The sequence below is a fragment of the Lissotriton helveticus genome, chromosome 11 (assembly GCF_964261635.1).
Source record: "Lissotriton helveticus chromosome 11, aLisHel1.1, whole genome shotgun sequence".
In the NCBI taxonomy this organism is placed as follows: Eukaryota; Metazoa; Chordata; class Amphibia; order Caudata; family Salamandridae; genus Lissotriton; species Lissotriton helveticus.
This window is the reverse complement of record NC_136072.1, coordinates 1,141,421,386-1,141,493,474: the sequence shown is the minus strand read 5'-3', so window position 1 is coordinate 1,141,493,474 and position 72,089 is coordinate 1,141,421,386.

The window sequence follows — 72,089 nt, the reverse complement described above, 5'->3', positions numbered from 1 at the left end:
GGTCACTTAGGCACCCACTGGGCCGCTGGCGGCATCAATCAACGTACAAACTGCCAAACCGACATCACCACCCCCTTTTGTACCACTTTGTTCGCCATAAGTTGGCAGGGTATGCTCAGACGTGAGTCCCTTGCTCACTTTGCCACTGGATTCAAGCAAGCCGGGGCGAAGACGGCTGAAATGCCAGAAACCAGTCCTCGGAAGCTTGTTTCCGGTCCAGGGAAGGCATGACTTGGCAGTTCGGGCTGGACTGTTCCCATGAGGCACAGGGTCAGACTGATTTGCATATGGCCATGTCTGAACTGGGGTGGTAAAGTGGGCTAAAGAACGGTGATGGATTAAACCCAGATCTGTTGACTGGGTGTGAGTGTTTGATTGGTTCAGATGCTCCGTCCATCACCACCCCCTTTTGTACCACTTTAAAGCGGCCCCCCAGGCTGCTCAAAAAAGCTGCCCACAGTGGAATTTCGGATGCCGGCCCCTCGGGCATTGCAATGCCTGCGTTACCAATCTGACGCTGCCTTCAAGGCACAGGAGACAGAGCCTAGAGGGGTGTGAGAGGCCGGGTGAGGGGAACGTGTAAGACTGATAGATACATATGGATGGCTTGAGTGGATGGTAAGTAAAGCAGAAATTTTCTTGGAGCAACTATTGAAAGAAACTTACTATTCAAAACATTCACTCAAACCATCCATATGTATCTATCAGTCTTACACGTTCTTCATATGTGTATGTAAATTCCTAAGTAAACCATGAAAAACAATTGACGAGGTATCCTACCACGCATATAGCTATTCTCTATAAAAAAAAATGTATTAATATTTGCGAAAGAGTTTTGTTAAAAGAAATGTAATACAATATCACAAGCTTAGAAACACAAATTGGTATTACAAATGTAAACAATATATTAAAATATTATGAGCGACAAAAAACATGTGAAACATTCAAAACATCATAAAAACAGTTATCCCAATAGGAATCAATCAACCATGAGAAAGGATGTCCACCATTCAATAGTTAAGTGGGACCCTGAAAGTTCCTTGGGTATAACTCTCAGCCAACAGGGCGTCGACCCGTTTCGGTGGTAATTTAAACAGTTTATGCAACCACCTTCTTCAGGACAATTAATAAATGGTCTCTCTTATAGTTGTCATGAATTCATTACACCTAGTTCAGAACGGATTTAAAAATCCCCAGATCTTCGCAAGAAGTCGGATAAAATATACTTCATAGGCAGTGTGAGAAGTTGGCCTGGTAGGGGATGTTTCCAATTCTGGAACCACCTACTACCTGACCAAACAATCCCCTTATGGTGTCTGGTTGTAAGTCAACCTTATTAGACAAGCTATCCTAGGGGTAGCATGGACTAATCAGCCTAAAGGCTTAACTTAAGAGGTCGTGTTAAGCGAGCTGTTTTACCACATACAATCCTGTAATACCAAATGAAAGGACACCACACAAGTATATATTATAAAAATATATGTGTTTATTACTAAAAACAATCCCCAGTATTCTTTATGAATAAAGGGGCACAAGCGTTAAATCAAAAGCACTGTTTAAACATACAAGTTGCACAATTATGGATGAGGGCGGGTGGCCACTCAAACCATATACTAAACAAGTGGTATAAGAAAGGCCACTCGAGCAGTGGTTAGGCCTAGGGCCTAGGGAATCGCTGGGAGCAGTCAGGACAAGCAATGCTGAAGTCGGGAATGGCCCTCGGGATTCGGGAGATGTGCGGAAAGCGCACGCATGCACCAATGTTAACCAATGGTGCGTAAAAGTCAAAGAGTTAAAGTTTAAGGACACTTCCGCTGAACCTAGAGGAACAAAACTTAACACACAGACCCTAGAGGTGTGCACCAGTGTGGGAACACCGGCGGAGCAAAGTTACCTCACCCACAGGAAGTGGGTGCACAGGGTCGAAGTGGCGTCGGGTTTTGACACGCAGGCTCTTGGTGCTTGGAGCTGAAAGGGCTGCAGGCAGGGTGAAGACGAAGTGTCCGGTGGAGTCCAAGGGTGGACTCAAGTTGTAGAGTACCTGAAAGCAGAGGGGACAGAGTCTGGGTCACTCAGCAGTGACCAGGGTGGAACCAGGACGGAACCAGGCAATGTCGGGCGCAATCAGGTGGTCGTCGAGGAGCTTCTCTCCGCTGTCACGTGGGCTCTGGGGCATCTGCGACGTCCAGGAGCAGGTCACGATCTGTCCCACGCAGGCTCTCACCGTCGGTGCAGTCGGCTTCAAGTTTGGAGCAAACAAGCCTTGGTAAGAGCAATCCACGCAGGATCGGAAGATTGCTTCTCACTCGGACCAGGAAGGTCAGAGTCGGGGCTCCTTTTCAGGGGAGCTGGTGTGGATCTGGAGCAACCAGATTCACGAGTCTTCTTAGGTAGTTCGTCGGCACAGGGACCACAAGCCAGCTGGCAAGTGACCGGGCCAACGCGTTGAGCCAAATCGTGCCAAAGGGCCCCACGCAGCACTCGTCGAGTGTGGAGGGCTGAACTTCGGCTCAGGAGTAGCTCAGGGTGGGGGCTTCTCAAACCCCGGTGCACAGCTTCGAGGGTCACTCGTGGGCTGCACGGTCAGCGTCTCGTGGTCACTTCAAGATGGCGTGCCCCACGCTTCCGGTCGCCTCCACGGGTCTCAGCTTTGCAGGGACTGTGGATCGAGCTGTTAGAAGCTGGGCAGGCTTGATCTCGTTGATCTCAGTTGCTCGAGTTCCGGCGGGAACTGCAACTAAGTAGACGTCGAGGGCTGGATGGTGCCTGCTGCTGCAGGGTGGTCACTCCTTGACCACAAGGGAGATTCTTCGGGCTTCCACGTTGAGATGGAGGGCGAAGGGTCCAGAATATCGTTTCAAATGTTTCTTCCAGGAAATCTGATGTGCATTGGCACTGCTCCCACTCTTATTCGAATCTGGTGGGCGTGATTACCTGCTAGGTCCCCTCCTATGGGTGGGACCCAGGAAGTGGGTGGATACACCCCCTTCCTTTGATCCAGGCCGCCCTGGCACGAGGGCTGGAGTGCCCCAGAACCGGTTTGGCCGGATTATGCAAGGGGCAGCCTTGTGCGCCCCAGGCAGTGTCTGGTTTCTTTCAAACCTCCCTGCTACAATACACTATCTCCTGTCTGGAGGGCGGTGACACCCTCCTGTGACAGGAAACCCTTTGTCCAGGACCCCCTTGACTGGGTTTCGGTCAGCTCCAGGGGTCCAGACATTTGTCTGTGGCAGAGGCATCCATTTTGTGGATCTTAAGGCCTTTGGAGAAATCAACCGCATTAAAGTGAAGTAACATGTCTTACCCCTCTAGAGGGGTGGAATGCCATCCCCGTCGCCAGAACTGGCGAGGGGATGGTATTCCAAAGCGTATGACACCTTACACGACATGTTTTGATAAAGCCAAACCAAAGTTGCTAAATAACCGCGAGGATTATAAGGCACTTAATAGTATATGGTATGGCATTATCCTGAAACAGCTTAGGGATTTGTTCCCGACGGCTGCAGACAGGCTCAGCTCATGCTAGAGCTCCATCTCACATAAAACCATGCACCCAGCCTCCAGGATTGGTGAGGCCTGACTATAGGAGTGGCTCATAGGTTTACATGTGTCCAGATATAGGTTTTAGACATAGGTATACTATATCTACCTTGCGGGTGAGTAGTGCGCTATACAAGTATCAATTTACATCTAAGCAAGGGGTGTGTACACCACCTTACCCCAGCTGAGGGATCAGCCAGTTGTGTCAATTTAAGAACCAGCCAGGGGTGGCAAAAGATATGCTGCAGCCCCTGGTAGGCCTTAGTGGCTCCTGTGCCCTGTGCACCTATAGTGCATTCTACAGGGGCTGACAAGGAGTCCATTTCCAATTGGTATGTGCCTATAGCACATGTGTCATTAATTTAGTGAGAGAACAGCAGGCTGGGGGTCTGATCAGCAGGCCCACAGCCTCAGTAGTCGAAAACCAGTGAAGCAAAAAGCAAAAATTTGGGGTGACCATAGGATAGCAGACCCTACTCTCCTACACAACCCCCCCCCAAACGCAGGGACATTAAACTAACCTTGACCAGATAAGTCTTCATGTTCTAAGTGGAAGTACCTGGAGAGACCATCTGCATTACCATGGTCAGTCCCTGGGCGGTGCTCCACTGTAAAGTCCATCCCCTGTAGGGAAATGGACCACCTGAGTAGTTTGGGATTTTCACCCTTCATCTGATTAAGCCATAAGAGGGGCTTATGGTCTGTTTGCACCAGGAAGTGAGTTCCAAACAAGTAGGACCTCAACTTCTTTAATGCCCAAACCACAGCAAAGGCCTCCCTCTCAATGGCTGACCAACGTTTTTCTCTTGGGGTTAGCCTCCTGCTAATGAAAGCAATTGGCTGGTCTTGACCATCTTGATTAAGTTGTGAGAGTACAGCTCCCACCCCCAACTCAGAAGCATCTGTCTGAACAATGAACTGTTTGGAGTAGTCAGGACTCTTTAGGATAGGTGCAGAGCACATGGCCTTCTTCAGGTCTTCAAATGCCTTCTGACAGCTAACTGTCCACTGAACCTTTTTTGGCATCTTCTTGGATGTCAAGTCATTTAATGGTGTCACTATAGACCCATAGTTTTTCACAAACTTTCTGTAATACCCAGTCAGGCCCAAGAAGGCTCTGACTTGTGTCTGGGTAACTGGAGGAGCCCAGTCCTGTATGGCCTGGATTTTGCTTTCCAGTGGCTGAACCTGGCCTCCACCTACTAGGTGGCCCAGGTATACAACCTTACTCTGCCCTATCTGGCACTTTGTGGCCTTGATAGTTAGGCCTGCCTTTTGCAGGGCCTCCAAAACTTTCTTCAGGTGGATCAGGTGATCCTCCCAGGTGGAGCTAAAGACAGCAATATCATCCAGATAAGCTGCACAAAAGTCATCCAACCCAGTAAGGACTTGGTTCACCAACCTTTGGAAAGTGGCAGGTGCATTCTTCAAACCAAAGGGCATTACCACAAACTGATAATGTCCACTAGGGGTAGAGAATGCTGTCTTGGCCTTTGACTCCTCAGCTAGTCTGATTTGCCAGTAGCCAGCTGTCAGATCAAATGTGCTCAGAAACTTGGCAGAAGCCAATCTGTCAATGAGCTCATCTGCTCTTGGAATGGGGTGAGCATCTGTCCTAGTGACAGCATTGAGACCCCTGTAATCCACGCAAAACCTCATTTCTCTCTTACCATCTTGGGTATGAGGTTTTGGCACCAGGACTACTGGGCTGGCCCATGGGCTCTCTGATGGCTCAATCACTCCAAGCTCCAACATCTTTTGCACCTCAGCCCTGATGCAATCCCTGACATGATCAGGTTGCCTGTAGATCTTATTCTTGACAGGCAGACTGTCACCAGTGTCCACAACATGGGTACACCAGTCAGTTTGGCTGGGTGTGAGTGAAAACATTTGCCTGTGAGCCTGCAAAACTTGTCTGCAGTCCCTCTGTTGCTGGTCAGTGAGGCTGCCTGCCAAGGCTACTCCATCAACTGAACCATCATCAGGGTTCTGAGAAAGCAGGTCTGGGAGAGGGTCACTCTCTTCCTCCTGTTCCCCATCTGTGGCCATGAGCAAGCTCATGTCCTCCCTGTCTACAAATGCTTTCAAGCGATTCACATGGATTACCCTGTGAGGGCTCCTGGGTGTTCCAAAGTCTACCAAGTAGGTGACTTCCCCTTTCTTCTCAATAATAGGATAGGGTCCACTCCACTTGTCTTGGAGTGCTGCTGGAGCCACTGGCTCCAGTACCCATACCTTCTGTCCTGGTTGGAACTCTACCAGCACAGCCTTTTGGTCATGCCAAGCTTTCTGCAATTCTTGGCTGGCCTCCAGGTTTTTGGATGCTCTTTCCATGTACTCAGCCATCCTGGAGCGGAGACCAAGTACATAGTCCACTATGTCTAGTTTGGGCTTTTTGAGAGGTAACTCCCATCCTTCCTTCACCAAACACAATGGACCTCTCACAGGGTGGCCAAACAAAAGTTCAAAAGGGCTGTAGCCAACCCCCTTCTGTGGGACCTCTCTGTAAGCAAAGAGCAGGCAGGGTAAAAGAATGTCCCATTTCCGCCTGAGCTTCTCTGGTAATCCTTTTATCATGCCTTTAAGGGTCTTGTTAAATCTCTCCACAAGCCCATTGCATTGTGGATGATATGGGGTGGTAAACTTATAGTTTACTCCACATTCCTTCCACATTGCTTTTAGATAGCTGGACATGAAATTTGTCCCTCTATCTGATAGTACCTCCTTAGGAAAGCCCACTCTTGAGAAAACTGCAATGAGGGCTTTTGCCACCACAGGTGCTGTGGTGGTCCTTAGGGGAATAGCCTCTGGGTACCTGGTGGCATGATCCACTACCACCAGTATGAATCTGTTCCCAGATGCTGTTTGGGGGTCCATTGGACCCACAATATCAATTCCAACTCTCTCAAAGGGGACCCCCACCACAGGTAGTGGTATTAGGGGGGCCTTTGTTGTGCCACCTGACTTACCACTGGCTTGGCAAGTGACACAGGAGCGACAAAACTCCTTGACATCCTCTGACATGTGAGGCCAGTGAAAGTGTGGAACAAGCCTGTCCCACGTCTTGTTCTGGCCTAAGTGTCCTGCAAGGGGAATATCATGGGCCAAGGTAAGGAGGAATCCCCTAAACTGCAGAGGTATCACCAACCTCCTGGTCATGCCAGGCTTGGGGGCTCTAGCCTCTGAGTAAAGGAGTCCCTCATCCCAATACACAGTATGGGTACCTTGGGCATCCCCAGCAGCCTCAGCAGCAGCCTGCTGTCTGAGGGGTTCAAGGGAAGGGCAATCTAATTGAGCCTGCCTCAGGTCTGCCCTTGAGGGTCCCCCTGTCCCCAGAAACTCAACCTGGTCAGGTTCAAGCTCCTCAGAGACAGTCTCCTCTTGGACTGCAGAATCAGTTTCCTCTGAAACCTGATCCTCAACCTGGGGCAAGGTGGAAGGCGAGGCCTTTCCTCTCTTGCTCCTTCTCTTGGGTTGTGGCTGGTCTATTGTCTCAAGATCCACCACTGGTTCAGGAAGGCACTTCTTAGCCTGAGCCCTTGTCATGGCAAGGACATGCTCTGAAATCCCTAGCATTTCTGCATGAGTCCTGTACTCCACTTCTGACCATGCTGAGCTTTCAAGGTCATTGCCTAACAGACAGTCTACTGGTAGGTCTGCACTCACCACAACTTTCTTTAGGCCATCAACCCCTCCCCAGGAGAAGTTCACAACTGCCACACTATGGGAGGTAGTGGAGTTGCTTGCATTGGTTACTAGGTAGCTCTCTCCTAGTACAATCTGTCCAGGGTCCACAAAGCCAGGGGTCACCATGGTGACACTAGCACATGTGTCCCTGTAAGCTTGAGCCAGTTTCTCATTTATTAAGGGAGTCTGCCTGTATTTGCCCAGGTTAGTGGGGCTTACTGCAGTGGGCAACTCAATGTCCACATCATACAGGAGAACTGCCTGTGTAGGGACTCTGACTAGGCCAGATCCTACTTCAATACCCAGGGTCAACCCAGCTACACCCTTGGACTGTGTTCCACCACTGCTTACTGTACTTGGGGTTGCAGTTGCTTTAGGAGCTGTAGTGGTGGGAACTGGATTTGCCTTGGTGCACTCACTGCCCCAGTGTGAAACTGATTTGCAGGTATTGCACCAAGGTGTCTTTGGACCTTTGTTCTTCTTCTTCTTGTTACCGGTTTGGGAACCACCCTCCTTACTATTAGTTTGGGGGCCTGAAGACTTCTGGTCTTTTTCTTTATCTTTCTGATTCTGATTACCACCCTTCTGGTCTGTTTTCTTCTGGTCACCACCTTGGTTCTGGGGTTTCTGCTTAATCCTTGTTCTGACCCATTTGTCTGCCTTCTTTCCCAATTCTTGGGGAGAGGTCAGATCAGAGTCAATAAGGTATTGATGCAACAGCTGGTTTGTACAGTTATTAAGGATCTGTTCTCTCATCATAAGATTGTACAATCCTGTATAGTCTGAAACTTTACTTCCCTGCAACCAACCCTCCAAAGCCTTAGTGGCACACTCCACAAAATCAGTCCAGTCTTGAGTCTGTGCTTTCTGGGTGTCTCTGAACAACAACCTGTATTGCTCAGTGGTTAGGCCATACCCTTCAATGAGAGCACTCTTCAAAACAGAGTAGTTTTTGGCATCCTCAGGTCTAACTGTGAGGAGCCTGTCCCTCCCTTTCTCAGAAAAGGAGTACCACAAAATTGCAGCCCACTGATTCTCAGGAACCTGCTGTACCATGCAGGCTCTCTCAAGAGCAGTCATCCATTTGTGGATGTCATCCCCTTCTTTAAAGGGGGGCACAATTTTGGTCAGGTTTCTATTGTCATAGGCCCTGTCTTTTTCTCTTGGAAAATTGCTGCCACCAGTGACATCTAAGCCACTTAATTTCTGCTCTCTTGCCAAGGCAAGTCTAGCTTGAGCCAAGGCTACCTCCTCCCTCTCTATCTGGAGTTTGACAGCCCTCATTCTGGCCCTATGCTCTAACTTTTGAGAAGCATTCATGCCTCTCTGTGATTCTCTGGAGGCACTAGAAAGATGAGAGTCCCCTGAGGGAGATCTCACTCTTCTGTTGCCTGGGAGAATCATATGTTGGGTTCTGGGGAGGTGCTGGCCCTCTCCATTCCCCAGTAGGTCCAAGTTGGCCTGGCTAAGCCTACCAACTGGAACCTGGCTACCCTGATCCTGTACTCCTAAGTCCTCAACATCTGAGTCCTCATCCAAGTCATCATCATCCTCCTCTTCAAGGGGATCAACTGCAGGGGGGTTCCCTCCAGTTCCTGTATCTAGGGAAGCTGCTTTTGCCTTCTCTAAGTCATCCTGTTCTAGGATTTCTACCAGGATTAGGCAGGTGGGGCTTCTGCCCCTTTTTAACCCTCTTGCTTTGCACAAGGCAATCAAGTCTCTGCGGGTTAGTTTGTCATATCCAAAAGTTGCCTGGGTAGGGTCAACTGTCACAGGACTAGACCCTGAGGCCTTTCCTGTGTCAGACATGGTTACTAGTGAGGTGTAAGTGGTGCACTTACCTACACTAAGTGTTTTCCTACTGGACCTTGCTAGTGAGTTGTAGTCAGGGGTGTGCTACTCCCTTCAACCTACAACTACTAAGTTCAGTAGAACTTAATATGCTAAGCTTTTGATTTTATATGTACCTAGAGGTACTTGATGTGATCTTTCAATTTGATATAAAGATTGCAATGGTAAAACAACAGCAAGCTCAAATCCGCACCGCTGCTCACCAATGTGAGAAGTTGGCCTGGTAGGGGATGTTTCCAATTCTGGAACCACCTACTACCTGACCAAACAATCCCCTTATGGTGTCTGGTTGTAAGTCAACCTTATTAGACAAGCTATCCTAGGGGTAGCATGGACTAAGCAGCCTAAAGGCTTAACTTAAGAGGTCGTGTTAAGCGAGCTGTTTTACCACATACAATCCTGTAATACCAAATGAAAGGACACCACACAAGTATATATTATAAAAATATATGTGTTTATTACTAAAAACAATCCCCAGTATTCTTTATGAATAAAGGGGCACAAGCGTTAAATCAAAAGCACTGTTTAAACATACAAGTTGCACAATTATGGATGAGGGCGGGTGGCCACTCAAACCATATACTAAACAAGTGGTATAAGAAAGGCCACTCGAGCAGTGGTTAGGCCTAGGGCCTAGGGAATCGCTGGGAGCAGTCAGGACAAGCAATGCTGAAGTCGGGAATGGCCCTCGGGATTCGGGAGATGTGCGGAAAGCGCACGCATGCACCAATGTTAACCAATGGTGCGTAAAAGTCAAAGAGTTAAAGTTTAAGGACACTTCCGCTGAACCTAGAGGAACAAAACTTAACACACAGACCCTAGAGGTGTGCACCAGTGTGGGAACACCGGCGGAGCAAAGTTACCTCACCCACAGGAAGTGGGTGCACAGGGTCGAAGTGGCGTCGGGTTTTGACACGCAGGCTCTTGGTGCTTGGAGCTGAAAGGGCTGCAGGCAGGGTGAAGACGAAGTGTCCGGTGGAGTCCAAGGGTGGACTCAAGTTGTAGAGTACCTGAAAGCAGAGGGGACAGAGTCTGGGTCACTCAGCAGTGACCAGGGTGGAACCAGGACGGAACCAGGCAATGTCGGGCGCAATCAGGTGGTCGTCGAGGAGCTTCTCTCCGCTGTCACGTGGGCTCTGGGGCATCTGCGACGTCCAGGAGCAGGTCACGATCTGTCCCACGCAGGCTCTCACCGTCGGTGCAGTCGGCTTCAAGTTTGGAGCAAACAAGCCTTGGTAAGAGCAATCCACGCAGGATCGGAAGATTGCTTCTCACTCGGACCAGGAAGGTCAGAGTCGGGGCTCCTTTTCAGGGGAGCTGGTGTGGATCTGGAGCAACCAGATTCACGAGTCTTCTTAGGTAGTTCGTCGGCACAGGGACCACAAGCCAGCTGGCAAGTGACCGGGCCAACGCGTTGAGCCAAATCGTGCCAAAGGGCCCCACGCAGCACTCGTCGAGTGTGGAGGGCTGAACTTCGGCTCAGGAGTAGCTCAGGGTGGGGGCTTCTCAAACCCCGGTGCACAGCTTCGAGGGTCACTCGTGGGCTGCACGGTCAGCGTCTCATGGTCACTTCAAGATGGCGTGCCCCACGCTTCCGGTCGCCTCCACGGGTCTCAGCTTTGCAGGGACTGTGGATCGGGCTGTTAGAAGCTGGGCAGGCTTGATCTCGTTGATCTCAGTTGCTCGAGTTCCGGCGGGAACTGCAACTAAGTAGACGTCGAGGGCTGGATGGTGCCTGCTGCTGCAGGGTGGTCACTCCTTGACCACAAGGGAGATTCTTCGGGCTTCCACGTTGAGATGGAGGGCGAAGGGTCCAGAATATCGTTTCAAATGTTTCTTCCAGGAAATCTGATGTGCATTGGCACTGCTCCCACTCTTATTTGAATCTGGTGGGCGTGATTACCTGCTAGGTCCCCTCCTATGGGTGGGACCCAGGAAGTGGGTGGATACACCCCCTTCCTTTGATCCAGGCCGCCCTGGCACGAGGGCTGGAGTGCCCCAGAACCGGTTTGGCCGGATTATGCAAGGGGCAGCCTTGTGCGCCCCAGGCAGTGTCTGGTTTCTTTCAAACCTCCCTGCTACAATACACTATCTCCTGTCTGGAGGGCGGTGACACCCTCCTGTGACAGGAAACCCTTTGTCCAGGACCCCCTTGACTGGGTTTCGGTCAGCTCCAGGGGTCCAGACATTTGTCTGTGGCAGAGGCATCCATTTTGTGGATCTTAAGGCCTTTGGAGAAATCAACCGCATTAAAGTGAAGTAACATGTCTTACCCCTCTAGAGGGGTGGAATGCCATCCCCGTCGCCAGAACTGGCGAGGGGATGGTATTCCAAAGCGTATGACACCTTACACGACATGTTTTGATAAAGCCAAACCAAAGTTGCTAAATAACCGCGAGGATTATAAGGCACTTAATAGTATATGGTATGGCATTATCCTGAAACAGCTTAGGGATTTGTTCCCGACGGCTGCAGACAGGCTCAGCTCATGCTAGAGCTCCATCTCACATAAAACCATGCACCCAGCCTCCAGGATTGGTGAGGCCTGACTATAGGAGTGGCTCATAGGTTTACATGTGTCCAGATATAGGTTTTAGACATAGGTATACTATATCTAAGCAAGGGGTGTGTACACCACCTTACCCCAGCTGAGTGATCAGCCAGTTGTGTCAATTTAAGAACCAGCCAGGGGTGGCAACAGATATGCTGCAGCCCCTGGTAGGCCTTAGTGGCTCCTGTGCCCTGTGCACCTATAGTGCATTCACAGGGGCTGACAAGGAGTCCATTTCCAATTGGTATGTGCCTATAGCACATGTGTCATTAATTTAGTGAGAGAACAGCAGGCTGGGGGTCTGATCAGCAGGCCCACAGCCTCAGTAGTCGAAAACCAGTGAAGCAAAAAGCAAAAATTTGGGGTGACCATAGGATAGCAGACCCTACTCTCCTACAGGCAGGACATATATTCATTCATAAAATCTTGGGTAAAAATCAACAACCAATTTATAAAGTCCCCAGCTCTTCATTTAGGACTCGAATATGGTGCACATCAAAAAAGGGAACCTCATTATTTCCATTTATTTATTCATGGAAATCCTTAAAAAATATATATGTGAGCCTTTCTTCTAACTTCTATTGAGATGCATCTATTGGGCACTCTCCGGTATTTAGGACTGCCTCCTTATGATTCCTATTTTGTTATGAATGATGCTAGCGTCACTCTATTGTTTCAGCATTTTTCCTCGCATAAATTTGTTTGAAGGCTCCGATATAGCCTATATAGTCGCTCCGCTTCTTCAATAGAAACGATCGCTAGTGGCACCAAGGCACGTGCGACAAACTGAGGGTGAGATCACGCACAGCCCGAAGGGAGCTCACTTATGTTCTGAAGGCTTATGGCATGTTGGATGAGTGAGAGCTCACACACTTTTTGAGTGGAGTTCACTTGTGCAGTGAGGGCTTCAAGGAACAGTAGAGTGGGCCAAGTAGAGATCACACCAGTGGTCGAAGTGGGGACAAAAAAGTAGGGGAACTGTAGGCGGAGAATCAGAGGGTGGGGATAATCCGAGGATTGGATCAGTGGGAGGAGTCGGAGGTGTGGCCAGAATGCAAAAAACATTCCAATTTTATAGAATTTCTTTGGTATTTCACTGACCAGTTACAGCTTATGTTATTTAATTCAACCGCTAGATACACATGATTATTTAAGGTTTAAAATGAGTTTTTGACATTAGAATACATTCCCAAAGTGAGATATGTTTCCAATCACAGAATGCCCCAAATATGCTTAAATGTGGAAGCACAAGCAATTTGCTTCCGAGCCATAGAATTTCTGTCATCATCACTTCTCCACCCTTTTTCTACAAGACTAGTTCAAACATGAATGGCAAAATATCCTAGTTTGCTAATGTTTTCTATATAATTATGACTCTGCTTTATTTGCCATATATTACATCATCTGCTGCATAATCAGGCAATTTTAACTAATAAATTGTTTGTTGGGCAAACGGATCAAAAGTTACTAATAAATGTGACTTGTGTTGCTGCAAAGTGGATGGCCCTTTGCAAAGGTTGACTGGTCACCTTTCTCACTGCTGCATTTGTATGTTAAACTGGTACTAATAAGGCAAACTCTTTCCAGAGACTGTTAGCAAGAGTAAAAATGTCAAAATAATAAAGTATCAGAAATTATAATGCATTATGCTCCAGCTTTTTTTTGCCGCATAATTTAGTCAACACTGCAGCATAATTTTGTCCTACTTTGCTGCATATTTTCAGTGGCCTCAAAGCAGGCAGCACATGTTAAAAGCAGGCCCGGGCGGAGCTGGTGTAGTCGCACTAGGGTGACCAACCGTCCGTAAATTTCACGGACAGTCCGTAATTTCGGCCCTCTGTCCGTTGTCCGTGAAGGATTCTTTAACGGACGCCATTTGTGCGTAATTTTAAATGGTCGCACAGCTGGCCCCCACCTCCCTTCTTGACTCTAATGCTGTTGAGGTCGGGTGTAACAGCAGCATTGGAAGGCACAGCGGGATGGCAACTCTCACACCTCCAGCCCTTGATGAGCTGTTAAGAGGTGTTTGAAGGTGACTGAGAGGGGGGGCTGCAGCTTCAGGAGCAGGGGCATCTATTCAGATGCAAACAGCTGAATGCATCTTGTATCTGCAATTGGTGTGAGACATTCCCTTTCTGCCCAGGGCCCCAAACATCCTAGAACCGGCCGAGGCACGTGGTTCTCTTCACAGAGCTTAATTAGTCACTAAATTGTAAACAAACCTCGATTCTTCAAACATGCAGTCTATATTTTAATGAAATAAAGAAATGGCACAATCGCGCCCACACTGATTAACAAAGTATGGAGGACAATTAGTTAAATCAGTTCTCTTGGAGTATCTCCTTTCAGTACTGTACATCAGCGTGGGGGGGTGAGGGGGGCAAAATTAACATTTTGGAAACGCAGCCTGTCTTCTCGTCGTCTTGTCCAGGAGGGGGTGAGGAGCCCTACCCCACCCTGGAAGAGACCTAAATGATACTAGAATACTGCATGCCCACCCCTGTGCCCACCCTGGTGGATGCTGTTCCCCACCATGTGGTAGCTCCTGCCCCCCGCCCCCACCTGTGATGACTCCTGCACCCGCCCCCCCCCCCCTGTGATGGATCCTGTCTCTGCCCTGGGTGGCTTCTGTCCGAGTCCTGGGATGGCTCCTGCAGCGAGGGTGAAGTTCTTGATGGGTGGGCGAGTGAGTAAGTGAAGGGATGGCTGGATGAATTAGTGAAAGGGTGAATGGATGAATGGAAGATTGAATAGATGGATAATGAGAGGATGGATGGATTGATGAGTGAGTGGAAGGATGGAAGAGAGAAAAGGGAAATAGCTGGATGTATGGGTGGAAGGGTAGCTGGATGGGTAAAAGGGTGGATGGATGAGTGAAAGGATGGATGAGTGAAAAGATGAATGATGAGTGAGTGAGTGGGTGGATGGATGAGTGAAATGATGGATGGATTGATAAGTGCAAGGGCGAATGGATGAGTGAAAGGGTGGATGTAAGGATGGATGAGTGAGTGAAAGGGAAGGTAGATGGACAACATGATAAAAATATGAGTGAAGGAGTGAAAGGATAAATGGATAAGAGAGGATGGATGAGTGATCAGGTCAATGGATGGATTCATGAGTGGATGTGTAGATGGATGGGTGGGTGGATGGATGGAAGGAAGGATTGCTAAGTGAAAGGGACGATGGAGAGAGAAAGGGAGGATGATGGATGACTGAAAGGGTGGATGGGTGGAAGAATGAGTGACTGGGTGGATGGATGAGTAAGAGAAAGGATGGGTGAAAGGGTAAATGGCTGGATGGATGTGTGAATGGATGGATGAGTAGAAGAGTGTATGGATGAGTGTACAGATGGATAGGGTGAAAGGGTGAATGGATGGATAATGGTTGGATGAGTGAAAGGATGGATGAAGGAATGGATGAGTGAAATGATAGATGGAAGGATACATGATGGATAGGTTTGCAAATGGCTGAATATGTCTAGATATGGCTGGGCTTACTTATATACTATGGCGCGACCTCTGATGTGTCTGTAAAACATATCCAATTGTCCTGAAGTTTTGTCCTGAATTTTGACCTCCTGTCCTGAATTTGTGTCCTGAATTTTGACCCTTTGTCCTGAATTTTTACACTTACCGTCCTGAATTTGCACAAATGCCAGTTGGTCACCCTTTGTCCCACACCTGTAATACTTTCTCCCATAACCTCGCTATAGGCGACGGCGTAACTCTCGGGCATCCTCTCTCATCAACGCCCCGCCCCTTCTCTAGCCCACATACCTACATCCCGCTCCCAGGCCACTATCGTGGGTCCTATTTCTTTTTTCCAACTTAAGGCGATATGCCACAGTGCATACACCAGGGCTGGGTCCACAAATCTGGAGGTCACCTTCCAAGCCCCGGGACGGGGGAACAGATGCAGGTGGCAGACCACTGCCGTGCAGGGGAGCGATAGGGTGACCAACCTTCCGTAAATTTCACGGACAGTCCGTAATTTCGGCCGTCTGTCCGTTGTCCGTGAAGGATTCTTTAACGGACGCCATTTGTCCGTCATTTTAACAGGGCACCGGTTGCCTCACCCTAAAGCCGGCACAGCTTCCACTCACCTCCCTTCTTCACTCCGATGCTGCACCAAAGCTCCTCAGATACTCAGCAGCATTGGAGCGTCACAGCGGGATGGCAACCCTCACACCTCCAGCCCTTGATGACCTATTAAGAGGTGCTTCGAAGGTGACTGAGAGGGAGGGGCTGCAGGTTCAGGAGCAGCAACATCTATTCACATGCAAATAGCCCTGAATGCATCATGTCTTTGCTATTTAGAGGGGGGCTCACACATTCCATTTCTACCCAGGGCCCCAGACATCCTAGACTCGGCCAGATTACACCCCTGATTACACCGAGGCAGCATGTGCTTCTCTTCACCGAGCTTAATTACTGTCACTAAATTGTAAGCAAACCTCGGTTCTTCAAACATGCAGTCTATAATGTAATACAATAAAGAACTGGCACAATCGCACCCACACTGATTAACAAAGTATGGAGGACAATCAGTTCAATCAGTTCTCATAGAGTATCTCCTGTAAGTACTGTACATCACAGTGGGGGATGGCATTTTGGACAGAGAGCCTGCCTTCTCGTTGTCTTGTGCAGGAGGGGGCGAGGAGCCCAAGATGATACTAGAATACTGCATGCCCACCCCTGTGCCCACCCTGGTGGATCCTGTTCCCTCTCCTGTGATGGCTCCTGCCCTCCCCTCAGTGAAGGCTTTTGTCCCCCCCATGTGGTGGCTCCAGTCCACCCCCCGCCTGTGATGGCTCCTGTCCCCCCATGTTGTGGCTCCAGTCCACCCCTGCCTGTGATAGCTCTTTTCCCCCCTCCTGTGGTGGATCTGTCTTCGCCCTGGGTGGCTTCTGTCCCAGTCCTGGAACGGCCCCTGCAGCGAGGGTGAAGTTCTTGATGGGCCTCTTCTCAAAAGGGCTCAGCTCAAAATTAATATGGAAAGGTGGGCGAGTAAGTAAGTGAAAGGATGGGTGAATGGCTGGATGAATTAGTGAAAAGGTGAATGGCTGAATGAAAGATTGAATAAATGGATAATGAGAGAGGATGGATGGATTGATGAGTGAGGGGAAGGATGGAGAGAAAATGTAAATAGCTGGTGTATGGGTGGAAGGGTAGCTGGATGATGGATGAGGGGAAGGATGATGGATGAGGAGAAGGATGGATGGATGGATGGATGGATGGAGGGGAAGGATGGATGGATGAGGGGGAAGGATAAATGGATGGGATGGATGGATGGGTGAGGGGAAGGATGGATGATGGATGAAAGGAAGGATGGATGAGGGGAAGGATGGATGGATGAGGGGAAGGATGGATGGATGAGGGGAAGGATGGATGAGGGGATGGATGGATGAGGTGAACGAAGGATGGATGGATGAGGGGAAGGATGGATGGATGAGGGGATGGATGGATGAGGGGATGGATGGAGGGGAAGGATGGATGGATGGGTGGGTGAAAGGATGGATGATGAGGGGAAGGATGGATGATGAGGGGATGGATGGATGGATGGATGATGAGGGGGTGGGTGAAAGGATGGATGATGAGGGGAAGGGTGGGTGGATGGATGGATGATGAGGGGAAGGGTGGGTGGATGGATGGATGATGAGGGGGTGGGTGAAAGGATGGATGGATGGATGATGAGGGAATGGATGATGAGGAGGGGGTGGGTGAAAGGATGGATGGATGATGAGGGGAAGGATGGATGATGAGGGGAAGGATGGATGGATGATGAGTGGGTGGGTAGAAGGATGGATGGATGATGAGGGGAAGGATGGATGGATGATGAGGGAAAAGGATGGATGGATGATGAGGGGAAGGACGGATGGATGGATGGATGGATGGATGATGGGTGGGTGAAAGGATGGATGGAGAGTGAGTGGGTGAAAGGATGGATGGATGATGAGTGGGTGGGTGAAAGGATGGATGGATGGATGAGTGGGTGGGTGGATGGTGGGTGGGTGAAAGGATGGATCAGTGGATTGGATGGCGGGTGGGTGAAAGGATGGATTAGTGGGTGGGTGGATGGTGGGTGAGTGGATGGTTGCGTGGATGATTTGTGGGTAGGTGGATGAGTGAAATGATGGATGGATTGATGGATTGATAAGTGCAAGGGTGAATAAATGGACGGAAGAATGAAAGGGTGGATGTAAGGATGGATGAGTGTGAAAGGGAGGGTAGATGGACAAAAGGATGAATAGATGTGTGAAGGAGTGAAATGATAGATGGATGAATGATAGGGTCAATGGATGGATTCATGAGTTGATGAGTGGGTGGGTGGATGGATGGATGGAAGGAAGGATGGCTAAGTGAAAGGGTCGATGGAGAGAGAAAGGGAGGATGGATGGATGGCTAAAAGAGTGGATGGGTGGAAGGATTAGTAAGTGAAAGGATGGCTGGATTGGTGAACGGGTAAATGGCTGAATGGATGAGTGAATGGATGGATGAGATGAAGAGTGGATGGATAAGTGTACAGATGGATAGGGTGAAAGGATGGAAGGATGGATAATGGAGGATGAGTGAAAGGATGGATGAGGGGATGGATGAGTGAAATGATAGATGGAAGGATACATGATGGATAGGTTTGCAAATGGTTGGATATGTTTGGAAATGGCTGGCTTACTTATATACTATTGCGTGACCTCTGATGTGTCTGTAAAACGTACCTATTGTCCTGAAGTTTTGTCCTGAATTTTGACCTCCTGTCCTGAATTTGTGTCCTGAATTTTGACCCTTTGTCCTGAATTTTTACACTCACCGTCCTGAATTTGCACCAATGCCAGTTGGTCACCCTAAGTCGCACTACGCAGAGTTCCACGGAGTTGGGCAAAACCTCTGTGGAAATCCACTCAGCGCCTCCAACTCCAAACCCCCCCGTCCTGTGTTTTCTTCACAGGTCATTGATTCCAGGTGTATTCAGCTGCATTTCTATGTTAACCTTTCTAGATGTTCATCAAGGTCACACCGCCATCTGTGAATAGCTTGACATGTGTGAACATGTCAATAACCCCCTTATGTTAGCCCTCCAGCCTTCTTGGTCGCCTTACCTCTGTCTCTCACCCCCATGGTTCCTGCAGCTAAACTCTGGGCTGCAAGTGACATACAACAGACCTTACTCACCGCATCAACAAACAGACCTCCAAGCTTCATCACGAGCTGGCGACGCCCCCGTCGACCTGCGTCATACTGCCTAGCGCTTTGAAGTGGCCCGAGAGGAAAGGCCGAGCACGCCCCAAATAAATATTAAAAATAAATAAAGAGGATAAAAAAACACACTTACTTTTATTGCAGCGTCCCTGGGATGCCCTACTCCTTCTTGCCATGGTCTCTTCTGCAAACCCTTATGTCAGATGAACGTCGTGTAGGACTGGGCGCACATGCGCAGTCCTACCACAACGTGTGTCTGACGTAGGGGTTTCTGCCCGGAGACGCCGCAATAGAGGTAAGTGTGACTTTTTTATCTTCTTTATTTATTTAAAACAAAAATTACTGGGGGAGGAGGAGTGGAGGCGGGGTGCTTTTTGCTGTGGGGCCTGGGGCTGAACTCCGCTCTGCTGCGGAGTCAGAGTTTTGCCTAAACTCCGCGTTCTCAGCAGAATGTGGAGTAGTCAAAACTTTGCAAGCTTCACCAGCGGAGTGGAGTTCTCTGCCTGCCACTAGTTAAAAGTGCATGTGCATGAAGCAGAGAGACCGTGAAGTCTACAAACTTAGTTTGATGTTCGTGCAAATCCTGCATCGCCAACCCCTGGTGAGTTGCAGCTATTACTCCTGAAACAAGACCAATGGAGGTACCAATGTGTGAGGCTGACTGGCCTCAAGGGCAGGGCTGGCTTTAGTACTGGTGGTGCCCTTGCATGTTTGTTGGTGCCCACAAATGACCACCTCCACCACAGTTCCCTCACTACCACCCTTTAACAGTGCTTCTCAGGTCACCATAACCACACTCTCTCTCAGATGCATTTCAGTTTGAATTACACCACCACTCATACCATTGTAGAGTCACAGAGCACTTTACAACACACACATTGCACAGGGACAATCAACTATACATTTATAAATGATTGTATAGGAAATGTTACATAAGAGTGATAAGACCAATGACTACAAGGAGTTGGAGTCACATGACAACCATACTAGTAGGCAGCATAGTTTAATAGTGATTGGTCTGGGGAAACACAAACTCAGAACTTACAACCTAATACCATGTTGGGGGTTCTCTTTAATAATCAGAGTTGGTTTCTATCCAAATGAACACTTTTTGCAACATTAGGATAGTCAAAGACTGTTGGAAAAAAACATAAAGCTCTAATTTATACCTTGCAGTTTGCATGCAGCTCTTAGATGACAGTTATTTACATTAAGTGCACTTTGTGATCTGCATGGGACACGTTCTTTGCAGCAGGCACATGAACCCTCTGTGCTATCTTTCCATGAGTCAAAACTTCCACTAGGCAAAACTCTGATCTCTCTCTAGAGGAACATTAATCACCTGAGCTTTCAAGACATTTTTCTTGTTGCCAAAAATTGCTGGAGGCCAAGAAGGAGGCAGCAAGCCCTTTTAAAACCATAATATACTTGCAAACACAATGCCCCCACTCAAAATCAGCGTTGGTTGTGGCTACACCGAGCCGGCCCTTCCCAAGGGTCCTGTAACCTCAGTGGTAGAGTCACTGTTGCTATAAGGTTTGCTGCTTCGTAGGCTTGCCCGCAAGACTGGAGGTGAACTTGAGTATGGATTGCGGTGGACAGGTCTTCAGGGTGAATTCACACTTGCCACCGCTAGGGTCTACCTGATGGTGCTAAGACACCAGCTGCTAGATTCATCAAAGACCCGTTTTGCGAGTCTTTAATAGCGATTCATAAGGAATCGCTATTAAGGACTTGCAAAACGGGATTCATGTAGGAATTGCAAAAAATATTGCGATTCCTACATGTTCCTTATTTGCGATTAGCAAATTGCTAATCGCAAATAAGGAATAACTCTGAATGGGGAGTTATTCCATATTTGCGATTAGCAATTTGCTAATCGCAAATAAGGATGCGATGTCAAGGGTGCAGGGGTGTTCAAAGGACACCCTGTAGCACCCCTGAAATGTGAATTTACACTGATGTTGTGCACACACATGTCCAAAGGACATGTGTGTGTGTAACATGCAACTTAGAAAAATGCATTTAAATGCATTTTTCTAAGTTTTCGCTATTTACCACGAGGTTTGACTTCGTGGTAAATAGCGGTCCTAAATTGCGAATTCGCAATTTTTAAATGTTTCATGAATAGCATTTAAGGAATCTCTAATAGAGATTCCTTAAATGCTAATCCTCGCAAATTTGCGAATTCTTTATTAGCGATTTTTGCATTTGGGATGATGAATCCCAAATGCAAAAATTGCACTCGCAAAGGGCCAGATTCTCAGAATCTGGCCCTTTTGCGAGCGCATTTCGCTTGATGAATCTGGCTGCAGGGCTTCTAAGGTCTTGTGGGGCCCTTTAAGGTCTAGCATGGGAATGTGCTCCCTCAGGAAAGTTTCTGGTGGACTGGTCATGAAGGCTGAACCTGGATCCCCAGTTCCAAATTCGTCAGCTCTGACCATAGTGCCACATTCTCTGCCCCATGGAACACCATACTGCTCCACTGAGAGAAACTCGCACTGCATTCAGCTACAACCCAATTGTGCCGTGCAATAAACACTTGGATGCGACTCAATTCAAAGTATGCACTGGACAAGAGCAATATGCTGCCTAAAAAAAGTAACAACATCCTGGAACAAGCATTTACAATGCAATGGTCTCGGCATTATTAAAGGTAGAGCTATTGGCATTGCTCATGACATTTTTTTTCTTTTTTTTTAAACATAAATAAATGGTATTGTCATTTACAATGGCAATAGGTGAGCATTAGAGAGTAGTAGAGAGTTGTTGGGACGGGAAGTCTCCTGCATGTCTCTGGAGAGAGTGCTTCCCCTGCCTTATGCTAATCTCCAGGCAAGTCACTCAAAAGCTACTGTATAGTTTCTAGATCCCTACCTCAGTGAGCATGACAATCATACATGTCCACTGAGGGTCTCCCTGTTTACATGGATTGAGGCCCCTAGAGCTTGGCTCTGAGGTCGAGGGGGGCATGCCTAGTGCACCCCTATTTTTCAGAGAGTGGCTACTGCCCTCTCTATTATGGCTGTGGTAGACTGACAGTGGTGGCAGCAATAAATCTATAGTCAGGAGGGGTGAGTCCCTAGGCACCCTCCTGACCAAGTCTGTGCAGTTTGCCATGCCTGTGGGCCTGTTGCCGTTGTCTGGCTGATGTGTGTTTGAGAGCCCGTGGGTGTACAGGGGAAAAATGGTGATTTGAGCCAGTGTGAATAATGCGAGCTGTCCTGCTGGACATCCCAGCTCCCCCGTCCCCCTCCCTATTTCCTTGGAAAGGCCTGGTGGGCTGGGGGAGACCCTCAGCTCTTATCTGGGTTTAGCTGCACTAACTGTGTGGATAGGACCCTCCCTCACTTGTCAGGGCCTCCTGGGCTGGAGTTAATTAAAATTCCTCTCTAGAGGGTTGCGCAGCCTGATACCAGAACACGACCTGCTACATGCTTTACCCATGCATTGAACACGCGGTGAATGGTCTGTGATTGGAGGTGTAAAAAGTAGCAGACCCTCTGATTGGATAAGCCTATCAATCAGAGGTGATAAAAGTCTGGCCTGAGTGGTCAGCTGTTGTTCAAAGACTGGGCTATGAGAGAGAAGATAGCCAGGCACGGACCCCGCTGGTGTGAAGACAGATGATAAGACTCTGTTCACTGCGGTCTGGAAGGAAGGTCATTAAGGACCAGCTGTTTGTGAGGCTTGGATGAGCGTTCGCTTTGGACCAAGGAAATTACAGACAGCTGCCCAAGGTGTGGGAAGGAAGCTTGCGGCACATCACCCAGTGTGGAGAGGAAGCTTACAGCACATCACAGAGGCTGGTGGAAAGAAGCTTGCAGCACATGACGAGAGCCAGAGAGGAGGATGCTTGATTCTAGTCCTTGAAGGTGAGACCAAATCCACTCTAGGCTCCTCCCTTGCGCTGTGGGAGCCTGTACAAGCAGTAACTGGGAAGAGAGGCCAGTGAAGCAGACCCCACCTTTCTTTTTGTGAACTCTGAGGGTATCAGGGTGAACTGGCACTCTGCTCAGCCACTACCCTTCTTCAGCTAGCCAGTGGCTACTGGACTAGTGGGACTCCAGTAAACTGTGCCAAGACATCCGGCACCTCTGATCATATCCCTGACACCTCTAGAGCAGTGTCCTCACTCACAATGGGAGGGCACTTCTGTTGCTTTGGGTGGGGGGTTATTGGGCTGATCACGACCATTTGACTTTGCATCATATGCTGAAACTATATCCTTTCAATACAAAGCTTGGTATCAAGGCTCTAGTGAATGAGAACAGCCCTGTGTAACATGATCTGTAATATGCAATGCTTACTGTGTGTTTTCATGTTAACTGTGTTTTTATAGTGCTTGGCGTCTAGGCGCTATAATACTGTTCGGGGTCAGAACTCTGCCCCAGAGGGTTGTAGAGACTTCTGGTTTTCACTGTTTATCCTAGTTTTATGTGTAGAATAATTATCTTATGTGTATTAAAGTACTTTTCTTTTATAAAAAGTAAAGCACTGACTGGACATTGAGTTTATCAGCTGGTGGTACGGTTTACATTGTAATCTGAATGTCTAACCCCACCTCACCTCCTTGAGTAAGCCTTGGACTGCTCTGTCTCGCTACCCTGAGAGAGTCAAGTGCTGGAGAGGAGTACTTGGTTATCCAGTTTTGGGTCCTTTAGTACTGAGGCCCCAGGACATCAGTGAGGGAACACTCCAGTTGATGCGATTGGAGCGCAGTTACCCCTGAGTGCCCTGGTGCCCAGGAAGCTGGGTCTAACAAGAGTATTCGCGGACACAGAGCCACACACACAGAAAGCCACACACACATACACAGAGAGCAACACACACACAGAGCCACACACACACACACAGCGAGTTCCACACACACACACACAGAGCCCCTCACACACACAGAGCTCCGTACACACACACAGAGCGCCCCAAACACACACACAGAGCCCCCACACACAGAGCCCCTCACACAGAGCCCCCCACACACAGAGCCCCCACACACAGAGCCCCCCCACACACAGAGCCCCCCACACACAGAGAGTCACCCACACAGAGAGCCACCCACACAGAGAGCCACCCACACACAGCCATCCACACGGAGCCACCCACCCACACACAGAGCCACCCACCCACACACTGAGCCACCCACACATAGAGCAACCTACAAAAATAGCTACCCACACAGAGCCACACACACACAGACAGAGCCACCCACACAGACAGAGCCCAACACACACACACAGATCCAAACACACAGACAGAGCCCAACACACAGACAGAGCCCAACACACACACAGAGCCCAACACACACACACAGAGCCCAACACACACACAGAGCCCAACACACACACAGAGCCCAACACACACACAGAGCCCAACACACACGCAGAGCCCAACACACACGCAGAGCCCAACACACACGCAGAGCCCAACACACACGCAGAGCCCCACACACACACAGAGCCCAACACAAACACAGAGCCCAACACACACACAGAGCCCAACACACACACACAGTCCAACACACACATACAGCCCAACACACACAGAGCCCAACTCACACACACACACACACACACAGAGCCCCCCACACACACAGAGCCCAACACACATACAGACATCCCTCAGTCTAGGTAAGCCACATGCCCATCTCTGCCCAGTAACACCCCTGGAAACAGAGGCAAGAAAAAACAAGCAGTTTCTTTGAATCCTCTCTACTGGTACCTGCTTGTAGTGTCCAAGGATTTAGCCTGCGCTCCCGGGGTTTGTTGGCTGACAGTGCAGGAGGGATGTATGAAGTTCTGGGTGTCTCTTGCTGACTCTCACGGAGGGTCCATTGCCTCTTGGCAACCAAGCTGCATTCAATGCTGGTGGAGCGGATTAGAAGATCCCCTGCTGTACTGCTGTCCGTAGAGACCAGTCTGATATCTGAGCCGCTGAGTGCCATTGGGTAGTAAAGCAGTACATAGGTGCTAACCAAGGAGAAAGTAAGGTGCTATACAGAAGAGTCAGAAGATACTGAGTGGAAGAGGACGCGGGAAGCGGCGCAAGGATGGGGAGAGCGGGGATTGATGGAGAATGCTGCGAGGGCACTTGCTGGCAGGGATTGCTCTTGGATACCGTTGCAGCCCAGAAAATAATCCAGCGAAGCCCGGGGACAGCTGACACCGCTGGGATGGCGGGCACGTCTTAGGGGGTCGCCTATAAACGAGATGTTAGGATGGGTATTGGGTCCCACTAGAAACTGCGGGGGGAGGGGGGCGAGGTCGGAGCTATCTCCTTTAATAAGGGTGATATTAGAGGGAGGGGTTTAACACACCTGCCTCGATAGGAGGCCCCTGAAAGGGTGAGTGCTCATAAATGCCTTGCTCATGGCGGTCCCCCGGGAGACTCTGTCCGTGTCCTCTTTGGTGCACAGAGCCAGAGCACAAAACGGGGATCGACCCCAGCAGAGGCTTACATACTACTACAAAGCCAAAATAGGACTTCTCGCCAAAAACAGCAAATGCTTCAACGCAGCTGGCTCCTTCCGCGCTCACTTGGCTCATACCCAACATCAACTTGGAGAATTCCCTGCTCCAACACGAGAGCACGAAAACACTACCCTAGATGAAACTGCAATGCAAAGTGACACAGAAACGTTGTGAGGTAATGTGCAATGCAAAATACCTGCTGCCTCAAAAAAATGTGAGCCTGAAACATGTCCAAACCACTCAAAACTGAACAAGTGCCCAAGATAATTTTGGCGCTCAGTATGGGATTGCTGCCTTAGTGCTCACGGACCTTTATATCATGTTAAAATAACACAAGCTTCTGAAAACCCACCCCATTTCCCACTTTCAGTTGTCCAAATCAACTCTACGCATACCACAGCACTGAATTAATTCCACTACCTCACATGCCAGTGAACCACAGTGTGCCTTGCAGTGAGGGAAGTAAACGAGAATTCGCGCTCATGGGGAGCTGCGTGAGCGACCATCAGCGGTGAGTTCGTGCATAGCGCCTCTGGCGATAGATAGCAGCGCTTGAGTGTGAAGTGTGGAGGGCCGTGCCTCGGACTTGCAGCTGCCCCCGATAGTGTCCTTTGACCTCTGCCCGGCCACCCAATGCAGGGAGACCGACTGTTCAAAGTTGTGTGGAGGGTCATTTCTTAGTATATTAACGACCAAACCTTCAGTTTCCAGTGCAGTGCGTTTGATAAACATACATGGCAGAGTTGAGAGCCAGCCCCTCTAGCCGAGGGTCTGAAACACCTGACACTTCTTCATGTGTACATATCATGGCTGCGGCCCCCTTAAGGGAAGGCTGACCGGCATGTTTGGACATATTGCTATTTCTGCACAAGCCCCTCCCCTTGAAACCTCTGTGTGGCTGCGTTAGGGTCTCTGCAAGTCAGGAACGAGTCGCATTCGACTGACTTTTCCTCAGCCCTTCTGGCCTTTCAGAAGCTCTGGCCTGTCTAGAAAATCTTTTTGATTTTCCTTTTGGCCAATCCGGCTCAGCTCAGACATCACACCAGCTGTGCACCCAGCACTACACCAGACACCCAAACACACCAGCTGAGCACCCAGCCTCTCATACAGGCAGAACTACAACAGAGACCTTCCCCATCCGCTGTGCACCCATCTTGCTCTACACTAGACACCTGTCAAACAAGACTGCTCTACACCAGACACCCAACCACCGTAGGTTTGCACCCAACCTCTCCATCAAACTGCTCTAGACTAGACATCCACCCCAACTGTGCACCCAACCTTTCTTACAAGCCGCTCTACAGCAGACACACGCCCACCCACCCTAAGTGTGCACCCAACCTCTCCTTCAAACTGTTCTACACTAGAGACCCACCCATCCCAGCTGTTCATCGACCTCTCCTTCAAACTGCTCTAAGCTAGACACCCAGGACCCCAGCTGTGGACCCAGCGTCTCACTGGCTCTACACCGGACACACACACACATACATACACACACACCAGGTCAGCTGTGAGTCATACAGCCTGCTGTACACCACACCCACTCCCTCCAGCTGTTCATCCTGCGTGTCAGACTGTTCTATGGTAGACCCCCACCCTTTCATCCCAGCTGTGCACCAGCGTGTCAGGCAGCCTGTCGCCGACGTGCAGCAGGTGTGCACCGAGTCCCAACACTGCCCGCTCTGCCTCAGCCACACGCCCGGCTCTGAGTGGGATATGAGTCCAAACAAAGAAGCCTCAATCTGACGCCCACTCCCTGAGCTATGCAGAGCACCTGTAAACCTCACCCCTCCCACACTCAGCAGCGGTACGCACACCCTGCCGCACGGAGGAGGGCTGCGCTGGTCGATCACTCCGGCTGTTTGCGGAGGGCCTCACAGAGGCCAGCTGCACATGGACACACACGTCTGCACACAGCACCACACACTGCCCGTCTCTGTAACTTACTCCACAGACTGCTACTGCCCACCCAGGCCCTCCGACCAACTCTGTACCTGGCAAGTAACCCCCCAGATGCGCGCAGCCGCGGACACAAGCAGGCTCCGCACCAGACACCCGCGCACCCCTGCTTTGCACCGAGCCACAAAGACCTTCAAACACCGAATCCCATCCCAGCTGAGATGTGTGGCCGGTGCTTAGTACCGGGCGGATCTACGCCCCCTGCGCACGTGCGCTCCGAAGGGTTCTCTCTGCGTCCACGCATCCGTGCCCATGCCAGCCTGAACCGGACCTCCAGCACGGCACCTGGGACTGGTCTCAGCCGCTCAGACAGGCCAGCTCCACGGCTGGCACCCCCACCCATCCCGCTGTGCACAGTGTCTCAGACACCCCAGCTCTAGGCCGACACCCTGCCACGGCAGCAGTGCGCACAGGTCCTTGTGCACTCCAGCAAATCCCTTCCACACTTCTCACTCTGCGCCCCGCTTCGCATATGGACTAGTTCTACAGCAGACCTCCCCCCCCGCCAACCCGTGAACCCAGTCTCTCATCAAGCCAGAGCTACAGCAGACACCCGAATGTGAACCTAGTCTTTCATCTAGCCAGACCTACAGAAGACGTCCCCTGAACCCAGTCTTTCATTTAGGCACATCTACAACAGACACACAGCTACCAGGGAATCTTGTCTCTCATCTGGCCAGATCTCCAGTAGACACACACGCACCCATTACCTTAGTCTCTCATCTAGCCAGATAAACTGCAGACACACATGCACCCATGTACCTAGTCTCTCATCTGGCCAGATCTTCAGCAGACACCCGCCCATCAGGGAACCAAGTCTCTCATCTAGCCGGACACGCCCACCCAGGGAAGCCAGTCTCTCATCTAGCCCGGTCCACGGCAGACACTCATCCCCGGGGTACATAGTCCCTCATCCAGATTAGCTCTAACACCAGTCACTCTGCTCCGTGTGACTATCCAGCTCCCCGTGTACCCAGCCCAGATGTGCACCTAGACATGTCTTTGGAACCGCTGCAGCCTCTGCCTCACCCAGTTCGGGCCTTTGATGCCCACGTCCTCACCGCCACCCATGGGCAAGGAAGCACCGTCAGCATATTCACCCCTTGACTTTATTCTCCAGGCTTAGTCCACAACCACCCCCCGCCCATGCCTTCACATCCATGCCGTTTACACCTGTGCTCTCCACACACCACGCCGGTACCCTCACCCTAGTTTTCCTTATACCCTCTGATCCCTTTACCCCCACCCCTCACCTCCTCCAGATTTGCTTTCACTCACCCTCCCAAGTATTTCCCCCCCATGCCTTGTGGCCACGCCCCGCCCTCACCCACCTGCCGAGCTCCTTCTCCAGTTCCAGGGGTCGGTTCCTCCAGACCAGGTGATGCAGCGGGAACCTGCTGCTGTCCGGAGCCTGCCCGGAGCCCAGCATCATCCCTGGAACATGCCGGCCCCGCCTCCTCTGGCCCCGGAGACAATTATCCGGCTGACGGGGGGCGCTGCGGGGAGGAGGGGACTGGAGGCCGGCGACGGAGACTGCAGGGGACGGGAGGGGAGACGGAAGGCAGAGAGAGAGAGGGCGGAGAGCTGGGAGCGAGTGAAGAGCTGCAGGTTGGACAGCAATGGGTAGATCTGAGAGAGACTGTTGGGGACGGGGTGGTAGAGGGAGGAGGGAGACTGGATGGAGGCGAGCTGGGAGTGAGAGTGCAGGGAGGTTACAGGGCAGAGGAGCGCGCAGGACGAGAAGCACCGAGAGGGAGCCTGCCGGAGCAGGGAGCTACGGACTGGGAGGACGGGTGAGAGCGAAAGGGAGTAGGGAGGTGGGAGTCTGCAGGGGCTGAGAGGGAGGCTGCAAGGTGACTGAAGAGGCGACCTCACAGGGGACGGGTTGGTGCAGGATAGACGGCGGGAACGAGGAAAGCGAGAGCAGGCGACCTACCTCATCTTTAAAGAACAGCAAAATGGCGGCCACAAGCTTCCGACCATTTTCGGATTCGGGGGCGTGTTTTGCTGTTTTGAGTGACAGACAGCGTCACTGTCTAAAGAACAGCAAAACTTACGCCCCCAAATCCGAAAAAGACAGAGCTTCTTTGGAGGGATGGCTCTCTCCCCAATGGCTGGCCTCCGTTTAGGAAGCCAGCCAATGGAGGAGAGACGAGGACAGAGGGGGGTTTACGCTGCCACACTAAACAACAATAATTCTCCGGACTTCCGGTCTTGGCTTACGGCCAAGCCCTACGGTCCCTCGACCTAAAAAGCAAACACTCATGGGGAATGCAAGAGTAAGTAAAACATGGGCAATGTAAGCAGGAGCAACATGGTTATCTTAACGCTTTTACACTCACTATTCAGAAGACAGTGAGTGCTTTTGCCTGAAAAATTAAGGACATGACTACAGAGCCACAAAGGGACCCGTTTCAATGTCCATTGCTCACATCCTTACAAAACGTAAGCAGTATGGTTTAAAAAGACCACATCTGTGAACACAGTGCCGCGGTACATATTTTGTTTTCCAATCCACCCGTCAATAAGGCATTGCAGTACCTCCAGGATTGGTGCACTTCCCCACCCGGGGAAAACAATGCTGCTCAAAGAAAGACAAGAAAACGAATAATGCGTTCCACTGGTATACTCTGTAAAGTGGCGCTAATGTGCTTGGGGTGAATAAAACCAACCTGTCCACTTTACAACCACTCTGTCTTGTTTCGTTATTTATTTATTTTCATATTTTGAACCTTTTATTCCAGAGGCTGCCATTTGGAAAAGGAAAATGTCAGAAAAATACGACATTTCCATCAAAAGTGTTTTTTATTTTTAGCTCTATTTTACAGAGTAACGCATAAAGGAAAGGATGAAAGAGAGGGAGAGAACTGTTTCTTGCAGTCACGGTTTTCATTAATTGGGGGGGAGGAAGACAGAAAGAGGGAGGGGCAGCTGCTAGCAGCAGAGCAGAAGCGACACTGTCCCTGTCTTCTCTGTGAAAGAAAGAAAAGACAGACAGAGTCCTTTTCCTTATCTGCGACCCAAACAGCCAAGAACGCCAAGCCTTATCTATAGGCCTTGGCTATTTCTACAGTCCTGGTACGCAGGTTTAAAACAAAACAAGCATTTACAATGCAATAGGTCTCGCAATGACATTGTTTTGAGCTATTGGCATTTTAAATGTTTATGGGGCCGATTCACAGAACTAACTTAAGACAAAATACTAAACTTACTACTTTTGGTATTCACAGAAGGCATTTAGTAGTAGTAAAGTTAGGATTTTGTCTTAAGTTTGACTTAAGACAAACTTCAGACAAACTGAAGACATACTTAAGACAGACTTAAGACAGACTTAAGACAGACTTAAGACACAATCCTAACTTAAGTCTGTCTTAAGTCTGTCTTAAGTTTGTCTTAAGTCAAACTTAAGAGAAAATCCTAACTTTAGTACTACTAAATGCCTTCTATGAATACCAAAAGTAGTAAGTTTAAGATTGTGTCTTAAGTTAGTTCTGTGAATCGGGCCCAATGAGGTTTTTTTATCATCGTGAAGCATTAATCAAATGGTGGAATACAAAATTCCACCATTTGATTGACAACACTATTTGATTTGACAACAACAATTTCATGGCTTGTTATAGGTATAATCTTACTTGTTGTATTATATATCTGGATGCAATAAGAGAAGCAGCAAAATACCAGTAGCACACCACACTGTGCTAGGCACAGATATTTAGCGTGTTTTTAAGCCACGCCCTTAATTGCATCAGCAACGTCCCTTTGAGGGACACCCAGTTTTGTCATCCTACTTAAAGATCTGCTGCTAATATTCTTTCAATTAACAAGGCCACATTACAGAAAGACATTGAGTTGCTTATCTGTTTGGGGGCTCTTCCCATGTTGCTGCATGGACCTTTTAAACCTCCGGTCAGCTGTCCAGCCGGTCCACGGTTAACAAGGATGGGCAGTGAGTTAGGGACACAGACATGGGGAAGGTGGCATAGGGTAGCAAATGGTAGCCCTGGGCAGCCTGTTCACTGTCAAGCAAAGAGTTGAGATACTGTGCTAGGTGCATGTTAAGTGTCCATGCGGCCAAAACCACCCTGGCGTATCTGCACTAGAGGTCACCCGGACGGGCTCTTTAGAAAGAATCTTAGGTCGAATCTCAAAACTTGGATGTCTCATCGATTTACGTACTCCTGTCTCACTTCTTTAGCTTTAGACCAATGCTTTCAAAGGAAATACTGAAGTGAAGGTACTCGCTATTCAGTGAAGTGCTGGTACTCTACAATTAGATGTAGTGCAGCAGTTTATATAATGGTATACCTGACAGTACTTGCCAATTTGAAGTGCTGGTTTTAGAACATAATTAATAATTGTAAGCCACAAAACATTCCATACTTAAAGTCTGGAGGTTCTTGGGAGCAAAAACCTGTGCTACAGTCTTTGTGCCTTAAGGCCTCTGGACTCTCAGTGCTCTATGTTCTGGGAGGGCAGTATAGGAATAGATAAATGGGGCGGTGTCGTAGCGGTGCGCAGGCAGCTCTCACTAGCTGTTTGGAGGATCTCACGGCGCAGACGGCTCGTGTAGTCGATGAGCTCCTCCAGGCTCCGCTGGCTGTGCTGTCCGTCACCTGAAAACTTGTGCAGCACATTCTCCAGTACCAGCCCCACCGTCACGCGCTGGTCCATAGCGGGCTCTGGCAGCGGCGGAGGTCAGTGCCAGTGCCGTGCCTAGGACCCGTACCCTCCAGCATGTCCCCGCCCTCCACAAGATTACCAAAGCAATATTCCCCACACTTGCAATAACCAAGGATTCTGGTGTGGTAGAAAAAAGGCCATGTTTAATCTTAACATTGGATAAACATGATGAGCATAAAAACACATGCATAATTGGTAATCATAATCACATTATATTAATCAGATATTCCAACACATTTCCAGCCCTAAGGGAGGAGCCCCATCTGGCTCGCATCTCGCACTGGGTATCCTATGCCAGGTGCCGTGCACCTGCCCCTTAGAGTGGTGGGCCCGTACCCCTGTTCCTTGTCCGGCATTACCAGGGCCCACCCCCCTACCACCAGGCTGCCCTGGGACACCCGGGAGGCACGAATTCTGTCGCCCTAGCCTCCCCAGCCGGTGTTGACTTCCTCCCAGTGGAGAGCTCACCATATCCCCCCTCAGAGCTGGCCTATGGAGTCCGTCAAGCGGCCTCCCATCAACCACTGTCTATTGATCGCAGGTCCTATTTTCGCCCCATGACAAAAAGCTCCCCCTCCAATCGTTATTCTCAAGGGACGGGTGGGTGGGAGTTACAAAGATGGCTGCTCCTGTTCGCGGTGGCGGCAACGACGGGGCACAAAGCAGTCCTGGAGTGGTGGGGGGAAACAGAGACCCTGGTCACCGGGCCTTGACCCTAAATAGGCCAAAGGTCTCCGCCCCGCCATCCAGGACGTGCGTCACTGCCCCCCCTTGACCCGGATGTACTATGGGGCGGCTGGTCGCCGATTGGCAGACCGGCCGCCCAACCACCATAACTGCTGGGCGGGGCCCGGAGGTGCCGGGTCCTAAGGGCGTGCCTCGCGGTACTCGGCCCTTGGCATAGTACCTCGTGGGGGCTCTCGCACTCTCCCTGCACCTCTCTATGGCTCATACGTATTTTGGGCTTCTCTGTGGGGCACACAAGGCAGAGTGGGGCCTCGCGTAGTGCCGAGTGATGCTTTGAGGGGGGTGAGGGGCAGCAGGAGGTTTCACGCACTGTCTGGCGACGAGCCACGCATAAGAAAAGAAATGCGAGGCTGCCATTATTTACACTGAATCATGCAACGCTGTTGAAAACAAAAGCACATGTTTTAAAAAAGTGAAATGTTGCCATCCGTGTCTTATGGTTAAGCCTCGCATTATAAAACAAGCATTAGAAATGCAATCGGGCTCGGATTTATTTTATTTTGAGCTAATGGCATTGTAAATGGCAATGTGTTTTCCTCATGTGTGATGGAGTGTGTGCATGTGGTGTGTTACGTGCTCCCAATGTCACCCTGCATAGTCACACACTGTTTATCATGTACACTCATTCTGCACACTAACACAATGTGCACCCTGCACCCTTACACACTGTCTCTCTGCACTCACTACTCACTACTCACTACGCTGCACTCACTACTCACTACTCTGCACTCACTACTCACTACTCTGCACTCACTACTCTGCACTCACTACTCACTACTCACTATTCTGCACTCACTACTCACTACTCTGCACTCACTACTCTGCACTCACTTCTCACTACTCTGCACTCACTACTCTGCACTCACTACTCTGCACTCAATACTCACTACTCTGCACTCACTACTCACTACTCTGCACTCACTACTCACTACTCTGCACTCACTACTCTGCACTCACTACTCACTACTCTGCACTCACTACTCACTACTCTGCACTCACTACTCACTACTCTGCACTCACTACTCTGCACTCACTACTCACTACTCACTACTCTGCACTCACTACTCACTACTCTGCACTCACTACTCACTACTCTGCACTTACTACTCACTACTCACTATTCTGCACTCACTACTCACTACTCTGCACTCATTACTCTGCACTCACTTCTCACTACTCTGCACTCACTACTCTGCACTCACTACTCACTACTCTGCACTCACTACTCACTACTCACTACTCTGCACTCACTACTCACTACTCACTACTCTGCACTCACTACTCTGCACTCACTACTCACTACTCTGCACTCACTACTCCCTACTCTGCACTCACCACTCACTACTCTGCACTCACTACTCACTACTCTGCACTCACTACTCACTACTCTGCACTCACTATTCACTACTCACTACTCTGCACTCACTACTCACTACTCTGCACTCACTACTCTGCACTCACTATTCACTACTCTGCACTTACTACTCACTACTCACTACTCTGCACTCACTACTCTGCACTCACTACTCACTACTCTGCACTCACTACTCACTACTCTGCACTCACTACTCACTACTCACTACTCTGCACTCACTACTCACTACTCTCCAATGTCACCCTGCATAGTCACACACTGTTTATCATGTACACTCATTCTGCACACTAACACAATGTGCACCCTGCACCCTTACACACTGTCTCTCTGCACTCACTACTCACTACTCACTACTCTGCACTCACTACTCACTACTCACTACTCTGCACTCACTACTCTGCACTCACTACTCACTACTCTGCACTCACTACTCACTACTCTGCACTCACTAGTCTGCACTCACTACTCACTACTCTGCACTCACTACTCACTACTCTGCACTCACTACTCACTACTCACTATTCTGCACTCACTACTCACTACTCTGCACTCACTACTCTGCACTCACTTCTCACTACTCTGCACTCACTACTCTGCACTCACTACTCTGCACTCAATACTCACTACTCTGCACTCACTACTCACTACTCACTACTCTGCACTCACTAATCACTACTCACTACTCTGCACTCACTACTCTGCACTCACTACTCACTACTCTGCACTCACTACTCACTACTCTGCACTCACTACTCACTACTCTGCACTCACTACTCTGCACTCACTACTCACTACTCACTACTCTGCACTCACTACTCACTACTCTGCACTCACTACTCACTACTCTGCACTCACTACTCACTACTCTGCACTCACTACTCACTACTCACTATTCTGCACTCACTACTCACTACTCTGCACTCATTACTCTGCACTCACTTCTCACTACTCTGCACTCACTACTCTGCACTCACTACTCACTACTCTGCACTCACTACTCACTACTCACTACTCTGCACTCACTACTCACTACTCTGCACTCACTACTCTGCACTCACTACTCACTACTCTGCACTCACTACTCACTACTCTGCACTCACCACTCACTACTCTGCACTCACTATTCACTACTCTGCACTCACTACTCACTACTCTGCACTCACCATTCACTACTCACTACTCTGCACTCACTACTCTGCACTCACTACTCTGCACTCACTACTCACTACTCTGCACTTACTACTCACTACTCGCTACTCTGCACTCACTACTCTGCACTCACTACTCACTACTCTGCACTCACTACTCACTACTCTGCACTCACTACTCACTACTCACTACTCTGCACTCACTACTCACTACTCTCCAATGTCACCCTGCATAGTCACACACTGTTTATCATGTACACTCATTCTGCACACTAACACAATGTGCACCCTGCACCCTTACACACTGTCTCTCTGCACTCACTACTCACTACTCACTACTCTGCACTCACTACTCACTACTCACTACTCTGCACTCACTACTCTGCACTCACTACTCACTACTCTGCACTCACTACTCACTACTCTGCACTCACTACTCACTACTCTGCACTCACTAGTCTGCACTCACTACTCACTACTCACTACTCTGCACTCACTACTCACTACTCTGCACTCACTACTCACTACTCTGCACTCACTACTCACTACTCTGCACTCACTACTCACTATTCTGCACTCACTACTCACTACTCTGCACTCACTACTCACTACTCTGCACTCACTACTCACTACTCTGCACTCACTACTCTGCACTCACTACTCACTACTCTGCACTCACTACTCACTACTCTGTACTCACTACTCACTACTCTGCACTCACTACTCACTACTCTGCACTCACTACTCTGCACTCACTACTCACTACTCACTACTCTGCACTCACTACTCACTACTCTGCACTCACTATTCACTACTCACTACTCTGCACTCACTACTCACTACTCTGCACTCACTACTCTGCACTCACTACTCACTACTCTGCACTTACTACTCACTACTCACTACTCTGCACTCACTACTCTGCACTCACTACTCACTACTCTGCACTCACTACTCACTACTCTGCACTCACTACTCACTACTCACTACTCTGCACTCACTACTCACTACTCTGCACTCACTACTCACTACTCTGCACTCACTACTCTGCACTCACTACACACTACTCACTACTCTGCACTCACTACTCACTACTCACTACTCTGCACTCACTCACTACTCACTACTCTGCACTCACTACTCACTACTCTGCACTCACTACTCTGCACTCACTACTCACTACTCTGCACTCACCATTCACTACTCACTACTCTGCACTCACTACTCTGCACTCACTACTCTGCACTCACTACTCACTACTCTGCACTTACTACTCACTACTCACTACTCTGCACTCACTACTCACTACTCTCCAATGTCACCCTGCATAGTCACACACTGTTTATCATGTACACTCATTCTGCACACTAACACAATGTGCACCCTGCACCCTTACACACTGTCTCTCTGCACTCACTACTCACTACTCACTACTCTGCACTCACTACTCACTACTCGCTACTCTGCACTCACTACTCTGCACTCACTACTCACTACTCTGCACTCACTACTCACTACTCTGCACTCACTACTCACTACTCACTACTCTGCACTCACTACTCACTACTCTCCAATGTCACCCTGCATAGTCACACACTGTTTATCATGTACACTCATTCTGCACACTAACACAATGTGCACCCTGCACCCTTACACACTGTCTCTCTGCACTCACTACTCACTACTCACTACTCTGCACTCACTACTCACTACTCACTACTCTGCACTCACTACTCTGCACTCACTACTCACTACTCTGCACTCACTACTCACTACTCTGCACTCACTACTCACTACTCTGCACTCACTAGTCTGCACTCACTACTCACTACTCACTACTCTGCACTCACTACTCACTACTCTGCACTCACTACTCACTACTCTGCACTCACTACTCACTACTCTGCACTCACTACTCACTATTCTGCACTCACTACTCACTACTCTGCACTCACTACTCACTACTCTGCACTCACTACTCACTACTCACTACTCTGCACTCACTACTCTGCACTCACTACTCACTACTCTGCACTCACTACTCACTACTCTGTACTCACTACTCACTACTCTGCACTCACTACTCACTACTCTGCACTCACTACTCTGCACTCACTACTCACTACTCACTACTCTGCACTCACTACTCACTACTCTGCACTCACTATTCACTACTCACTACTCTGCACTCACTACTCACTACTCTGCACTCACTACTCTGCACTCACTACTCACTACTCTGCACTTACTACTCACTACTCACTACTCTGCACTCACTACTCTGCACTCACTACTCACTACTCTGCACTCACTACTCACTACTCTGCACTCACTACTCACTACTCACTACTCTGCACTCACTACTCACTACTCTGCACTCACTACTCACTACTCTGCACTCACTACTCTGCACTCACTACACACTACTCACTACTCTGCACTCACTACTCACTACTCACTACTCTGCACTCACTCACTACTCACTACTCTGCACTCACTACTCACTACTCTGCACTCACTACTCTGCACTCACTACTCACTACTCTGCACTCACTACTCACTACTCTGCACTCACTACTCACTACTCTGCACTCACTACTCACTACTCTGCACTCACTACTCTGCACTCACTACTCTGCACTCACTACTCACTACTCTGCACTCACTACTCACTACTCACTACTCTGCACTCACTACTCACTACTCTGCACTCACTACTCACTACTCTGCACTCACTACTCACTACTCTGCACTCACTACTCTGCACTCACTACTCTGCACTCACTACTCACTACTCACTACTCTGCAATCACTACTCACTACTCTGCACTCACTACTCACTAATCACTACTCTGCACTCACTACTCACTACTCTGCACTCACTACTCTGCACTCACTACTCACTACTCTGCACTCACTACTCACTACTCTGCACTCACTACTCACTACTCTGCACTCACTACTCACTACTCTGCACTCACTACTCTGCACTCACTGCACACTACTCACTACACACTACTCACTACTCTGCACTCACTCACTACTCACTACTCTGCACTCACTACTCACTACTCTGCACTCACTCACTACTCACTACTCTGCACTCACTACTCTGCACTCATCACTACTCACTACTCTGCACTCACTACTCACTACTCACTACTCTGCACTCACTACTCACTACTCACTACTCTGCACTCACTACTCTGCACTCACTACTCACTACTCTGCACTCACTCACTACTCACTACTCTGCACTCACTACTCACTACTCACTACTCTGCACTCACTACTCTGCACTCACTACTCTGCACTCACTACTCACTACTCTGCACTCACTACTCTGCACTCACTACTCTGCACTCACTACTCACTACTCACTACTCACGACTCTGCATTCACTACTCACTACTCTGCACTCACTACTCACTACTCTGCACTCACTACTCTGCACTCACTACTCACTACTCACTACTCACTACTCTGCACTCACTACTCACTACTCTGCACTCACTACTCACTACTCTGCACTCACTACTCTGCACTTAATACTCACTACTCACTACTCTGCACTCACTCACTACTCACTACTCTGCACTCACTACTCACTACTCACTACTCTGCACTCACTACTCACTACTCTGCACTCACTACTCACTACTCTGCACTCACTACTCACTACTCTGCACTCACTACTCACTACTCTGCACTCACTACTCTGCACTCACTACTCACTACTCTGCACTCACTACTCACTACTCTGCACTCACTACTCACTACTCTGCACTCACTACTCACTACTCTGCACTCACTACTCACTACTCTGCACTCACTACTCACTACTCTGCACTCACTACTCACTACTCACTACTCTGCACTCACTACTCACTACTCTGCACTCACTACTCACTACTCTGCACTCACTCACTACTCACTACTCTGCACTCACTACTCTGCACTCATCACTACTCACTACTCTGCACTCACTACTCACTACTCACTACTCTGCACTCACTACTCACTACTCACTACTCTGCACTCACTACTCTGCACTCACTACTCACTACTCTGCACTCACTCACTACTCACTACTCTGCACTCACTACTCACTACTCACTACTCTGCACTCACTACTCTGCACTCACTACTCTGCACTCACTACTCACTACTCTGCACTCACTACTCTGCACTCACTACTCACTACTCTGCACTCACTACTCACTACTCTGCACTCACTACTCTGCACTTAATACTCACTACTCACTACTCTGCACTCACTCACTACTCACTACTCTGCACTCACTACTCACTACTCACTACTCTGCACTCACTACTCACTACTCTGCACTCACTACTCACTACTCTGCACTCACTACTCACTACTCACTACTCTGCACTCACTACTCACTACTCTGCACTCACTACTCACTACTCTGCACTCACTACTCTGCACTCACTACTCACTACTCTGCACTCACTACTCTGCACTTAATACTCACTACTCACTACTCTGCACTCACTACTCTGCACTCACTACTCACTACTCACTACTCTGCACTCACTACTCACTACTCTGCACTCACTACTCACTACTCTGCACTCACTACTCACTACTCTGCACTCACTACTCACTACTCACTATTCTGCACTCACTACTCACTACTCTGCACTCATTACTCTGCACTCACTTCTCACTACTCTGCACTCACTACTCTGCACTCACTACTCACTACTCTGCACTCACTACTCACTACTCACTACTCTGCACTCACTACTCACTACTCACTACTCTGCACTCACTACTCTGCACTCACTACTCACTACTCTGCACTCACTACTCACTACTCTGCACTCACCACTCACTACTCTGCACTCACTATTCACTACTCTGCACTCACTACTCACTACTCTGCACTCACCATTCACTACTCACTACTCTGCACTCACTACTCACTACTCTGCACTCACTACTCTGCACTCACTACTCACTACTCTGCACTTACTACTCACTACTCGCTACTCTGCACTCACTACTCTGCACTCACTACTCACTACTCTGCACTCACTACTCACTACTCTGCACTCACTACTCACTACTCACTACTCTGCACTCACTACTCACTACTCTGCACTCACTACTCACTACTCTGCACTCACTACTCACTACTCTGCACTCACTACTCACTACTCACTATTCTGCACTCACTACTCACTACTCTGCACTCACTACTCACACCTCTGCACTCACTACTCACTACTCACTACTCTGCACTCACTACTCTGCACTCACTACTCACTACTCTGCACTCACTACTCACTACTCTGTACTCACTACTCACTACTCTGCACTCACTACTCACTACTCTGCACTCACTACTCTGCACTCACTACTCACTACTCACTACTCTGCACTCACTACTCACTACTCTGCACTCACTATTCACTACTCACTACTCTGCACTCACTACTCACTACTCTGCACTCACTACTCTGCACTCACTACTCACTACTCTGCACTTACTACTCACTACTCACTACTCTGCACTCACTACTCTGCACTCACTACTCACTACTCTGCACTCACTACTCACTACTCTGCACTCACTACTCACTACTCACTACTCTGCACTCACTACTCACTACTCTGCACTCACTACTAACTACTCTGCACTCACTACTCTGCACTCACTACACACTACTCACTACTCTGCACTCACTACTCACTACTCTGCACTCACTCACTACTCACTACTCTGCACTCACTACTCACTACTCACTACTCTGCACTCACTACTCTGCACTCACTACTCACTACTCTGCACTCACTACTCACTACTCTGCACTCACTACTCACTACTCTGCACTCACTACTCTGCACTCACTACTCACTACTCACTACTCTGCACTCACTACTCACTACTCTGCACTCACTATTCACTACTCACTACTCTGCACTCACTACTCTGCACTCACTACTCTGCACTCACTACTCACTACTCTGCACTTACTACTCACTACTCACTACTCTGCACTCACTACTCTGCACTCACTACTCACTACTCTGCACTCACTACTCACTACTCTGCACTCACTACTCAGTACTCACTACTCTGCACTCACTACTCAGTACTCACTACTCTGCACTCACTACTCACTACTCTGCACTCACTACTCTGCACTCACTACACACTACTCACTACTCTGCACTCACTACTCAATACTCACTACTCTGCACTCACTCACTACTCACTACTCTGCACTCACTACTCACTACTCTGCACTCACTACTCACTACTCTGCACTCACTACTCTGCACTCACTACTCTGCACTCACTACTCTGCACTCACTACTCACTACTCTGCACTCACTACTCACTACTCACTACTCTGCACTCACTACTCACTACTCTGCACTCACTACTCACTACTCTGCACTCACTACTCACTACTCTGCACTCACTACTCTGCACTCACTACTCTGCACTCACTACTCACTACTCACTACTCTGCAATCACTACTCACTACTCTGCACTCACTACTCACTAATCACTACTCTGCACTCACTACTCACTACTCTGCACTCACTACTCTGCACTCACTACTCACTACTCTGCACTCACTACTCACTACTCTGCACTCACTACTCACTACTCTGCACTCACTACTCACTACTCTGCACTCACTACTCTGCACTCACTACACACTACTCACTACACACTACTCACTACTCTGCACTCACTCACTACTCACTACTCTGCACTCACTACTCACTACTCACTACTCTGCACTCACTACTCACTACTCACTACTCTGCACTCACTACTCTGCACTCACTACTCACTACTCTGCACTCACTCACTACTCACTACTCTGCACTCACTACTCACTACTCACTACTCTGCACTCACTACTCTGCACTCACTACTCTGCACTCACTACTCACTACTCTGCACTCACTACTCTGCACTCACTACTCTGCACTCACTACTCACTACTCACTACTCACGACTCTGCACTCACTACTCACTACTCTGCACTCACTACTCACTACTCTGCACTCACTACTCTGCACTCACTACTCACTACTCACTACTCTGCACTCACTACTCACTACTCTGCACTCACTACTCACTACTCTGCACTCACTACTCTGCACTTAATACTCACTACTCACTACTCTGCACTCACTCACTACTCACTACTCTGCACTCACTACTCACTACTCACTACTCTGCACTCACTACTCACTACTCTGCACTCACTACTCACTACTCTGCACTCACTACTCTGCACTCACTACTCACTACTCTGCACTCACTACTCACTACTCTGCACTCACTACTCTGCACTCACTACTCACTACTCTGCACTCACTACTCACTACTCTGCACTCACTACTCACTACTCACTACTCTGCACTCACTACTCACTACTCTGCACTCACTACTCACTACTCTGCACTCACTACTCACTACTCTGCACTCACTACTCACTACTCACTACTCTGCACTCACTACTCACTACTCTGCACTCACTACTCACTACTCTGCACTCACTCACTACTCACTACTCTGCACTCACTACTCTGCACTCATCACTACTCACTACTCTGCACTCACTACTCACTACTCACTACTCTGCACTCACTACTCACTACTCACTACTCTGCACTCACTACTCTGCACTCACTACTCACTACTCTGCACTCACTCACTACTCACTACTCTGCACTCACTACTCACTACTCACTACTCTGCACTCACTACTCTGCACTCACTACTTTGCACTCACTACTCACTACCCTGCACTCACTACTCTGCACTCACTACTCACTACTCTGCACTCACTACTCACTACTCTGCACTCACTACTCACTACTCTGCACTCACTACTCTGCACTTAATACTCACTACTCACTACTCTGCACTCACTCACTACTCACTACTCTGCACTCACTACTCACTACTCACTACTCTGCACTCACTACTCACTACTCTGCACTCACTACTCACTACTCTGCACTCACTACTCACTACTCACTACTCTGCACTCACTACTCACTACTCACTACTCTGCACTCACTACTCTGCACTCACTACTCACTACTCTGCACTCACTACTCACTACTCTGCACTCACCACTCACTACTCTGCACTCACTATTCACTACTCTGCACTCACTACTCACTACTCTGCACTCACCATTCACTACTCACTACTCTGCACTCACTACTCACTACTCTGCACTCACTACTCTGCACTCACTACTCTGCACTTACTACTCACTACTCGCTACTCTGCACTCACTACTCTGCACTCACTACTCACTACTCTGCACTCACTACTCACTACTCTGCACTCACTACTCACTACTCACTACTCTGCACTCACTACTCACTACTCTCCAATGTCACCCTGCATAGTCACACACTGTTTATCATGTACACTCATTCTGCACACTAACACAATGTGCACCCTGCACCCTTACACACTGTCTCTCTGCACTCACTACTCACTACTCACTACTCTGCACTCACTACTCACTACTCACTACTCTGCACTCACTACTCTGCACTCACTACTCACTACTCTGCACTCACTACTCACTACTCTGCACTCACTACTCACTACTCTGCACTCACTAGTCTGCACTCACTACTCACTACTCACTACTCTGCACTCACTACTCACTACTCTGCACTCACTACTCACTACTCTGCACTCACTACTCACTACTCTGCACTCACTACTCACTATTCTGCACTCACTACTCACTACTCTGCACTCACTACTCACACCTCTGCACTCACTACTCACTACTCACTACTCTGCACTCACTACTCACTACTCACTACTCTGCACTCACTACTCACTACTCACTACTCTGCACTCACTACTCTGCACTCACTACTCACTACTCTGCACTCACTACTCACTACTCTGTACTCACTACTCACTACTCTGCACTCACTACTCACTACTCACTACTCTGCACTCACTACTCACTACTCACTACTCTGCACTCACTACTCACTACTCACTACTCTGCACTCACTACTCTGCACTCACTACTCACTACTCTGCACTCACTACTCACTACTCTGTACTCACTACTCACTACTCTGCACTCACTACTCACTACTCTGCACTCACTACTCTGCACTCACTACTCACTACTCACTACTCTGCACTCACTACTCACTACTCTGCACTCACTATTCACTACTCACTACTCTGCAATCACTACTCACTACTCTGCACTCACTACTCACTAATCACTACTCTGCACTCACTACTCACTACTCTGCACTCACTACTCTGCACTCACTACTCACTACTCTGCACTCACTACTCACTACTCTGCACTCACTACTCACTACTCTGCACTCACTACTCACTACTCTGCACTCACTACTCTGCACTCACTACACACTACTCACTACACACTACTCACTACTCTGCACTCACTCACTACTCACTACTCTGCACTCACTACTCACTACTCTGCACTCACTCACTACTCACTACTCTGCACTCACTACTCTGCACTCATCACTACTCACTACTCTGCACTCACTACTCACTACTCACTACTCTGCACTCACTACTCACTACTCACTACTCTGCACTCACTACTCTGCACTCACTACTCACTACTCTGCACTCACTCACTACTCACTACTCTGCACTCACTACTCACTACTCACTACTCTGCACTCACTACTCTGCACTCACTACTCTGCACTCACTACTCACTACTCTGCACTCACTACTCTGCACTCACTACTCTGCACTCACTACTCACTACTCACTACTCACGACTCTGCACTCACTACTCACTACTCTGCACTCACTACTCACTACTCTGCACTCACTACTCTGCACTCACTACTCACTACTCACTACTCTGCACTCACTACTCACTACTCTGCACTCACTACTCACTACTCTGCACTCACTACTCTGCACTTAATACTCACTACTCACTACTCTGCACTCACTCACTACTCACTACTCTGCACTCACTACTCACTACTCACTACTCTGCACTCACTACTCACTACTCTGCACTCACTACTCACTACTCTGCACTCACTACTCTGCACTCACTACTCACTACTCTGCACTCACTACTCACTACTCTGCACTCACTACTCTGCACTCACTACTCACTACTCTGCACTCACTACTCACTACTCTGCACTCACTACTCACTACTCACTACTCTGCACTCACTACTCACTACTCTGCACTCACTACTCACTACTCTGCACTCACTACTCACTACTCTGCACTCACTACTCACTACTCACTACTCTGCACTCACTACTCACTACTCTGCACTCACTACTCACTACTCTGCACTCACTCACTACTCACTACTCTGCACTCACTACTCTGCACTCATCACTACTCACTACTCTGCACTCACTACTCACTACTCACTACTCTGCACTCACTACTCACTACTCACTACTCTGCACTCACTACTCTGCACTCACTACTCACTACTCTGCACTCACTCACTACTCACTACTCTGCACTCACTACTCACTACTCACTACTCTGCACTCACTACTCTGCACTCACTACTCTGCACTCACTACTCACTACCCTGCACTCACTACTCTGCACTCACTACTCACTACTCTGCACTCACTACTCACTACTCTGCACTCACTACTCACTACTCTGCACTCACTACTCTGCACTTAATACTCACTACTCACTACTCTGCACTCACTCACTACTCACTACTCTGCACTCACTACTCACTACTCACTACTCTGCACTCACTACTCACTACTCTGCACTCACTACTCACTACTCTGCACTCACTACTCACTACTCACTACTCTGCACTCACTACTCACTACTCTGCACTCACTACTCACTACTCTGCACTCACTACTCTGCACTCACTACTCACTACTCTGCACTCACTACTCTGCACTTAATACTCACTACTCACTACTCTGCACTCACTACTCTGCACTCACTACTCACTACTCACTACTCTGCACTCACTACTCACTACTCTGCACTCACTACTCACTACTCTGCACTCACTACTCACTACTCTGCACTCACTACTCACTACTCACTATTCTGCACTCACTACTCACTACTCTGCACTCATTACTCTGCACTCACTTCTCACTACTCTGCACTCACTACTCTGCACTCACTACTCACTACTCTGCACTCACTACTCACTACTCACTACTCTGCACTCACTACTCACTACTCACTACTCTGCACTCACTACTCTGCACTCACTACTCACTACTCTGCACTCACTACTCACTACTCTGCACTCACCACTCACTACTCTGCACTCACTATTCACTACTCTGCACTCACTACTCACTACTCTGCACTCACCATTCACTACTCACTACTCTGCACTCACTACTCACTACTCTGCACTCACTACTCTGCACTCACTACTCTGCACTTACTACTCACTACTCGCTACTCTGCACTCACTACTCTGCACTCACTACTCACTACTCTGCACTCACTACTCACTACTCTGCACTCACTACTCACTACTCACTACTCTGCACTCACTAATCACTACTCTCCAATGTCACCCTGCATAGTCACACACTGTTTATCATGTACACTCATTCTGCACACTAACACAATGTGCACCCTGCACCCTTACACACTGTCTCTCTGCACTCACTACTCACTACTCACTACTCTGCACTCACTACTCACTACTCACTACTCTGCACTCACTACTCTGCACTCACTACTCACTACTCTGCACTCACTACTCACTACTCTGCACTCACTACTCACTACTCTGCACTCACTAGTCTGCACTCACTACTCACTACTCACTACTCTGCACTCACTACTCACTACTCTGCACTCACTACTCACTACTCTGCACTCACTACTCACTACTCTGCACTCACTACTCACTATTCTGCACTCACTACTCACTACTCTGCACTCACTACTCACACCTCTGCACTCACTACTCACTACTCACTACTCTGCACTCACTACTCACTACTCACTACTCTGCACTCACTACTCACTACTCACTACTCTGCACTCACTACTCTGCACTCACTACTCACTACTCTGCACTCACTACTCACTACTCTGTACTCACTACTCACTACTCTGCACTCACTACTCACTACTCTGCACTCACTACTCTGCACTCACTACTCACTACTCACTACTCTGCACTCACTACTCACTACTCTGCACTCACTATTCACTACTCACTACTCTGCACTCACTACTCACTACTCTGCACTCACTACTCTGCACTCACTACTCACTACTCTGCACTTACTACTCACTACTCACTACTCTGCACTCACTACTCTGCACTCACTACTCACTACTCTGCACTCACTACTCACTACTCTGCACTCACTACTCAATACTCACTACTCTGCACTCACTACTCACTACTCTGCACTCACTACTCACTACTCTGCACTCACTACTCTGCACTCACTACACACTACTCACTACTCTGCACTCACTACTCACTACTCACTACTCTGCACTCACTCACTACTCACTACTCTGCACTCACTACTCACTACTCACTACTCTGCACTCACTACTCTGCACTCACTACTCACTACTCTGCACTCACTACTCACTACTCTGCACTCACTACTCACTACTCTGCACTCACTACTCACTACTCTGCACTCACTACTCTGCACTCACTACTCACTACTCACTACTCTGCACTCACTACTCACTACTCTGCACTCACTATTCACTACTCACTACTCTGCACTCACTACTCACTACTCTGCACTCACTACTCTGCACTCACTACTCACTACTCTGCACTTACTACTCACTACTCACTACTCTGCACTCACTACTCTGCACTCACTACTCACTACTCTGCACTCACTACTCACTACTCTGCACTCACTACTCAGTACTCACTACTCTGCACTCACTACTCAGTACTCACTACTATGCACTCACTACTCACTACTCTGCACTCACTACTCTGCACTCACTACACACTACTCACTACTCTGCACTCACTACTCACTACTCACTACTCTGCACTCACTCACTACTCACTACTCTGCACTCACTACTCACTACTCTGCACTCACTACTCTGCACTCACTACTCACTACTCTGCACTCACTACTCTGCACTCACTACTCTGCACTCACTACTCTGCACTCACTACTCACTACTCTGCACTCACTACTCACTACTCACTACTCTGCACTCACTACTCACTACTCTGCACTCACTACTCACTACTCTGCACTCACTACTCACTACTCTGCACTCACTACTCTGCACTCACTACTCTGCACTCACTACTCACTACTCACTACTCTGCAATCACTACTCACTACTCTGCACTCACTACTCACTAATCACTACTCTGCACTCACTACTCACTACTCTGCACTCACTACTCTGCACTCACTACTCACTACTCTGCACTCACTACTCACTACTCTGCACTCACTACTCACTACTCTGCACTCACTACTCACTACTCTGCACTCACTACTCTGCACTCACTACACACTACTCACTACACACTACTCACTACTCTGCACTCACTCACTACTCACTACTCTGCACTCACTACTCACTACTCTGCACTCACTCACTACTCACTACTCTGCACTCACTACTCTGCACTCATCACTACTCACTACTCTGCACTCACTACTCACTACTCACTACTCTGCACTCACTACTCACTACTCACTACTCTGCACTCACTACTCTGCACTCACTACTCACTACTCTGCACTCACTCACTACTCACTACTCTGCACTCACTACTCACTACTCTGCACTCACTACTCTGCACTCACTACTCTGCACTCACTACTCACTACTCTGCACTCACTACTCTGCACTCACTACTCTGCACTCACTACTCACTACTCACTACTCTGCACTCACTACTCACTACTCTGCACTCACTACTCACTACTCTGCACTCACTACTCTGCACTCACTACTCACTACTCTGCACTCACTACTCACTACTCTGCACTCACTACTCACTACTCTGCACTCACTACTCACTACTCTGCACTCACTACTCTGCACTTAATACTCACTACTCACTACTCTGCACTCACTCACTACTCACTACTCTGCACTCACTACTCACTACTCACTACTCTGCACTCACTACTCACTACTCTGCACTCACTACTCACTACTCTGCACTCACTACTCTGCACTCACTACTCACTATTCTGCACTCACTACTCACTACTCTGCACTCACTACTCTGCACTCACTACTCACTACTCTGCACTCACTACTCACTACTCTGCACTCACTACTCACTACTCACTACTCTGCACTCACTACTCACTACTCTGCACTCACTACTCACTACTCTGCACTCACTACTCACTACTCTGCACTCACTACTCACTACTCTGCACTCACTCACTACTCACTACTCTGCACTCACTACTCTGCACTCATCACTACTCACTACTCTGCACTCACTACTCACTACTCACTACTCTGCACTCACTACTCACTACTCACCACTCACTACTCTGCACTCACTACTCACTACTCTGCACTCACTCACTACTCACTACTCTGCACTCACTACTCACTACTCACTACTCTGCACTCACTACTCTGCACTCACTACTCTGCACTCACTACTCACTACTCTGCACTCACTACTCTGCACTCACTACTCTGCACTCACTACTCACTACTCACTACTCTGCACTCACTACTCACTACTCTGCACTCACTACTCACTACTCTGCACTCACTACTCTGCACTCACTACTCACTACTCTGCACTCACTACTCACTACTCTGCACTCACTACTCACTACTCTGCACTCACTACTCACTACTCTGCACTCACTACTCTGCACTTAATACTCACTACTCACTACTCTGCACTCACTCACTACTCACTACTCTGCACTCACTACTCACTACTCACTACTCTGCACTCACTACTCACTACTCTGCACTCACTACTCACTACTCTGCACTCACTACTCACTACTCACTACTCTGCACTCACTACTCACTACTCTGCACTCACTACTCACTACTCTGCACTCACTACTCTGCACTCACTACTCACTACTCTGCACTCACTACTCACTACTCTGCACTCACTACTCACTACTCACTACTCTGCACTCACTACTCACTACTCTGCACTCACTACTCACTACTCTGCACTCACTACTCACTACTCACTACTCTGCACTCACTACTCACTACTCTGCACTCACTACTCACTACTCACTACTCTGCACTCACTACTCACTACTCTGCACTCTCTACCCATAGCCAAAGACGCTAGAGTCCCCGCAAATCCCACAGATTCCGGCAGCTGGCAGGCACTTCACCTCAAATTACCTTGGCCTTCTTTCAAGGGCACTTCCTCACACGCCCACTTCCCCAGAGCTTTCTGCTTCTTCCCTTGTAGCTCTAATGTTCATCCACACCATATGTGTTGTTTTATGTCTACCTTTTTAATATAGATATTCTAGCCTTTCATCGATTAGTCTTTTATCTATACCTCCTTGCGTCTTCCAAAGCAAAAAAGCCAACCAACATGTGCCTCGTAATCGGAAATAAAGCGCAGGTCCTTATAAAATGCGCAGCACAAGCAGCGCTGCACCTTGCTGCCCAAGTGACACCTAATCCTACGGTGCTCATTTCATCAACCATGAAATAATAAATGGCGGAGCCGGCCCTAGTTCATCGTAACCATCCTTGTGTCACACAGATTTTGGCAACAGGTGCTAACCTGTAAATTCGGATTTTCAGGATATTCAGAAAAGACACATTTATATAAATCTACTATAAATGGAAGTCATCCACAGAATCAGTGGGTATCTTAAAACATCGGTATGGACTGGCCCTCCTGGACCTAAGTTGGACACCAATACGCGAAAACTACTGCGGTAAGTTTACAGAGTAGCAGGTAAAGAATAAATACCATAGCAACGGAGGGAAGGAGTGGGTAGGTGGCGTCTCTCTCTCGGCTAACGTTTGGCATCGCGGGGTTGTACTAATTAGTAATATTTAAGAAAAGTGGCTTCTGTGCATCCCTTTTATCACCTACGACACAATTAGGTCACAATTATTATAATAAATAAATAAACTCCAGATTCAAATGTGCCTGTCTTTTTCTGTCACACTTTCGGTTCCCATCTTTCCCTGCCTCTCTATTTAAGGTTGGTTTGCATTTGTTCATGTTCTCTCCTACTTTTCTCTGTTGTTCTCTGTCTGTTCCTTCATCCCTCCGTTTCCCTTAACAACAGTTTCTGCCTCCATGACCTTCGCTCTGTTTTGCCCTTTGTTTCACCTTTGCCTTTTGTGATTTATTTCTGCCATTTTTAGGTCTCGCGACCTATCGATGCGCGCATGCGCATCGAGCGGAGCGAGAATTCAAGTAGCGAAAATCCTCATGAAACCACCAGCTTTTTGCTGGCGTTTTCATGAAGTTCACGTGAACCACGTGATCAAACATGAACGCGCATCAGCCTCCCTCCATTTGCCGCACAGCACATCAAAGGGCTTCGCCCAGCGTGCGCTCTGCGGCTTCTCGGCTTCTCCTCCCCTAATTATTCTTGGATGGCCGGCCGGCACACAGCCTTCCTTGGATTTCACATCTTTTACTTTTACTTTCCTTGTTAAAATGTGCTATCTGCTCTTAAGTATGAAGATGACCTAATATTGGACCACACTACTGAAGGAATGCAACATGATCTCAGTACATTACCTACGTATATATAATACTTTTCTTAGGGTAAACTATGATAAAACACCAGATTATAAAATTTGGCAGCCATTGCTTCTGGTTTTTTGATTCTTTAATAATGTATGTTTCTCAATGAGACCTCTTATCGTCATTTGAATTGTTTTTGACAGTTAACTATCATGAAATCACACGTTCAAAATAAAAACAAGCATTGGCATTGCCAATAGGTCTCGCTTGTGGGACCTTATAAGTATTTAGTTTTGCAGCACAATATCCGTCCATCATCCCCTTTTGTATCGCAATATCCTTGTTGCACCAAGGATATTGTGCTGCAAAACTAAATACTTATAAGGTCCCACAAGCGAGACCTATTGGCTATGCTTATGTATGTTTCTCAATGAGACCTCTTATCGTCATTTGAATTGTTTTTGACAGTTAACTATCATGAAATCACACGTTCAAAATAAAAACAAGCATTGGCATAGCCAATAGGTCTCGCTTGTGGGACCTTATAAGTATTTAGTTTTGCAGCACAATATCCTTGGTGCAACAAGGATATTGCGATACAAAAGGGGATGATGGACGGATATTGTGCTGCAAAACTAAATACTTATAAGGTCCCACAAGCGAGACCTATTGGCAATGCCAATGCTTGTTAGTTTATTTTGGGCTTTCTGTGGCACACATGCCGTGTTTTCTTTACTTCCATGTGCCGTGCTGTTCTTGTCATATTGACCCGGCCCTCTTCTCTCTCTGTTTTCCGTCCGTCCTCTCACCTCACCCAGAACAGTGCAGGCTGCACGAATATTCTCTGTTTTGCCAGAACCCCCTGAAGCGCCTCCTTTAATTTCCCGCACTCCTCGTATAGCTCAGTGGCAGCGTGCGCCTGCTGCAGTCGCGTGTGGCAGGTTGTGAGTGCTGCCTGATAGCTTCACTTCGCCGGTTTGAATGAAAGCGGGGACTGGCTCAGCATTTCATCCTTTTGATGTGGATAAAAGGAGAATACCTTTGGTGGAAATACCAACAACGGCCAGTAAAGCGCCATAAGCACCGCGCAGTGTCCTCTACATCAGTTTTTGAAAAATATTATATTTACTCCTGAGTCCAGGCTCACCACACTCCGACCCAAATACACAAGACATTGACAATGTAAGCACCGAGTTTAGGCAGTAATCCTAATATTGAAAATATTAAATGTGGTACCGCTGCAAATGGTGACTATTGCCATATCGTTTTTATATGTCATTGGCTACCACTTGCAAGTACTAACATGACTTAGTAGAGCGCTTCAACGCAGCTTCCCGTAAGCGCTATACACATGAAATGAATAGCGCATCATGCTACATAACTGGCGGAATTACTTCAAATAAAGACGCAAAAGAGTCCCCTTTTATACACTTCTATTAAACACGAACCTTAAGGACCAGAAAAGGCCTTTGCAGGAACATGTTTCACTTCAAATTAAATATATTAAAAAACTGTGAGAAAACGAGGTCTGTGGTGCGGAAGCAAAGCGATGAAGCGTTATTATGGGGGTAAAAAAATATATATGTACTCAAACCTGGAAGAACGTGTGTGCGAAATACGTACGTACAAATCAACTCAAGGTGATGGTAAATAACACACGCCGCAATCTACATAGGTGTTTTTGTTTATTGCGAAAATCTCTGTTAAACTCTAACATATTGAAGGGAGGAGAAAACAGCAACGGAATTCACTCCTCGCAGAGAAGAGGCAAATGTTCGTGCAACCCTAGAAATATCTTTTCAGAAATCTTGAAAGCCTGCGCACTTTTATTTTAGAAGACACGCGGATTGGCGAGGCAAGGGTGCTTGTCTTAGCTTGAAGAATCTGCGAGGTATCTTAAAAAGTACTGTGACTGGCCTTGAAGCTACAGGAAACGTCTCGCTTTTTCACTTCTTTTTTTTTAAAGGTTTTACACTTTCCTTTGATGCGGACGCTTTCTTACACTGTGGCATGGAGTCATCGTGCTCAGCTCTCGGCCTCGCGCGCGCGCCACTGCAGGCATATGCTTTCAATTATCTCCGCCGTGAACGCGGCACTCTGACAGCTCCTAATTAAAATTAATGGACTGCCGTGCGCGAAACCACACAGGAAATGCCAACAATGGCGACCGGAAATTACATGTAGCCTATCGCGTCAAGGCTACTAAAAAGACAGCACAGCGAAGACGAATCACCATGCAGATGCCATAAAAGAAGCGCGCGCACTAAGGAATGTTGCTGCCCGGACCCCTAAAGACACTTTTTTTTTAATTTTATTCTTTTACAATAGAGCTCGGAGCTCCGCCCCACTTCGTGGTGACGTAGGCCGAGCCCTAAAAAAGCACGCCATGCGCGCATTGTGCTGAACGCGCCAGCCCTTCGCGTGCACATTGCCTGGAATGGAAGAAAAACAAGGCACCGTGAAGAAGCTTCAGATAAGAAACTTCGTCACGACGGCCGTAATGCAGGCTACCATGTCCGGAGGGGCCGTTCCAAAAGCGGACAGGGCGGCACCGGAAAACCCACCTTTCTAATGGGAAGCCAGTGTTTACCATGAACGCTGACGCTACCCAATAGAAAGGAGGGGCAGGGCTTAGGCTCCCCTTTTGTTTACAAGATCTCTCCGAGGGCGAGGCAGCTTCGCTTCCACACCTACGCGAGACCTAAAAAGTCGAGGAATGGAATTTATTGAATTAAAGATGTAGGGGCACGACGTGCCCTGCTGATCCTGCTCACTTCGACCACCACTGGATAACACGACTCCCGAGATTAGGTCACAGGCAGCAGGGGGTTTTAAGGCTCTGGAGAAGGGCCGACTCAGTGATCACAGACCTCGTGAAGGGAGTTTACATGTACACTGGCAGCTTCGATACACTGATAGGAACTGTGTCGCAGATCACACGTCTCATCAGGGAAGTTCACTAGTGTACTCAGGCTTTGGGGGCGAGAGTCATGTGGGAGTGGCAGCCTCACGTGCTTTTGCTGTTCATCGAATACAGCAAGTGTTCATGACCTACTGGTCTCTGCGAGGTCATGTATTTCTACTCAACATTTATGTTGTGAACTGGGGTGCACTTCATGCCAACAAAACATAGGGTGCGCTATACATGTGACTGCTCTGGTGCAGGGCTGGTGCCCCTTTGATTCACTGGACACTGCTTCTCCCTCAGGGCTTCAACCCTGGAGCAGGGCTGATGAACACTGCTTACCCACAGGGCTTCAGCTCTGAAGCAGGACCGGTTCTTGGACATGGTGCATGGACTGTGCTCTCCTGAGGGCACTGTTCATAAACTCAACACTTGATTGACCGAACACTGTACGGTAAAAATGTCTTCTGTGTGTATGATGCAACAGTAGGTAGGGTTCAGTGAAAAGGAGTCCCGTTGAGTTGAAGACATTGGATGAATGTTGGGTAGGCTGCTTCAAAGTTATTAGTGCATTCGGTGTGGTTCACTGTGGAATTTAGTTTGTTTAAATGACCTGCCTCTTCTAATTAATTTATTATGCACTCACCAATCTTCATCAATGAGCATGTTGTACTCTTGACTGGTCAATGTTATAGGTGCAGACGTAGACCCATAACCCTAAAAAGATTTTGTTTTACTTCACGGGATACAAGGGGACTAAGACAGAAAGTTTTAGTCTCGGTTGAAACCGTCTGGCACAGAGTGGCCGCGTGTCCATCTCTTGCTAGTGTTGATACCGAACAGTCATGAGCAGAATGTGCTCATTGACAGAGATTGGTGAGTGAATTTACTTACCTATATTGCATGTGGAGTGCTCAAAACCCCAGACTCTCCACTTCCCCAGTTGTGGCGAAGGCCAAAAGACCCGTAGGGGCAATTTCCAGCTGAAACATGTCAACCTTGTCACTAGGCGTTGTGGACCAGTTACTTATCCACTGAACAACACACTCCTATTTTAGCCCTATCTATCCTGATTCTTTCTGTTCCATAACATTTGTCTGCAAAGGATAGGAGATCATTTATCTTTTCACTACTGTCAACATCCAGACAGTCTCCCTCCTGGTGGAGGACAGCAGGTCACTTGGAGAATGAAACACTCAAGTGACAGGCCCAATGAAGACACTATCCACCAAACCACGCAAGCTGAGATAATATAAACCGCAAACTGTGAATGTGTGGTTGAGGTTCTCCAAGACAACTTTCCCTGACACTCTGGTGTATCCACATATGTGGTTCATCCCCCACCCCACTCTTCTGATTGCCAAATTATTGTCTTCTGGAAGCTGAATGAACCTCTGCTTCTTTCTCCCCCAAATCTTATCTATTTGTTTATGATTACCCAAGTATCAAATCGAAAAATATACAGATGAAATGACCTCTTGCAAGGACAAAAGGATGAGACGCATGGTTGAAATGTCTGAGATGTTTCTATGTAGTAGATCAACCTGAGTCAGAGCCTGGTCTGGTGGGTTGGGGACACATACATGTTCTTGAGGGATCTGTGATCGACCTCATGATCACAGGCTTGAACTCCCAATTGTTCGCTCTACCTTTCATCTTTATGAGGTTGATAAAATAAGCGCCACTGAGTTTGGTAAAAAAAAAATCAACATCTTATATTTGAGGACAAGCTGTCCGAAGGAGTGAATGTGTGTTTTACAAACAAACCATGAGTTGTTAGTCAATGCCAGAGTTCTAGTTTGTGTTTTTCCATTCGTTTCCCCTTCCCTGTTGTGAGTCTGTGTTCTTCCCCTTGTTTTCCCCTCCCCTGTTTTGTGTGTTTTCCCCTTGTTTCCCCTCCCCTGTTGTGTGTGTGTTTTCCCTTTGTTTCCCTCCCCTGTTGTGCGTGGTTTCCCCTTGTTTCCCCTCCCCTGTTGTGTGTGTGTTTTCCCTTTGTTTCCCTCCCCTGTTGTGCGTGGTTTCCCCTTGTTTCCCCTCCCCTGTTGTGTGTGTGTTTTCCCTTTGTTTCCCCTTCCCTGTTGTGCGTGTGTTTGGAGGTGGATTGAGTAATCAAAACACGCATCTGTGCCCCAGCAGCTACTCAACCCTGGGGACACCAGAGCACAGGGTACACAGACATAATATCGACTCCAAAATATCGTTTGGACATAATATCGACTCCAAAATATCGTTTGGAGAAAATATCGACAGGACAGAATATCGACAGCCAAAATATCGTTTTTAAGGTAAGTGAAGTAATATCGTTTTTAAGGTAAGTGAAGTAATATCGTTTTTATTTTTAGGGTTCAGGGTCAGTTTTGGGTTTTTGGGTAAAGGGGTATTTTTAGGGTTCAGGGTTAGTTTTGGGTTTTTGGGTAAAGGGGTATTTTTAGGATTCAGGGTCAGTTTTGGGTTTTTGGGTAAAGGGGTATTTTTAGGGTTCAGGGTCAGTTTTCAGTTTTTGGGCAAAGGGGTATTTTTAGGGTTCAGGGTCAGTTTTCAGTTTTTGGGTAAAGGGGTATTTTTAGGGTTCAGGGTCAGTTTTCAGTTTTTGGGTAAAGGGGTATTTTTAGGGTTCAGGGTCAGTTTTCAGTTTTTGGGTAAAGGGGTATTTTTAGGGTTCAGGGTCAGTTTTCAGTTTTTGGGTAAAGGGGTATTTTTAGGGTTCAGGTTCAGTTTTCAGTTTTTGGGTATTATTTTATTATATTTTATTACTATATATATATGTTTAATAAATATGAAATAAAAAAATATTTATTTAACTTTCATTAATTATTTAATTATTATAAGTTAATTTAAGTAATTTTAAGTATATTTTAGTAATTAATTATTAATATTAATTTAATTTAACACTGTTTTTTGTAAATACGATATTTTTTACAACTATATTTTTGTAAACGATATTTTTAACTCGATATTTTTGTACTTACCTGTTTGTAGATAGAAACTCGATATTTTGACTGTCGATATTTTCTCTACGATATTTTTGATGGTCGATATTCTTTCAGTCGATATTCTTTCAGTGATCCAGAGCACAGACACAGCCCCCACCCACGACACTGTTCCCCAGGGTCAGCTCGTCTCACTGGGGCTGAGTCGGGTCACCCTTGGCTCGCAGCGGGGTTTCAGAGCACACATTCCAGCCGGAACCGGAACCCATCACGTTCGCATACAATGCCAGCCCTGCTCGTTCGCGCATGCGCAGTCACTCTGACCCCACAGGGTAAGAACAGCAGTCTCGTTACTCTGTCTTTAACTGGGACTTATTTGCAATTAGCTTAATCTGTTCATTAGCAGGCCTGGGTGTTTCAGCACCTGTTTACAGCAGGTAGGCGGATAATTAAAGGAACAAAACTTGGCTGGTTGATTAGAAAGGAAAGGAAACACGCCCTGCCTTGCCTTGTCTGAGTTTGCCCCCAGAGAGATGGATTTAGGCCCAGATCTCTGTGCTGGGGTGAATGTTTGACATTGATCAGCATTCTGTCCATCAATCAATTGTTCTTTTTGCATTTGTCACCCCGAGACAGTCAATGATGATTTGCTTATGTCTCAAAACCCGAATTTGCTTGCACTAGGATCTCTCCAAGTTTGGGGTGATGCAAGGTTCAACAAGCATGCTTTTTATGAGCCGAGATTCAGGTAGTTCACCCTTTAAACTTGCTATGTCAATTTGCTTGTGACAAATTTGTGTTTTTTTAAGTCTGGTGTTAGCAAAAATATTTTTATTTTCTACTAAAATGATATAAAATATATTTAACATATTGGGCCTTCCAGCCTACCCTTTTCATCCACAGGTCTACTATTGTGTTATTCACATTTTTTTGCACCCACTACAATTCTTGTAACACGCACGGTAGCTATAGTGTGCGAGGCTGTGAAGTCTATGTAGCCTGAGGGATAGCTCCACTGACTACTGGCAGATTACCACATCTGTGTAACTGGCCCTTTCCCACAGTATCCCTCTAGGAAGATTCCGATAGACTGGAAATCTACATGGAAGGGACAGAAACTGAAACTGAAACTGAAAGGAAAATGCTGTAGTCACAGTGCATGTCAAATTGAATATCCAGATTATTTAAAATGCTTTTAAAAATGAGTTGAAGCTAATTGTTAGGGGTATTAAACTAAAAATTTGTCCTGGGCAGAGTTTGCGGTGTCGCTCTACACGGAGCTCCGCGAACTGATGAAAAAACTCGGAGTTTCGCAAGCAGTGGAGTCTGGTACCTCACACTGATTTTTAGCACCAGGATTTCCTCCCACGCTGTAAAATCAGCTTGAACAGCATCACGCAGAGTGCCAGCAGGCACTGCTGCATCTTTCTGCTGCTCGAGTAGATTTTCAGCTACCTCAACGCGAGCGGCAGGTTTCTCAACACAAGCGTTAGCGACCTGCCGCGACCGCCCACATCGAGAAATCTCACCAGAAGGTACTCTAGCGTATGATTATCCTCACTCACCAACTTAACGTTGGCGAGCCGCGCAACAGGAAAGACTCTGTTCTGCGCAGCTACACGTAGTTTCCTGGAACTCCATGCTCAGTGGGCCAAACTCAGCAAATTCCGCGAGCAGAGCGGAATTGTATGCCCTGGCTTACTAGAAATGCACCGTCTTCTTGGTGGATGAAACCTTGGCAATCGCAATACCTCAGAAGATGGTCACTGTTGCTGCACCACCATGAAACTATTGGAATATTTAATGAGTGTCCCTTCAGCACTGCCAGTGAAATTTGTACTGCAAAATGCACCATGAGGCTCTATTTTTTCCAAGACTATCCTATGGGGTGAACCTTCCCAGGCCTTCACGGGGAGGGGTGGGATCTCTTGCTATTTGTAACAGGTTCCCTAAACAAGGACAGTTTTGCCGTCTGAGTCCAGTCTTTCATGCACTGTTAAGGGGTTAGATGAAGGCATTGTTCAACCTCAAATATAATTATATAGGAATGTTGAACAATACTACATCATTACATTTCAGGTCATGCCACGTCGTTCAAATCTCAGTGATATGGGGCCAGATCGATGGCAGGCGGGTGGTAAATTATGGATACAAACTGTGCTTCGACTTTTCTAACCTGGCTGTCATTTTGACAGGTGTGTCCTATGTACTAAGGGGCACATGCATCAAAGGAAATTGCATTCGCAAATGGTGCGAATCGCAAAATTCGTCCGTTCGCGAATGCAATTCCCATTTTTGGGGTGCATTAACATTTTTGTAATTTTCGCAATTTAAGAAATCGCAAAATTGCAATTTCTTAAATTGCGATTGCATTTAAGGAATCTCAAATTGAGATTCCTTAAATGCAATGCATTAAACTCTAAGAATGTGCGAATTCGCAAATAAGGGGAGCAAATTACCATGAAGTTGACCTTCATGGTAATTTGCGAAAACTTTGAAAAATGCACTAAAGTGCATTTTTCAAAGTTCCATTCCAAGGGCATGTGAGTGTGCAAAATTAGCTTTTAGGCAGATTTCAGGGGTGCAACAGGGTGTTCTTTGGACACCCCTGCACCCTTGAAATTGCATTCTTAATTTGCGAATTTCTAATGGTGAATTGCAAATTAAGAATGTCTTTCCATTCATTCCTATGGGCCTCTAGGCCCATAGGAATGGATGGGGAGGTATTCCTTAATTGCGATTGTCAATTAGAGAATCGCAATTAAGGAATTTTAAGAAATCGCTATTTTATTTAGCAATTTCTTGATGCATTGCATTTTGCAATTCCTTAATTGCGATTACTTATTATTTGCAATTAAGTAATCGCAAAATGCAATATTGATGCATGTGCCAGTCAGAGTTTGCATGGCAGAGTGCCTGTTAACAGTGGGGTCAAAGAACAGCCTGCCCAATGAATATTAGTTAGGTAGGTATCTTTTAGCATCCAGCTGGAATTGCCTACTAATGCAGGGAAAGCTGTTGTTTTAAAAAAGATATATATATTTCCATAAAAACAAAACATCAGAGGGCGGGGAGAAATCAGGGTTCCCCTAACCCACTACTTATTTGCCGCTAGGCTGCCCAGCACGATGGCCAAAGGGAACGCTTTCTCACTGGGACAGTCTCACCCTTAAAAATCAGTTACCACCTGCTATTAGGTGTCAGAAACTTTTCAATGGTTTGAGACTTCAATTATGATCAAAACCATGTATAAATACCTTGGTATATTGAAATTAGTTGGAAGTGCCCCTTTCACATCCCCTCCTAATTGCGATTCAGAAGCAGTCACAAATGGAAAGATGTACCCCGGATTTTTGTGGTCAGAAATGGCACGATTTGCAGAAACGGGCCATTTGTGACCAGGATCGTGCTTTTGCTGATGTACAAAATACAAAATGTGAATCAGTAACTTGTTACGGAATTGCAATTTGCCTTTGCGATTCAGTATTTGGAAGGGGTGTGTTTTAGGCGTCCCTTCAACTACCAAATCCTCGTGGTATTTATTACTCTTTTGTGACCGAATTCCAGATGCAAAACAGTAATACTTTCCCATTTTGGTGGTAACCCTATCGCAAGTCGAGAAGAGTCCCTTTGGGAGCGCTTCCCTTTTGAGAATGTGGAAAAAATATTTTTTAGAGCACGCAGTAGTCCCACGAACGACTGCTTACGCTTAAAAATTAAACTTAAACGTTTATTTTTTTATTTTTAAGTGCATCCTATTTTCCTGTAAGGAAAAAGGGCTGCAATTTGCATTTGTGATTCAGTATTTGGAAGGGGTGTGTTTTAGGCATCCTTTCATATACCACATCCTCATGGTACTTATTACTGTTTTGTGACTGACTTCCGGACGCAAAACAGTAATACTTTACCACCATTTAAAACGTAGCGGGAACTCATTTACAAGTATGAAAGGATCCCTTTGGGACCACTTCCCTTTGAGAATGTTGAAAAAATATTTATTAGAGCAGGCAGCAGTTCCACGAACCACTGCCTACGCTTAAAAAATGAAACTTAAAGGTTTAATTTTTTTTCTTTTTAAGTGCATGCCATTTTCATTTAAGGGAAAAGGGCTGCATTAAAAAAACAAATAAAAGATTGCTTTATTTAAAAGCAATCACAGACAAGGTGGTCAGCTGAACCCAGCAGGTCATCATCACTCTGATGGCAGCGAACTCGACCTCCACATTAATATGGAGGAAGTAGGCCTATTTTCGTCCCAGTAGGAATAGCTAATGAAACTCAAAAGAGTTTCATACATTAGGAATAGTGGTTTACTAATTGTGATTCGCAGGAAATCACAATTAGAAAATCACTATTCCTAATCATATTGCATCTGGCCCAAAATCTCTCCTGAGTTAGAAAAACCTTTATGACTCACAGAAGGGACAGAGGGCGATATGTATCAACATTCCGTTTTGCAATTCCTAAATAGCGATTTTTAAGGAATCGCTATTTAGAAATCGCAAAATGGTATGTATGTAGGAATTGGCTATTGTTTAGCGATTCCTTAAAATTCCTTAATTGCGATTAGCAAATTGCTAATCGCAATTAAGGAATAATTTCCTATTCATTTCTATGGGCCAGGAGGCCCATAGGAATGAATGTGAAATTATTCTCAATTTGCGATTCGCAATTTGCTAATCGCAAATTGAGAATAATTTCAAGGGTGCAGGGGTGTCTCAAGAACACCCTGTTGCACCCCTGAAAATGACATGTGTGCGCATATGGCGCACATACATGAGCGTCACATGGCACCTTTGGTTTTTAATAAAAATGCTTTTTTTAAAGAATTCGCAACTTACCACCAACTAGTAGTTGGTGGTAATTTGCGATTCCTTAGGGCATTTTGGAATTTCTTTTTTCATTGATACATTGCTTTTAAGGAATCGCAAAATGTGCAATTCCTTAAATGCAATCGCAAAATAAGGAATGGCAAATTTTGCAATTCCTTATTTTGCACCCAAATTGTTTAATACATACCATTTTGCGAAAATGGGTTCGCAAACGCTGAAATTCTGCGAATTTCGGTGTTTGCGAACCCATTTGGTCTTCATACATATGGCCCTTAGTCCATTGTCAAACACCATTTTGTGGGTCGCAAAATGGTTTTGTACATATAGCCTTTGGTTTTCAAGACTCATCAACTTGCTTAGATCTTGGTTAGCGATTCAAAAAGCAGTGCAAGCCAGTTTTAAAGATTCAATCCAGTAATGGCACCCAACCTTTCATTCATGGTCAAGTAGATTCTTAGAAAGTCCGAAATTTAATAAGACAGATTGGCAAAGTTTGAAAGTGTTCACCTTCAATACAATGGGCCTGATTATGATGTTGGTTGGACCACCACAGACGTGGCGGCAGTCGAATCGTATCCCTTGAATGGTGGAGGTGCCACAATACCCCTTTCCGACAGCCCTTTCATGTCGGATAGACTGCCATGAAAAACCTGTCGGAAAGGGACTTTGGGGGCCCCAATCAGGGCCCCTGTCCTTTGTGGGCCACTGTAAAGTGGCCCAGTGGGTACATGTAGTGCCCACACGCACCTCCATGCACCATGTGTCATGCACCAATTTTGGGTGAATTATGAAACACACAAGAGTCATTTAGCAGTATATTATAGGGCAGAATGTGTCTTCAAATAATTTTTTGGACAGGAGTCTATATTTCGGGCAAAACAAATTGCACAAAACCACATGTGCTGCAAGCAAGTGTTCTGGCCATTCGCATTATTTCCAAGTGCCCAAGGTCAAAGTGTGCTTTATTTACACGTAGTTATGCCACATAGCATAGTTTTGGGAGCTTCGCATAGCAAGCATAATGTGAAGTACTTGAAATTGTGAAAATGATGCTGATATACTTTTAATTTAGTCTAGACCGAGTGTAGATGTGTATATTTATGTCACGTCTGCATGTGCGTGCGTCTGAGTGTGACTAGGCTATTTCGACTAAAAGCCACTAGGTGTTGATGTTTCAGCAGGGTTTGCTTCTTCAGCAAATATCTCAGGAACTAAGGACCAGACGTACCAAGGATTTTAGCATTTGCAAACCCTCTGAATCGGTAAATCAGAGGCTTTGTGTGCTAAAACCCTTTTCCCTATGCACTAAATGCATTTAGGGCCAGATTTACAAGCCCCATGCGCCGCCGGTGCATCACGTTGCGTGACGCACCGGTGGCGCAGCCTGCTAAAAGATATTTACAAGCACAGGTAAAGTCACCCTGCGTGACTTAACCTTTGCTTGTAAATATCGTCCCTGTTCTCGCAACACTTTACGTGTTTGGGGCGTGACATGGGTGTTGCTGTGAGTGTTCCCACGCAACACCCATGTCCACTGATTCATTTCCAGATTTACGAGAAATCGTAAACCTGGAAATGCATCAGTGTGCTGTACCACCATAGGGGTGGCGTAGCGAAGTGAAACGAGTAGAAATGTTTTCATTTCTCCTCGTTTTTTTCCTCTCTCAATGCGTGCTGCTTTCTACAGCACGCATTGAAAGAGGAAAATGCCTGCAATGATTGCTTTTGTGCAGGAAGGGGCCCCTTCCTTCACAAAAGCAATCTACCCATGGTGCAGGCATTCTTGCGCCATGGTGCAAGGGTGCCTGCGCATGGCAGCTGTTTCTGTGCCGGCGCAGGGGAGAGCACAGGAATGCGAAATATCATTGTAGATATGTCGCATTCCTGTGCTCTGAAAGTGCCGCAGCGTGGTGCATCCAAAGGGCTTGCGGTGCCGCAACGCGGCACTTTCTTGTAGATCTGCCGCTTAGTGTTTTGGAAAAGTGTTTCTGAATCGCTAAACGTGTTTAGAAATGGATACGATTCATTATTTGGAAGGGGCGTGTTATACGTTTCCTTTCCAAACACAGAATCGGTATCAAATGTATCAATGTTTTGGGACTGAAATCCATTCGGACACCTCAAAGGACATGGTAACACATTTTCAGCAGGGCAGGGGTCCCCTTGAGACCCTTTCCTCTTTGTGAATGCAAAAAAAAAGGTTTGTTGAAGAGGAGGCAGTGGAACGATGGACCACTGCCTCCTTTTAAACAAACACAAAAAATAAACTTTTCTTTTGAAGCGCACCTTTTTATCCATAAAAGAAAGAGGTTTGCATTTAAAAAAATGATTGCTTTATTCAACAGCAGTCACTGACGTGGTCGTCTGCTGACCCCTCATCAACAAAAAGAGGGGCTGGAGAGGACTTTCACGGTCAAACACACATCCTACCCAAACAGAGCAATTATATATAAAGTATAGTCAGTTCTGATAATGAAGCAAGTCACTTCGAAGGGTGAGAGTCAGTGCATCCTACAAAGGATGCCCCCTCTGTGATCACTTCAGGCCTGATTTGGCAGTGCAGGAGTGGACTCCTATGCCGGCGGACCGCTCCCGCACTGCCAAACCTGTGTCTAGACCGCCTGTCAGATTACGAGTTTCCTCGTGTCTGGTGGGCTTTTTGTGGTGGGTCCATGGCGGTGCGTCTGAAAATGGGCACCGCAATGGGAATAAAGTCCATGCCGTGCAGGAACTGGGGTGCATGCACACAGGAAGGCACATGTTGTGCCCACCTGCATGCAACCCATGGGCTTGAGGTAACAGGGGGCCTTGTAGGGTGTTTTTTGTTTCCTCTCTGCTACAGTTTTCATGGAGTATGAACTGCCATGAAAACCATGGCAGAGAGGAAACTCGTAGTATGCTTGGCAGGACCGCAGCTTTGCTGCCTGAAGAATGCTGCACCACCGCGGTCCCAAGGCAGTCCAACTGCCCTAGTTGTAATAGGGCGGTTGGAGAGCTATTGCGGCGGTGGCTGAACCACCAATGCTGCGCCCTGCGAATCTGACGGTCCTCGGACCCCAGACTCATAATTAGGCGCATAAAGTCCACCTACCCCACGCCAGAGTTGGCGAAGCAACAGAGCAGCACAATACTTTATTGATAATTAATCTGTTGACCAGAGCAGACCACGATGTATGTGTGATGGCTGCAAATCATAGTGGGTTGCAATTTGTGACCTACCTGATTAATATTCATTAGATAGGTCGAATTGTGGCCCAGAACATTTGGGTATTTTGTTTCCAGACCTACTAGTATATCGTTCGGTTCACAAAATACCTCCTTGGTTGAAAAACTATTCGTTGCAAATTGCGACTGGTATTTTGCGACCAGTGTTTAGTACATCTGGCTCCAAAAACTAAGACCTTCTCCATGGCCATTTAAAACCATGAAAACAAGGGGGATCCAATTTTGTTCAGTGTAATTAAATTCATATTTTAAACATTAGACAAAATGGTGTGAAAAGACTTGGACACACCAGTAGTGTGCCTTTGTCATCACATGCTTCTACTGAGGAAATTCAAGGTTTGATTACAAAAAACTATTTTATTTTGATTCCTGCTTTGCTCCTGTGACATTAAACGAAAATAACCTCCTTTAATGTGCTGTAAATGTTCTCGTTTTCCAATTACACATTTTGCTTCAGCTTCATTGATTTCAACTCTTTTCCCTCCTCCAGGCATGTCTTGTAAACTTTACTGTTCAAGGTTTATTTTACAGCCCTGTGCTCTATTACATTCTTACACCCTCCCGAGATGAGGCTGCAGTTCAGTGATGGTGAACAGTTTGTGCTCTCCCAGGATGGCTTATGTAACATTGTAACTCAGGGGAATGGGGGAGCGGGCATTATTTGACATTTGCCACCCTTAATTTAAGGGTTACTTCGCCCTTCCTCCAACTGCCTTGGGTTACCTCTTCCCAACACATATTGGAATAGAAGATATGATTTTTATTTTAGAGATGTGGGGGCACATGTAGGTATTCGCCGAATCTTGGCGTTTGCGAATCGCAAACGCCCCTTTGGTATGTAGGTGGCACTTAGCAAAATAAGGAATCGCAAAAATTGCGATTGCTTATTTTGCTTATAGCATTTAAGGAATCGCAATTTTGCGATTCCTTAAATGCTTAAATGCTATGTAGGGGTGCCTTAAAAATTGCGATTTTGGTATAAGGAATCGCAAAATACCACCTACTTCAAGTAGATGGTATTTTGCGATTTCCCTTTAAAAACTCATTTTTTTTTTACATTCAAAGTGCCACGTGGCACACAGACATGCCCTTAGGGCATGTATGTGCGCCACATGTACTTACAGGCACATTCCAGGGGTTCAACAGGTGTCCTTTGGACACCCTGGCACCCTTGGAATTGCGATTCTCAAATTGCGATTTTCTCACAGAAAATATATACCCAAAAGGCCCATAGGAATGAATGGGACACTCATTCCTTAATTGCGACTCGCAATTTGCTAATCACAAGTAAGGAATGTTAGAGATTCGCAAAAAAATTGCGAATTGTTACCTACATTCCATTTTGTTATTCTCAAATAGCGATTCCTTAAAAATCGCTATTTGAGAATCGCAAAATGGAAATTCCCTACATATGCCCCGTGGTCTAGTGATTGAGAGAAAGAGTTCTCGTTCAGTGTTCCCCATGTCACATAACTGAGTGATTGTATTAAAATGTCTTAATTTCACTGCCAAAATGAAGAGTTCCTCTAAATGGGTTTGTTATGTTATATGAGTATGGGTTGTGTCAACATAGTGGTGCTGTAGCATTGCCCGAGAGTGGCTGCCATCTGTGGCCTGAGTTACAAGCTGCCACCCTCTGGAGAGAAAATTTCTTAAAGGAACTGAATATATCTTGAAACTTAAAGATACAGTGTAGCTGTAAACTACCACTCTCTCTTCATTCATTATGGACCATCTAAAGAGTTCATTCCTTCACACATACAATCTTTTAATTCAATCCACGAATGATAGTGTAAATAAATTTGATCTCCAATTCCAGATATTTCTTTACTTTTAGAAAGATCCTGCTACTCCACCACTTCGTTTTTCTCCTCTTCTTATTACCCCAAACCTCACCCGAAGAGAATGAACAAAACATCACCACCAATTTCGGGTCACACATTCCCTTCCCACTTGCCTTTCTCCTAGCGTCAACTCTTCTAGTTTCACCTTCAATGTTTCCACTCCTGCCCTCCAAAACTAGTGTTTTGCTCAGCTTGGACATGCTGCTTCTTATCTTCCTATCTTTTCCTTGTCTCCCTCCCCATCACTTTCCCCATCTTTGATCTTTTCCTTTACTGCTTGGCCTTCTTCTAATTCTAACACTCCCCTTCTTACATTGAAGCACTATTTGTTCATTGTTCTTCAGATTTGATTATTTTACTCCCTCATCAGTATTCTCTCCTTGTGGAGCTAATTATCCCAACACCTCCACTCCTTCTATCTCCTGTTCCTCTCTTAGAAAGATTAAAACCCATTTGAGCACCTACCCTGATCTTTCTCATGCATCAATCTGAGGAAGGAAGTTAACTTCACCAACTTTCCTTGCTGACAAAGTTTTCTGTTATAATTTGGAGGATTCGCCTCTCATGGGCTAGACGTGGAACAGTGCCTCAATTTCTTACAATCACCTCTTCCTCTTGTCTCTAAACACAGACCATTACTTCTCTTGGTCTGAAGAATGTTGAGCACAAAAGTCTTATCCAGAACCTGCTGGTTAACACCTGTACTCCTTCCACTGAAACTGCCAATGCTTCACTTTTGTGTCTTCTTAAATAATCGTAAACCAACTGTGAAACACTGGCTGGGGGTCACTGAGACCATCGTCTACCACAACATCCGCCTTTTAAACTTGGCTGAAAGGACAAACTGGAGAAAATCATGGGCCTTATTCTTCAATGACCACTCCCTGCTGTACTGGGATCAGGAGCTAGTCCTGGTGGATGAGGCTAGATCTGTTAGAGGAGAGGCAATAATCTTCAAGAGCTCTGTTCACCGCAGCTAGATCTGGTAGAGGAGAGGCAAAATCCTCTAGACTTCTGTTCACCTCAGCTAGATCTGGTAGAGGAGAGGCAATAATCTTCAAGACTTCTGCTCACCGCAGCTAGTTCTGGTAGAGGAGAGGCAATAATCTTCACAACATCTGTTAACCACAGCAAGAACTGGAAGAGGAGAGGCAATAATCTTCACATCTGTTAACCACAGCTAGAACTGGAAGAGGAGAGGCAATAATCTTCAAGACTTGAGACTACTGTTACCACAGCTAGATCTGGTGGAGGAGAGGCAATAATCTTCACAACATCTGTTAACCACAGCTAGAACTGGAAGAGGAGAGGCAATAATCTTCACATCTGTTAACCACAGCTAGAACTGGAAGAGGAGAGGCAATAATCTTCACATCTGTTAACCACAGCTAGAACTGGAAGAGGAGAGGCAATAATCTTCTAGACTTCTGTTCATCGCAGCTAGATTGGGTTTGGGTTGAAGTATTCTTTTTTCATCCGGCTGCTGCTACAAGCCTTGCAGTGGCCGCATGGAAAAAAGCCTTGTAAGTTGATACCCCTCCTCTGGTCTGTGTTGATAATGTCACTGTGCACTAAGAGCTCTTTTAACCTAAGGCCTCTTCTGTAAGTAATGCTGGGCCTTTCCGGGATGGTGTTACCTATAATAGGGTCTTTGGTGAGCATGTCCCTGTTCTTGGATAAGATTTTCTGGATATCTCCGGGAATGGGCTTTATCAGGCACTTTGTCAATTTCCAGACTTCAACATAACCCCCGCTGCTCTGTGGCAACTACAATGCAGACAAGTTGTAAGAGTGTCCTTCACCAATATGCATTTTGACAATTTTATTGTAACCTCATTTATGAGGCATATTCCCGCTATTCAACATTCACTCATGTATTGAAGGCATACAACTGTATTTTGTGCAGGCATTTGGCAATATGATATAGCTACACTTGGCACATGTTTCAAAATGGCGACACCTTTTTATTACCTTTGATTGTCAGTACACAGTTTGAAGTCCTATGTTGGATTTGGGTATTGTGTATGTGATGACGTTTTTGAGCTGCACTTCATTGTGTGATCAAGACCGTATACCATTCGAAACGCATCACGGAGGGTTTATAATGTTATTAAATCCCAACTTTGGTGAAATGTCTCCGTCTCTGCCTGAGTGGGCGATGCATTGTCTTGGACTAGTTCACATTATTGACTGGTCGACCCAGAAGGAGTATCTTGCACTTGGAGATATATATATATATATACCTATTTATAAACACACACATATATATATATATATATATATATATATATATATATATATATATATATATATATATATATATATATCCACCACAAAAGCTTGCCTGGAATGAGGGAGCCACAAACAGGGAAATTCGATTTTGCCTCTTTATTGATGATGAAAACAGCGCAGGAGCAGCTTGCTGCCTCACAGAAATAATGTCCAGCCCTGACGCGTTTCGTGCTATCAGCTGCACTTCTTCAAAGGGGTAAGGACTTGCTGCCTCTGAAACCAGTCATTTATCCCTGCACTCGTTATTCCTTCCAAACCCCCGCCCTTGTGGGCGTGGCCATGAGCATGGCCTGATGGTTGTTGTAGTGCAGGGGTTAACCTCCAGTGAGTTGCTTGTTTCAAGTTTGTTGCAAATAATAAAATCCCATGTGGGTTGTGGGGTCAGGGTCACTGTTCAGACGCCTGACCCCACAACCCACATGGGATTTTATTATTTGCAACGAACTTGAAACAAGCAACTCACTGGAGGTTAACCCCTGCACTACAACAACCATCAGGCCATGCTCATGGCCACGCCCACAAGGGCGGGGGTTTGGAAGGAATAACGAGTGCAGGGATAAATGACTGGTTTCAGAGGCAGCAAGTCCTTACCCCTTTGAAGAAGTGCAGCTGATAGCACGAAACGCGTCAGGGCTGGACATTATTTCTGTGAGGCAGCAAGCTGCTCCTGCGCTGTTTTCATCATCAATAAAGAGGCAAAATCGAATTTCCCTGTTTGTGGCTCCCTCATTCCAGGCAAGCTTTTGTGGTGGATATATATATATATATATATATATATATGGAGTCAGGTACGGAAAATGTATAGAAACTGACTTATCAATACTTTGTCCCTCAATATTGTGGCTATCATATTCTTTCCCGTCAATATTTGGGATTCTAGAGCCCCAGGCTACACCTTTTCCAACATTTTCCTTTACTACTCTTATCTAACTTGTTCTAGACTTTACTTTTTCTGTACCTGATCCTTCACACAACCTCTCATTTATATAGTCTTCCCTTTTTGTCATCTAGATGTGCTTTATTGTTTTATTACAAGTATGAGCTGTTATTTACTATAGCTCCCTAGATTATATGTATTTGTTTTGTAAACAGCCAAATGTAACTTTGCCTTTTATGATAAAGTGCTTTATCGCTTCAGGGCGATGGTCACACTATCCAAAATCACAAAAATAAATAAATGAGTGAGATGTGTAGTTGTGGTTTCCCTCTGTGGGAAAACTGCATTTGATGTGTGATGACTAGTTATGTATGTGGGAGCTGAAACCCAATATTTCAATGCACCCCAATATCCAGATCACCCTAAATTTTACCTCAGGCAGCTTGGCTGTAGCAAAACCTTGATCTTGTGGTAAGAGTCACCACCCTTCTCAACATCAGCTTCAACAAAATTATCAGAGTAAATAGCAGCTGGGACCATTCAATAACTGATCAGGGAAAAGTTGAAGGGTTTTATTACAAATTCTCCTAAATCATGCAGCACAGATTAATGATTAAATGTCCTGAAGATAAAAATACATAATCAGAATAATTTTAAATCCCAAATGAACAACAAAATCAATATAGAAAATAACAGAATCCTTAAAGGAAAAGAAAACGATCTCCAGTAAATCAGGCAATGTCGGTCTCCTAGAAAATTAACAGAGCCTCGAGAGAATAAGGAAAGGCTTCCAGCTCACCTCCAAAACAAGGTTTTTTTATATGCATTTCTAGAATAGTTAATTAGCAAAACTGCAAACTCACAGAGATATGACTAGTGTAATGATAGCACTTTCTGAACAAACCATTACTTTACACATCACAAAAACCTTATTAGAACCAGCCCACCTCTACAGTAGTCCCCAACGTATCTTCACTGTTGCAGTCTGGAAATGCACTAATCATTATGTTGCATTACTAAACAGTAGCCCATACAACAATATTCTCTATTAGGCCCACACCAGGAAGTTACAGCCAAAGGACTTCAAAATGATCTATACAGTACAAAAAAGAAAGTTTACTTCACAGTATTTTGCACTCAAAGAAAAATAACTAGATGCATTACAGCAACCTGTGCTCTGAGGTGTCTGCAGACTCCATGGAGAGAGAAGACACACAGGGGGACATTGATTGGGAGGGGAAATGAGCAGGAGCAGTTTGAACAGAA